Source organism: Parasteatoda tepidariorum, chromosome 4, assembly GCF_043381705.1.
Source record: "Parasteatoda tepidariorum isolate YZ-2023 chromosome 4, CAS_Ptep_4.0, whole genome shotgun sequence".
NCBI classification, from domain to species: domain Eukaryota; kingdom Metazoa; phylum Arthropoda; class Arachnida; order Araneae; family Theridiidae; genus Parasteatoda; species Parasteatoda tepidariorum.
In genome coordinates, this window is record NC_092207.1 from 75241076 (window position 1) to 75313164 (window position 72089).

At 29.2% G+C, this 72089-nt stretch overlaps 1 protein-coding gene across 2 annotated transcripts; it reads left to right on the forward strand.

Moving 5' to 3' along the window:
- The first annotated feature begins 15873 nt into the window (after positions 1–15873).
- On the forward strand, positions 15874–36355 carry LOC107438148 (carboxypeptidase B-like). 2 transcript variants are annotated; one of them, XM_021147266.3, is made up of 9 exons: positions 15874–16160; positions 20686–20770; positions 22341–22442; positions 22532–22636; positions 22741–22851; positions 25891–25990; positions 29708–29907; positions 32260–32344; positions 34444–36355. In XM_021147266.3, exons 1-9 carry the CDS (start codon positions 16060–16062, stop codon positions 34608–34610), a joined length of 1056 nt encoding a protein of 351 aa, XP_021002925.3. In that variant the 5' UTR covers positions 15874–16059; the 3' UTR covers positions 34611–36355. The 2 variants fall into 2 exon arrangements, with proteins under 2 accessions (XP_021002925.3, XP_071036159.1); XM_071180058.1 differs by having other exon boundaries at positions 32260–32328.
- The last annotated feature ends 35734 nt before the right edge of the window (positions 36356–72089 follow it).

Consider the following 72089-nt stretch of genomic DNA (forward strand, 5'->3'; position numbering starts at 1 on the left):
TCTACTTTTTTATAATTATAGCATTTCTCCAAATACTTTCTTTAAAAGATTTTAAAGGCACTTTCGCTATTTTTTTATTTACTTAGCAGATATTTCTTTCTTTTAACATTTTTAACTCTGCTTCTTTTTTTCAATCATAAAAAAAGTAAATAGACGAAGAAAAAAAATGTAAATGTCCTAGCAAAAATAATTAAACTGATTTTCTTGCAAATTTAATTTAAACCTTATTTACAAATATAATTCGACTAAATCCAAACAAAATTTTTTGCAACACAATCATAATTTTTTATTACCATGAAAATATCCTTTAGAATAAAATTATCGTATGATAATCTCAGAAATCAGCATTTATCCGAATTGAATTTCTAATGTAATTTACAAATATTTCAAAACATAATGAAATTTTTTTTAGAAAGAGCACTTCAACTAGTAACATTTTATCAGTCAACTATGTTAAATTAATTTATTACTTATAAATGCATTAAATATTTATCTGATTTTAACCTTTAAATCTCGCATTGCTATACTATTTTTAAATAGTGAAAGCTTCTCAAGTTTACACAGTTTTTCTTCATTTTTGCACTTTTCCTATCTCCGTTACCACGGTTACCGAAAATTTTGCTTTTTTCCTAACGTCAGTATATGCCTCCCTCAGGCTAAAACGCACTGATTTGGAGGAGAAAAAGCAAGACTTTCCGTAACCATGCTAACGTAGAGGGGGAAAGTAAAGAGAATAGGAATATCACGTAACCTTGAGACTTCTATTTACAATGAGTATAGAAATCCTCCCAACAAAACTAATAGCTCTCTTTGTTCACATATTTATTTTATAAACAACAGGCTTCTCCCCTTTTTCTAATCTCAAAACTTCATTGTTACTAACTCCTATTAACAAATGTTTTTGAGTTACAATTCCGCCGGCCAAAGAGTCCTCGTGTGTTAAATGATGAATGGTGCAAGTTAAATCTGTCGGGGTCACAAAGTCCTCCAAGATCCCTTACCAAATCAATACTACTAGGCGTACAAAATGTTAGATTGATTGTACCCTGGTTCAGGTCAAAATCACGATATTTGGATAAATGAATGGAGTATGAATGAGTCTTCCCAGTAAAAGGGGTTGCATCGTGTGTGTGGCTAAAGTTGTATTCTTGGCCATAGATGACCTCTCTGAAAAACATGAAACTCAGCCTATGCTTTAAAAACATTCTCTTGGATTCCCAAAGCAGGCCTGCTGATATTGGCAAGTGGCATTAGTAACAACAACGAAAGTTCTCTGACTTGCAGGAGAACTATAAATATTTACCGTACTTTTCGGTTTTGAAAAGAATTGAAAAGTCGCTAACAAATGTAGACCTCCACCAATCTTTTTATTATTTTTTTTCCTTTAAACACAAAAAAATTTTAAAAAAAATAACAGAAATTAAATTAATTAAAAAAAAGCAATAATTGAATTTTCTTAAGCCCGGCTGACCAAGAAGTGCAATGTTTACTTGTAGATGAAGCCCGAAATTTACGGAAAAGTTAACTTCCTCTTTTTAATTATCAATTAACCCCATGTATTTTAAAAAAACATATAAAAATGACAGAATTTCATATACTGAAAATGATATAATCCACTTCACCAGCCAAATTCTGTGCTTTAACAAAACTAACTTATTAGCTAATTACACATAACTCATGGCTCTACTAATATTGCTCAAATACCTCATTATTTATATCCATTTCTATGAACTACATCATAAAAGCTCGTATTCAAATTTCGAGTTCCATATTCACTCAATATGTATCTTTCCTTATTCACATATTGCATTATTCTCATCGATAAACAACTATCCCATTATCGAAACCCTATATTTTATTGATAAGTAGCATATTTATTAATTAGGAATCTTGCATTGTTCACATAACGCATGATTCAAATCAATTGCTAGGTATTCCACAATTAAAATCTTAGATTCAACTTATGATTAACTAACACATCACAAATTGAAATTTTTCATTGTTCACATATCTCGTTTGAGGGAATAAATTTGACATAGATCCACCTAGCACACGCGATACAGGTGCTCGTAAAATCTTCTGCTCGTTGTCCGATCATGTGACAGGTTGCATATCGTACCGCGGGTACAAGGATCTTGAAAAAAATTCCTTCACTTTCAGATCTGTGTTAAAATTACGGAAGTGGCATCACAAGTCGGCGCTGCCATCTATCCCCGAGTTTTTGAGCTTAGACGTACTTTCACCCTTGCGGTGCTCACTGACTAAACCAAAGCGCACCTTTCTTAATTCGCAACAGCCAATGACTATCGTGCTTGGTTTGTCATAAATAACAACAAACACATATCTCGTTATTATAATTGATTCTTATCAATTCTATCATAAAATTTTCATACCAGCTATATTGTCTCTATACGAACGAATTAACTTATTAAATATTTGTAATAATATCCTTCAATTCATTTCACCATCAAATCCTGTTCATTATCGCGTATATATCATGATAGNTATATATATATATATATGTTCACCCCTCTGTTCTTAAAAGCAAATTCTTAGTATTTTAACAAAACAAATAGCAACTAATTAAACCTCTCTCTTTATTTGACTTCGCTAAGCCAACCAAAAACATTTTGCTGACTCTTTTTAACAGTTTCCCAAATTGTAACTTAAGTAAATATTTTGATTTCGATTTAAACATTTTAGGTTTTAGTTTCGTATTTATTTTTGCAGCAGGCCGCATCAGAATCATTGAATTCAATCTTCTTTTTTTTTCATTTACTATTTTACGGAATACGTAATGTCATTTCCTAATTCTAAGAACCTCATTCAATCGTTTGGCTTATAATTGAGTTAGGTAGAACTTTAGTTTGTTCGGAAAGGTACATTGAGTTCCCTTCCTAGCAATTATGTGCCTTTAAGTACATTTTGTGAATTAGTAATGTTACCGACACAATGTTAATGATTTTCGAAAACACAAATTCTAGCTGTTCCAAGCACGTCAATATTTAGTTAAATACTAGATATACAATGAAAAACAATAATTATGTTAATGACGAGATATTTTCAAGGTTTCAATATAAATGTGTTTCATAACAAAGAATTTTTTTATTCAAAAATCTTCGACAACGACATGTTTTCTCTCATGTAATTTAAAAGCATTAAAAGCATTCAATTCAATTCTCAGTAAATTTAAAATTAGAGGCCGTTCCAATAGCAAATTATTTTAAAACATATCAAATTTTAAAAACAATTTTAAGTTAAAGTAATATCATTAAAATAATGTTATTAAAATAATTAAACAAATGTTTAAAAAAATTGTTAATTTAATTTTTATTTTTTTGGTTGTTTTACTAAGTAACTTATTTCTGAATGAAAACAATTTGAAGAATATATCCTTATAGGAGGCACTTTTTAAAATTACGATTAAATCATAATAATTGTTACGATGTTAACTATTTAATAGCTAATGTTAATAATTTTAATATCCTTTTAAGGAAATGTTTCAGTTATTAGAAATCGACAAAAAATATAAATTTTCAAAACTAAGTTTTCAAAATATTTAAAAGAAATAAAAATTTGCATAATGTGGGAAAGTACCCCGATTGTTCTAAGATTTTAGTGCTATCTTAGTATGTTAAGATGTAATATTTGTTTAAGATATTAATATTCTAAATAAAGTTCCACTTGTTACAATTTCAACCCTTTGCTTACGGTGTACTATGCTGTACCCATAAAATGCTGTTCTCATGTTATACCAGCAGTAAGCGAAAGGTTAAACAAAAATAGAAAACATTTGAGCCTATTTTGGACACGATTTACCGAAACGCTTTGGTAATGATTTTGGTAAAATTAACAAAGAAATATGCTTTTATAATGTGTGATAAAATTTGGAAAACGTGGGATAACTTAGTTTCTTTATCATGATACTTAAGGGCATAGAATAACAACGATTTATTCGGTTACATTTACTTTTCATTTTTGTTTTTCTTACTAAGAGCGTAGTAATAAGAACTATAATTTACAAAAAACCAGAATGTCTGATAAACCGTTACTATATTAACGGAAAAATTAGGAACTGAATTGTTTAAAAGCCGTATATTTTTCTTTTATATACAAAAATTATGTTTTTTTTTTACCTGAAATGTCTTTATCATACCGTATGTGGTAATTTTACCAGAATTTTTTCCCCGTGTATTAATTTATCTATGCTTCTATTTGATCTTACTGCAATTGCTATTTATTTTTCAGTACTTTTATTTGATTTCACTGCATCCATTATCTTTTTCACATCGCTTCTGTTTGATTTCACTGCATACGTCATAAATGTCACTTCATTTTTTGTTCATTTTATAAATGCCGGTTAATTTTTATGTACATTCATTTGAACTTAAAGCCAGATAATATTAAAAATATTTTTTCGTTGAATTAAATCTAATTAAAAATAAGCGTGATTCGAAAAATTGTTAAATTTTGGAGGATGTATATAAAATTAACAGAACTGAAATATCTATTTGACGTAATCTAAGCTTTCATGTTAAACACACTAAACTCTTATGTTACATTTTAATCGCTCAAAGTGCAATCTTCTCAGTACACTTATATTCTACGACAACTAAACATTGCAGTATACGTTTAATATATCATTTCTAACATTATTCTAGAATATAAAACAGTTAGTAAATCATGAGACCAAAACTGTAATAAAAGTAAAAGCCTAACATTAAGATAAACCATTTGAAATTTAGCTTCATTCTTCGTTTATTTTAGTATTTTAGAAGGAAGTAATAGTTTAATAGCTGAATGGTTTCGTTTGAATTTCAAAATATGATACAATTATGTTCAAAAACAATGTTTTGGAGCTTCAAGCAATAATTTAGATGAAATCATTTTTGTATGCTTAAATGCATTTCAATTTAGTAAATAGCATATATATATATATATATATATAAGACAGATATACACTAATTCTAAAAATAAAGTTAGTTAGCAAATCAAGCATACACGTAGCCTAGAGACATGAATTCGATTTACGTTAAATAGAACGAAAACTGATCCAAATTATTGATTGTAAAAACATTTAATACAGTTCTGAAAGTTTTAAATATTAAAATATTAAGCTATAACGCATTTTAAATTTCGCCAGTTCATACTAGATTGTAAACAATTTGCTGGAAATATTCCATTTGGAATTTTCTTACCTTTTTCATAATAAAAGCGCGCCAACATTGGCATTTTTGGAAGTGAAAATAATTTTCGTATGTAAAAGTGAGAATCTAAGCACATAAAATTATTCAATAAGTGTTTAGGTTTAAATTACACCCTTTAAACCGTATATGAACTATCGTACGTGGTGTTAACCTTGAATAAAGGGTTCTTTTTCATATTTTTTTGAGCTGCACAACATCATATTTGGAGAGATCTTACACGACAGTGCATAAAAACGAAAAATGTATTTTACTTATATTACCAGCAACGAATGAACTATTAATAACTTATTCTCTTTCAGTACTTTTGAATGAAATAAAGGATACTTTAATTTAATTCAAATACAGAATTCATCAAATGCTTTATTCCTTCAAAGATAACTAATTAAATATCTTAATCATGCAATCATTTATGTTAAGGAATCTCATTATAAAATTGGACAATTAGTTAAGTCAAACAATTCCTTTACACCGGAGAAGTTTGTAAATCAGTTTATATTTGAGAAATATTTCAAGAATTTAACAGTGGCTCAAAGCATAATGGAAAAGACGGGTGTTTTTACGAGTGATTTATTGCAAGAAACTTGAATATTTGTTCTAAATGACAAGCTTTAAATGACAGACAGGATTCCTTTGTTTTTTTTCGTTACCCCATTGATATTGAGTGAATATTACCCCATTAACATGCGTGAATATATGTTTGTAAAATAATCTTTCATAAACCATAAAAGTTTTCATAAATCAAACCGAATTCCAACATTAGGTGATGGTTCCAACAAGTCATTTCCACGATACTGTGACAGAAATTCTTGTAGGTCAAACTTGAACAAACCAGCAAAATAACTTTCTAAAGGGCCGGGATAGTCTGAATGGAAGAGCGTTGGGCCCGTGTTGGGCATCATGAGTTGGATCCCTGATGCCCTATGACTCTCCGTGTTCTAAATGGTAACTGGTGATCGATAAATCTATCGGATCACAAAGTCCTCCATGTTCCCATAGCAAATCTATAACTCTAGGGATACTGAATTGGAAACTGATCGTTCTCTGGTTCAAGTCCTATGATCTGCGGATGATTAAATGCATGTATGAATGAATCTGCCCTCTAAACCGAGCTGTGACATATGTGTGGCTGAAGTCGTGTTCCTGGCTATAGGTGGCTCACTGAAAAACAAAAAACCGTACCTTTGCTTTAAATTCCTTTGGTTCCACCAAGTATGCATGCTGTAAATTAGCATGTAGCATTAGAAACAGCAACAACACAACTTTTTATTCTCCTTTTGGGTAAACATTAAGTTGTCCGAATAATTAAGATTTCATTTTGCTTGGCGCAGCTATGAAACAAACTTTGTTACAAATGTAAAAGAACAAGCATCCCATAATCTGTTTTTCGTTTTCTGGAGATTTGCCAGCTGCTTCATAATGGGTAAATACCGCAGCATAATGCAGGAAAAATTTGTTCCACTGTTAAAAAGCCTCTTCAGTTTGAACAGTTTGGATTTTAGTTCACATTTAGATTTGTTATTTTTAGTGTTTTTCAATGTGTTTAGTGTTTGTGTTTGAATGTCATGTGACAGCTCTATACTTTTCGGAAAAGGCCGAAAATAAAGGATTCATTTAATTAGATTAGGGGAAAAGGCCGACCGGCCTGTGTAGGGGGCAGGGAACTGTCCTTGTATCAGAAAGGTTCTGGGTTCGAATCCCGGGCAAGGCATGGATGTTCTTTCCTTCTCTGTACTATCTGTACTCACTGTGGGAGCGTCGTTGGCCCACCTAATATGGTGCCCCTGAAAGAGAGGGAAACAAAATCTCCCTGTATGAGCCTGAATTGACGGATGTTAACGCAGGTGGGCATTAGGACGAAGAAAAAAAAAGATTAGGAGAAATTTTTAGAGCTTCTTTATATTTTTTTTTTCTAAAATGCAAATCAAAAACATCGATAGTTTTGAATAAGTCATGTAAATCTTCACATTTGTTTACTTTTGGATTTCTTTAAAATTTGTTTTTGTTTTTTTTTTTTCTAATTAGACTAAATAAAACCTGATTTGAATTGTACTAAAAAAAATTGTTGTTAACTGCTCAAAAATATAAATAAAAATTAGTTCATAAAAACTTTTAAAAAACGAAATGTATAATACTTAACAACCTTTAAAAAATGCCGATTGCAGAATTATATGGATATAAATTTATCAGAAAAAAATAAACTGAGAACAAGATTTTCTACACGCCTTATGTCGTAATTTGTGACTGAATGACAACCTTAAACTTTTCTTGTTTATTCTGTCGAATAAAGTAAACATCCACCATTAGTTTATTTGTAAAAATTAAATAAAAAGGATTAAAAGTATATTTCATATTTTTCAATTTTTATCTTAACCATTTCAATACTTGAGCTCGGTAGGAAAGGCAAAAGCCTTTTAAGTGGTTACTACTATCTGCCTAGCTAGAGAACTCTTCTCGTTAGTTGTCTGAAGAAGTAGTTGTCAGCATAGTTAACTATTTCAAGAACACGTTTTCAGCATAACAATAAGCAGACCCAAACGACAAGTTGGAAACAGCTCCATCGTTAGACAGATAATTGAAAATTAGCTCACAAAAAGTCATGAAAAATTGGCAGAAAGGAAATAGGACATACAATTTTATTTTGTTAGTTAATAAATTTTAATGTTTTTTTAAAAATGTGCAATTTTATAATGAACACTAATCACTGTTAGTTGATTAGTAGTTATTTTATGGGTCTATGCCGCAAAAAAAATTCAATTACTGTTCCGTATTGTATGTCATTTCTGGCAACAACAAAAAAACATAATTCGGGTAATGAAACCAAAATATGTGATATTTAAACCATTAATATGGTAAATTTTCAGTTTATATGGTATCATTTTACCGAAATTTCTGGTTTTCAAAATTGTAGTTCTTATTAACACACATTTACAAAGCTAAAAAGCAAACTTTTCAGAAAAAATGGATTGCTCTAAGGAATTATGATAAAATTACTAAACTTCACAGCATTTACAAAATTTTTAAGACCCATTGCAAAACCACATTTTATTGCCAATTTTACCAAAATCATTACCAAAGCGCTTCTGTTAAAATTACTGAGCTCTTTGGTAGAGCCAGAAACACTCTAAATCAGACCTTATTCTGGTAATTTTAACCCTATTTTTTTCCTCTGATTAACTCCTTCTGAATTACTAGCTCGATTTCTACCACAAAAGGAAAAGAAATCCTTCTTTGTTACAGATGGAAATTCGGTATTGCAATTGTTTCCTAGTTAGTAATTCTTAGGATTTTAAATTTTTCATCTACTTCTTCCTCTTCCATAAACCAATTAAAATTTGAAGTTCTAAACTATTACCGTAAAAAAAGGCTACAAATGAAAAAAAAAGGAAAAAAATACTTTTTTGAATTTCCCTAATTGCTTGCAAAATTTCCATATAACACTCTCATATTTTTTTTCTTTAAAGTTCCTTGTTTAAAAATTAATTCAAATTCTTTTATTTTACTGTTAAGTTACAATTTTTTATCAGTGTTTAATGATAAAAATCTATTATCATGTGATTATTATTTAATAATAAATAAGTTGTGAATTACTAATACTTTAATATTACATAATAACTATTTTTATATTCTATTAAAAAAATTCTGAATAACTTTTGAAAAAATTTTGGAAGTACCAAACTAAATTCTTAAAGCTTTAAATGCAACTTACAAAACTTATTCCTTGTTCTTAAATGTCATATTATTTAAAAAAAAATTTCTATAATACAGCAAACATTTTTTTTATATGTCTACGAATTTGAATACTTACTAAAAGTAAGTAAATTTATAAAATCACATTTTATTAAATTTCTGATACAGTGCAAGTTAAATTAAAGAAAAAATAAATAATTCCTTCAAGCAATTATAAGAGAAGTCGAAAGAACAAATACAGTGAGAAAAAAATTCTTTCATGTTTCCTACAAAAAATCATTCTTAATTTAATTAACATTGAAAAGAAATTTCATGAGATATTTCAACGACATACGACATTTCGTATTCTTAGAACAAATGCATTTGCTAATCAGATATTTTTGGAACATATTTACATTCTTAATTGTGTCTTCAAACAACAAAATACATGCAAATCAAAGAAAAATCGAATTGAAAAGTATTTTTTTTCAAACTATTTCAGTTTTAATGAATGGTATAAATGTATTTTGCAGCAAAGCAAAATAATTTAAATTGAAAATGTAAACATTTTATTGATTTAGAAAACTTTTGCAGAAGTTTAAGCACACAAGTGGGGGCGGGCTTCATCAATACTTTTTGCGATTTCAGTAAATTATTGAACTTCAAATGGGTTTAAAAATGCAAAAAAGTCATTATTTATTCCCTGCTAAACACAAACAAAAGTTGCTTCAAACTTATCCCCTAGTTCTTTTGAATATTAAGTAAATTAACCCTGTGACATTTAATGTGGAATGAGTGTCTATGCATTATTTTATAATGCACTGCTTCTACTTATACATTATTGTTTTTATTACTACGTATTTTGAATCTATATTAAATAACAAGCATTATTATATAAGACAATAAATGCTAATAGGTTCAGAAAAATTCAAATCAAAGATATATGATGTTGAGAATGACATTCACTCATATAATTACGCATATAAATATTTAATAACTCATCTGAACATATGAATTATAAAATAAAATTAAATAATTTTAGAAACCAGTGCAAGATATTGGTTACCTTCTCAAAAATTTAAATGACTTAAAAAAATTAAAAAAAGCATTATATGAATTTATGATTTAGATCAAGTACTTTATATTGCAACCGATATTCCATTATTTATTAAATACTTATTGAACCATCATTAATTCATAATGCTCAAGCACGAATGAATAATCTTCAATAATGAATGAATAATCTTCATATAAAAAATTGTAGTACAATATAATACATTTAATATAATGTGATTTGCCTATTAATTTAACTTTTAGAAACACGCTTTATTTTGACTTAGGAACAAAATACAGTGATGCCTACCAAGTAGATTTTCCTTATGAGTTGACCACCTGTCTAAAATGACCTCTTTTATCAGGAATTTATTTATTCTTCTTGATAAAATGGAACAAAACTTTTGCAATCAGAAATCATCTCAATCTTTTTTGTTGACCACTGGAATAATGGCTCAAATATTTTTAGGGGTGGTATTAAATGCTTTTAATAACTCTTAATAAGTCGACCAGGAAAAAACCCTGCCAGGAAATTTTCTATGTCACGCACTAAAAATTTACTGAATTGTGATGGTTCAAATTTCCATAACAGGGTTAAATTTACCATGTTTCCGGCTCTCACCAAAAATGGGAGAACCAAGCATCTCGGTAATTTTTACCGAAGTGCCTTGGCAGTGGTTTGAGTAAAAATAACACTAAAATATTGCTTTATAATGCTTAGTAAAATTTGGTATGTGTGGTAAGATTTGGTAATTTTATCATGCTTCCTTAGAGCGTGGCATAAAAATCATTAATTCGGTTTCAGTATTGAGTTTTTAACTAAATGTGTGGTAATACAAAGTATAATTTTGAGAACCAGAACTTTCGGCAAACCGTTACTACGTGAATGGAAATATTACCAAATAAATGGCTTAAATACCGTATATTTTGGCTTTTATTACAAGAATTCGGGTTGTTATAGCCTTTTCAGTTTTGTATTTGTTGCTAAATGTGGGGTAATAAGAACTATAACTTTGAAATCTAGAATTTCCGGTTAATTGTTATCGTATCAACGGGAAAATTATGAATTGAGTGGTTATGATTTTATTACCAGAATTATTTTTTTTTATCAGAAATGTCATTACAATGCAGTACGGGAATCTTAGGAGAATTATTTTCTCCGTGTATAAATAACATGAACAACCTGAATATATTTATATAAGAACATATAGAACACATATATATATACACGAATTACATGATAAAGGAAATGATTTAAAAACAATGCCTCACTCTTCCATCTATAATTTGACCACCTAAGTTGATCACAAAAGCAATGCATAGAAAGTAGTAAACTTAAGCTGGTTTCACTTTATGCATACGTTAATTCTATTATATTATATCAGACAAAACTATTTTAATTCCAAAAAGTAAATCTAATTGTAAAATATTTGAGTTACTAGATCTGAAAATAACCACTCGCCACGTGGTGAGTCAAAAAAATGGCGACTTAAACTTTGAATAAAATAAAAATAAAAAACACAGTCACTTTCTCCCATTGATATTTTTCTTATATTTTATTTTTAAACTATTTTATTGCGCATCAAATTTTCTTGCATTGCCACGTCAAATCGGTATGTTTAACTACATTATGTACCACATTTATATCACTTTAATTGTTGAATTAACTTTTAATAAAAGTAGATTATTTCTGATATGAATTTTTTTTAAAAAATGAATGTTATTTAATTGAAGTAAAGAAAAGCAAAAATTGCTTATTAAATGAATAGCAACACCAAAATTAAATGAATGACCATATTAAATGAATGACCAACACCAATAGGGCCTATTGGTGTTGGTCACCAACTCATAAGGTTTCAGAAAAACGTGGCAGCTAAGTCATTAGAGTAATTTTTTCTTCTTTTGTTAAAAATGAGCCAACCTTTTAAAATTAGGATCCAATGAGTTAAGATATATTTCACAATACTCAAATGTTTTCTTAGTTTTGTTTTACTTCTAAGGGGACGCTGAAGGACGTTCAGAATGAGAGAAATCTTTCTAATATTCATTATTCCGTTTTTAAGATATTAAAAAAATTCACAATTTAATAAGTAATGTGCAGCAAACCGTGTTAAAATCAGAGTTTTCCTTGCCGAGTTATGAGATTACGAATTTCGAAAGTCCATACATCAATGTGTAGTTCTCGTTGACAAAGTTGCTTTGATTCGTAATGGAATTTTTCAATGTTCTCACAAATTCAAAAGGTTCCTTGTGCTTCAATTCTTGTTTTATTGATATAAAAAATATCAGGTACTCTTCAAAGTGTCTTATTTAATTTGAAATGCATTTGATTAACTTAATACCATAGTTTAATCTTTCCATAATCAAACAAACATAATTAAAGCGTATTTACCGAAGAAATTTTTAGTGACAAAATAAAAATTTAATGCTTTGGTGCGTTATATTTTTATACGGTTAGCAAAACCATTACATAACCATACGGTTAGCAACTTTTATAAAAAATAAAATTCGTTCGCGAAGAACTTTTAAATTATCAATAATTAAAAAACCACTTTTTAAAAGCAATCATTCAAATCAATCAACTCTTGAAAAGTCAAGGAAAGTAAATTTTGCTACATTGTCAAAATTCAAATTTAGGCACATACATTTTCCTTTCAAAAATACTTTCTGTCCAAACCAGAAGATCGAAAATAAAATTCAGAAATGAAATTGGGAAAGATAAATCCAATCTTAGCTGAGCAAATGTGTCTTGCTATTTGCATACAGGAAACACCGTATTTTTATCCAAAGATTGAAAAATGGTGGCTATTTGAATAGAATAAGAAAAAAATATATTTGAAATGGAATAATATTTCGTTGTGCGAATTCGAAGAATAGAATAACTAAAATAACTTTTTTACTTTGTGTAAAGAATGTAGAATATTGGTATCTAATTTGAAAATAAAATAATAATAAAAATTTTGAACAAAATAACTACAGTAGGATAAGTAACTAAAAACTTTCTTTCAAAAAAATTTCTTTTGTTCATTTGATTTCGCTACTCACTTCATAGATTTCGAATTATGCTTTATTCTGTTTTTTCCTTACATTTTATTTTCTGTTTTTACGTGATATTTTTACTTTTTTACTTAATGTGTTCTATTTTATTTGTAGTAAAATTTTTGCAAATTTTTTTTGAGTGCTCCTTACACTATTGTATTGATATATTTTGCTTTGGCTATATTGGCACAATATTAGAAAGCACATTTTTTTGTGGATATAATCGTTCGAGCTGATGAAAAGATTACATCTTTTATCTTCCAGATTTTTATTAATTTTTTTCCTTTTTTCGGATTTTTATTATTATTGTAATAATTATTTTATTTTTTTCCTTTTTTCATAACTCAGTAATTTTTTCCATTTTTTTAATTTGTTCATTTTGTCAGTTTTGTTTATTTGATTTCACTACTCACTTCATAGATTTCGAATTATGCTTTATTCTGTTTATCCTTGCATTTTATTTTCTGTTTTTACGTGATATTTTTACTTAATGTGTTCTATTTTATTTGTTGTAAAATTTTTTGTAAATTTTTTTGAGTGCTCCTCACACTATTGTATTGATATATTTTGCTTTGGCTATATTGGCACAATATTAGAAAGCACTTTTTTGTGGATATAATCGTGCGAGCTGATGAAAAGATTATATCTTTTATCTTCCAGATTTTTATTAATTTTTTTTCCTTTTTTCGGATTTTTATTATTATTGTTATAATTATTTTATTTTTTCCTTTTTTTTCATTACTCTGTAATTTTTTTTCATGTTTTTTCTACGTTTTGAACTTATTTTATGAACTTATTTACTTGCAGCTTATGCGCAGTAAATAAAACTTATTGTTTTTCTTAATTTTTCTTCGTTGTTTTTCTTCTTTTTGTCCTGTTTGTATTTATTTATTATGCTATATATATGTATGCATATAGCACAATAAAGACAAAAAGAATAAAAAGAAAAAAAGAAGAAACGAAGAAAATTAAGAAAATTAATAAGTTCTATTTACTGCGCATAAGCTACATGTATATAGAACTCAGAAGATAAGTTAAAAATGTAGAGAAAGCATGGAAAATAATGGAAAATAATTTTATAATGGAAAATAATGAAGCATGGAAAATAATGGAAAATAATGGCATGGAAAATAATTTTATTTATTATATTAATTTTATAGTATCTTTTATAGTCAATATAGTATTAAACATGTCTGAAAAATTTTATTTATGTGATTTCTACTTAATCACATTTCAGTAGCAATCATTAAAAAATGGATGAATTATTTCATAGAAAACAGACTTACATAATTTTATACATGCCTGTATAAAAAGTACTATAGATTAATGATTATGGCCCCAAACCTCCCCTTTCTTTATTATCATGGTTACGACACGGTTACTTAAAGCAGTACAGTTAAATAAGAAAGTAGAATATAATTGAGTGTGGAACGAGCAAGATTAACCGGAACTATTATAACGAGAGGATAAATGTATGAAGGGTGGGGAAATCACGTGCTCCTATTCTATTAACCCTTAACGATCGGTTAATTTTCAAGAAAATGGTCATGAAAGTGCTTATTTTTTTGGCTTTTGTACTTGTATTACGTATTAGTGCTAACATCTAGTTTAAAATAAACTATCTACAATTACCTTAAAAATATCCTAGTGCTGCCATCTGGTGTGTAAAATGAGAAATAAAATGTTCTCCGGGCAAAAAAAATGAATTAGTTTTATTCTTATTGGCGCTCCAGCCCGTCAATATCACGGGAGCGAGAAGGAAGGGGTTAACAAAACAGTATAATATCAAGTAAATTACTTAACAGAGCTCATTTATACTCATTGTAAAAAGAACATGCGTCTTAAGGCTAAACAATTTTCCAACTCTTCGCACTTTTACAATACCCGTTACCACGGTATTAAATTGCTTTTTCCCACGGCAATAAGTTTCAGTAAAAAGTTGGAATATACTTGAGTTGAAAAAAAAAACAGGGTTTGTTGAAACCATGAAAACGGATAACGAAAAAGTGGGGAGAGTGGGAAAATCGTGTAACGTAGTGACACATATTCTTTTTACAGAGAATTTAAAAGAGAAAATGTTTTTACAAAAATTGGCATGAAAAATAATATGAGATTAAACTAGATCCATCTTACTTTTCTTTCCCTTTTCTTCTTTTTTATTGTTTGGACTTTTCTTATACATTATCTTTTAGGTTCAGAATGGGTTTTTTATAGCATTATCATCAATAGTTACAACGCTAGAACGAACTATATCTGTATTCAACTCCAGTATATTCTCCTAATCTTGCGCTATTACAAGAGCATATTTTTACATTTCAATGACTTTAGAAAGCAAAATATTTGACCATACACTTAAGAAATTATAACTTTCAATAGTGAAATAATAACGTATTTCAAGTAAAGCTTATGAATAAAATTTTGTGCTTGCCGTCATTCAAAATATTTTTTCCCTTTCTTTTTCAATATTTATTTATTTATTTCGTCGTTTTAAAATCATTCAATTTAAAACTTTAGATAAAAAGGCATTTTAAATAGTTTTTTTTAGAGTTTTAATAAAATAAAATCGATAAAAAATTATACAGAAATGTAATATTTTTTAGATAAACTCGTTCTTCTGCCTCATTATCAAATTAATATAGTGAGGAAAAATAAACATTCAAACTTAGATTGTTTAGCAATACAAAACAGAGAATTGCTCAATCGCTCATTCTTTGAAAATCCTTTTTTCAATAACCATGTTTACTAACTTTACCAAGAAAATCATGAAAATATTTTCCTTCCGTATTATTTATATTAAATGCGCGATACTTTATTAAAATCTAATACTAAATTTTGTTAGTTTAAATAATAAATAAGCCGAGAAGGATATTTGCACTTCATTTTTTCACCAATAATTATATGAGTTTCTTAATAATTGAATGTGAGTTAAAGGAACAATAATTTTAGAAGTTGAGTGACAACTAACTATTGAAATTGATGCTTCGGATATTTTTTCTGAATGAGATTATTATTGTTTTTAACACTGACAGCTCGACTTTAAACAAAAAATTTTTTTAACTGATTTAATTTTAATAATGGAAAACATCATCGCAAAATGAATTCCATACTGATAATCATCGTGTGTGGATTTTTAATTTTACTAATCGAAGTTAACGCAAATAATTTTTCAAACTCAAGTGATGACTTCAATATAGGGTAAGTACTAATTTTAATGCAGTAAAAATCCGTTACAACGATAATTCATAATAAGAAATGAAAACGTCGTTTTATTGAGCTTGTCGTTGTAAGTAAATATTCATATAATATTGAAATAACAATAAAAAGGCAAAATATTTTTTATATATTTACTTCTTTTTCTTATTTTATAGAACTATTTTGGAGTTCACTTTAAAAAAAGATTATTGTTACTACAGATTGTAGACAGAATTATGGAGCTATGTAAAGAAGAAATAAACAAAACTTTTTTTATAACTTTTGATCTGATGACCGGATATTTATGTACCAGAACTCAATCTAAATGGGTCGATGGGAGTTAAATCAAATATTTAAATCAGTTGGTGCTAACGATATTTTAAGTTACGAAATCAGACACAGAAACGTACTTTCTCTGAATAAACATATATTTTTTCGGTGGATTATAATTTCTGAGGCCCCAAAACATAGAGGGCTGTCATAATCTGGTAAATAGGTTCCCAATAGTTAGGTAAAGAAGGAGATCAAAAGTTTGGAGCCCATAATGTTGCTTTTATTTTTTGTATATTTTGCCATATCTACAGAACTATTTAAATGAATTTAAAAAAAATTTCCACGCAATTGTAAAATTCGTTTTTCCAAAAATAATTCCACGCCAAATATTCAATCATCATTTAATGATCAATCAATGATCATTTAATATTTTTTATTATTTTATGTAATAGTAGGTGAAAAGCATTTGAACTCTAAGGTATACAAATTTTAACACCGTTTTATATAATGCAAAATACAAAATTGTACAGCAAAATACAAAATTTGAAAGAAATCGTTCGAAAGGTTCTCAAGAAATTGAATTTTAAAAAAGTCAGATATTTAAAATTTGATTTCTCAAGAACGTTGGACCAATTTTCTTCAAATTTTGTATTTTGTCATAGAAAGTAGTATTATTTAAAATGTTGTAAAATTTTTTGCGTTATAATAAAAAAAAGTGATCATTAATAAGTAAAATAATTAAAAATAATTATTAAGAATAATTTTTGCATGGAATTATCGTAGGATAAATGAATTTTATAATTGAGTGCAAAAGTGCTTAAGTTTGTTTAAAATGTTTTCGAGCTATGACTAAGTACTCAAATAATAAAATTAACTTTAAGGGGTCCAAACTTTCGACCACTCTCCTGATTAACACCCATTCGAACAATATTTTCCACAATGCCTGCTTCCAATCCCTATGTTCTAGGAGTCTATCATAATCTGTTGGAAAAATTTATGTTTATACATAGAGAAAACAGTCCTCGGTCTGATTTCATTACTTAAAATATCATCTGTACACATGCTACTTCCTTAAAATTCGATTTCTCAGCAACTATTGAAACGATTTCGCTTAAAATTGATATATTGCCATGTAAAATAATACACTTTAAAATAAATCAAAAATTTGTGTTCATAAAAATTCATCATTTTTTTGCCATTATTAAAAATAGTAAAAAAATAATAATAAATATTTACTAATAGTTATTTTCTGCACGGAATTAATTACCTTTGGATAAGTGAATTTTATAATTGTGTGCAAAATTTTTAATTCGCTTAAAAAAAGTTTCCGAGATATGGCGAAATATGCAAAAAGTAAGATTACCAATGAAGAGTCAAAACTTTGAATTGCTTTCCTGAACAATCTATGGGGATCACATTTCCCAGATTGCGCCACCCCTATCCTTAGTGGTCAGAAATCCGATTCTGTTGAAACAAAGATATGTTTATTCAGAGAAAATACGTTTTTTGCCTGATAACTGAGCTACTTAATTAGCATATTTGAGGTCAACAAACTAAAATCATTGAATTAGTCCTAAAACGTGAAGATCCGATCATTACATCAAAGGTTATTCATGGTGATTCGTCTTTTATTTTGCGCAGTGTACAATGCAAATTTTGTATGTATGTTAATATTTGCAACAAGATGTTTACGTAAGCAAATAAAATATATGTCTGCACGCATAATACATTCCACGAACATAGAATGTATATGCAAATGCAGGTAAACGAAATATAAGTATGTACGTTCATTGTACAAACACATTTAGATACATTGTATTTATAATCAATGCATGTATGTGTACTTAAAATATACGCATGCACATACAATTTATTTATGTACTTATAAACAAGTTGCGTCAAAACTCTAATTAGTATTGGCATCAGGCCCAGATTTCTAGTTAAAATGTAAGCAAAGTAGCTAGTCAGAAAGTCGTCAAAATTTTGGTTACATAAATTATTCTTGTAGCAATTAGAAACAAATGTAATTTGTACGTCACTATGAACATAGCAGCAATTAAAAATTGGGCTCACTACTCAGGAAACTCTTGAAATGGTGATTGACAATAAATTCCATTTAGCTATAAATTCTTTTTAGTACGGAAACCATTGTAATTTTTATTGCCAACAGACGCAGAACTCGAGGTGAAATTTTATAATTTTGAATAGTCGAAAAATAGTCGAAATTTTTATGGATTTTAATTTCCTTTTGGCGATAATATGATGATAAATCAGGCTTGCTTATGTAAATAAATCGTTGAATCTCACATTTTCGTCGAGCAGAAAGGAGCACAGTTATAATTTTAATTCAGGCTGCAGTTATAATTTAAATAGTGAAATTAGGGGCAATTTCAACACGCGATAAATTTTAATTCGCAATAGTATGGCGATAAATTCTGTTTTTAGCAATAAGAAAAACAATTTAAATTTGTAGGATCATTCCAACACTGAGTTTCGACTAAAATTGTTGAGTTTTAGCTAATTTTAAAGTGGTCATAGTCTTAGTGAGACAATGTATTCCTATCGAAGAAAGTATTGTGATAAATTCTGTATATAATTCTCAAAAAATGAGAACTTGTATAGTCATCTAAAGCAAAGCTCTTGCATTTGTATTTTAAGTACTCTAGCTAGAATTAAATGTTCGGAATTTCGATTGACGATTAAATCAATATTTTCTTAAAATGACGATGAATTCTGTTTTTAACGATTAGAAAATTATTTAATCCTGTAATGTTATCCGATATAAAATTGAATTAAAATTTGTAGAGTTCTAGCTAATTTTAAAGAGGTCATAGATTTAAATGGTGATAAATTGCTTTTGACAATAATATCGCTATAAAATCTTTAAGGAACAGTCGTGAAACGATGTGAACTTGCATAGCCATCCATATCAGAGCTCTAGTTGGACTTAAAGTATTCTAGATACTCAATTATGCGATAAATTGGCAAAAATGCTGCTTGCATTCATCATGAAATGATTTAAGCTTGTATTGTCTTTCGGCATGGAGCATTTTAGCTAGTCGGAGAGGATTTAAAAATGTAATAGTAAGATTTCAATATTACAGACCCGTCATATTTCAAGAACGCTTTAAGCGAATCGAAAAAAATTTTCTACACTATTATAAAATTTGTTTATCCAAACATAATTCCATGAAAAAGTTAGCTTTTAATAAATACTCTTATATTTTCATTATTTTATTTAAAAGAGTAGTAAAAAAAAAGTTTTGATACAATTTTTTTCACCACTTTCAAGAATGTAAATTTGCATGACAAAATTGTCATGTAAGTTTGCATTCTTTAAAATGGTGTAAAAAAATTTATACCTGAAAGTTAAAACGTTTTAAAAATAAACAATTTCAAAATAAAATTATAAAAAATAATAAATATTTACTAAAAGTTGTATTTTGTTATGAATTATCTTTGAATGAAGGAATTTTGTGATTGTGTGCAAAAGTTTGGAAATTGGCGCAAAAAATTCACGAGATATTGCGAAATGCGCACAAAGTAAAATTACCATTAAAGGGTCCAAACTTTGGATCGCTCTCCAATCCAAATTATCGATAGGGGAGAGTGGGATCAATTGTAACAGGGTACGATTGTAACAGAGCAAAAATTTCGAGTGTCGGGTTCNAATGGTGTAAAAAAATTTATACCTGAAAGTTAAAACGTTTTAAAAATAAACAATTTTAAAATAAAATAATAAAAAATTATAAATATTTACTAAAAGTTGTATTTTGTTATGTATTATCTTTGGATGAAGTAATCTTGTAATTGTGTGCAAAATTTTTTAAATTGGCGTGAAAAATTCATAAGATATTGCGAAATGCGCACAAAGTAAAATTACCATTAAGGGGTCCAAACTATGGATCGCTCTCCAATCCAAATTATCGATACTATATTTCCCAGATTGCGACTACCCCCCTAAATTTTGGGGGTCAGAAATCCGAATCAATCGAACAAATATAATGTTTATTCAGAAGAAGAACGTTTTTGTGTCCATTTCGTAACTTAAAATAACTTCAGAATAAATTAATTAGCATATTTGAAGTCACCCTAATGAGCCATTAAAATTGAGTGCTGGAACGTAAAAATCTGATCATTAGATCAAAAGTTATTAAGGGTGATCAATTTTTTTTTATTTTGCGCACTGTATGTCTTTCAATCTTCAAGGGTTTATCTGCTAAAACTATTAACAATAAGTTTTGTCTAATTTCAGTCTCGTACGAGAAGAAAGGAAGAGCGAAGGAAGTGAATACGATGAATTTGGATACGACTTTCTAAAACACAACAGTTACTCTACGGTATTATTTGTTACAGGGTTTTTTATTAATTTCAAAAAATTACAAATTTCAAAAAATGGTCGACATGTTTCAGGGGCTCAAAAAATCGGTGCCTATTTTCAGGACTTGTCAGGCGAGATTGCGAAGAAACGAAAATGATTTGAAATAAAAACGTTAAGTTGCAAATGGAAAATACATAGATTAGAAAACAAAATTGGAAAAAAAACCGAAGCATCTAAGAGAGAGAAAAATAGAACTAGAAAAGCTACAATTGCTGGAATTGGCAAATCCGGGTAAAACGCATATCCATTCGCTATGGAGAGGTGGCGAGGAGCTACAGTCATTATCAAGGAAATCAGCATTTATATGAATAAAACAAGATTCCAAGGCATCAAGACGAACTGATGTGACTGGGAGGGGGAATAATTATGGCACTGTCGAAATTGAATTCATGCCCAAGATTCCAATAATGTGCCGCAGTTCATGATTTCCCACATTCTTGATAACGGACGTATCGTTTTCCGTAAGTCTACATTTAAAAATGCGTTCAGTGTGTCTGTTGTAGCAGAGATTGCACTGACGAAGAATGTAGTAAATTCCTCGGCGATTATCAAAACAATAGGATAGCTAAAAAACTTGAATTTAATTTTGTTAACAGGCCACTCCTCTGCGCCACTTTGATTTTTCTTGCTCTGTTTGCTTATCTTTGTTTCTTTTGCGGTTACTGTGATTTTTTTCTATTTAGGTTTTCTTTTACTTTTATTTTATTTTACGTTTTGATTTCAAATCACTTTTGTTTCCTCACATTCACGTCTGGCAAGTCACATTTATGCCTATTTTTTTTAACATTTGAAACATGTCAATTATTCTTTTCACTTTGTGATTTTTTCAAACGAATAAAGTTTTTAATCATATAATATCTTAGCACTTAAGTTTCAAGGAGTTATTTATTTAATTCCGTCAGTCATTTATTTATGAGTACTCTACAAACATTTCTCTATTGCATTTATCTTTTGTGTTTTTCTAACATTTTTACGAAATTACCTAAAACAAAAAAAGCTGAATTAAGTTAAGAAATAAAACCAGTATTTTCTCTACTCTTATTTTGCTTATTTGTGCGATTTTTTTTTCTTCGTTAAACTGTTTTACCTAAGATTGGGATCCATTTCCTCTGTAGAGGCTCAAAATTGTGATAATACGATTTCAGATCATCCTCAAGAATGTTTTCCAAACCGTAGCCCACTGAGCAGGTTTAATAGAACGTAAATGAAGTACTAATACTAGTACTTTGCTTGCGAGATTAAGGCGAAGCAATAGTTTTTTATCTCCGTGCCCCGTGGTTATTTTAACTATAAACTATAACTTTAACTTAAACGTATAATCCACTAGAGTCACTTATAATGTTATCAAGTATAATGGTAAAGAAGAAAAGTACAAAAAGAGTGAAAAATGAGACTTTTTCTCCAACTTTTCCAAATTAACATGAAGCAAAAGAGAAAAATAATGCATTACTGAAGTATATAAAATGGGGAATAGTGGAACAAAAATGCTCATAAAATGCCAATCAAATAATTATTTCATTATTTTCTAGATTGTGGAATATCTAAGAACAGTAACCGACAAATACAAATCATTGGCAAAAATGAATATCATTGGTAGAACTTATGAGGACAGAAAAATTATTGCTGTTCATGTAAGAGTTTAGTTTTTTTTAAAATTATTATTTTAACAAATTCTTATTTTAACAAATTCCAAGTTCCTTACTCTCACATATTTTTTTAGGTAACTAAAGAATCTGAATTGAAGAAAAAAGTGATTGTATTCGAATGCGGTGTACATGCTAGAGAATGGACGCCTATCGAGACATGCATATATGTAATGAAAATGGTATTGTTATTTATGCTAAATTTCTGAGTTTCTATCAAAAATCTTTTACGGTTATAATTTTGTATGAAGGAATTCTAATTTCTTTTTATTTCGTGCAATTTCAGATGATTTATGGAGGAAGTAATAGAACAATTCAAAGCCAGCTGCTAGAAAAATATCACTTGATTTTCTTGCCGGTTGTAAATCCAGATGGATACGTATATTCTTTCACTCATGTAAGTACTTCATGCTGGAAAAAGAAATATTAAAATTCCACAAACCACAACATTTTGTTATTTATTAGCTATACAACAAGTAAGATGAAAAAAATTTAGTTTTAGCATTTTTCGACCATGCATGAAGGAAAAATAAACTCTGCTAAAATTACCTTAGTGTATGCTAATGACATTTCTGATATAAAAAGCCATAATTATGATTAATAAAACTAAAATATAGGGTATTTAAAGCATTAATGTTGAAATATTTTCTTTCATATGGTAACGATTTACCAGAAATTCCTTGTTTCTAAAACTATAGTTCTTATTTCCAAGCATTCAGCTAAAAAAATCTCTGAAGTAAATTTAACTGAATAAATGATTTTTATACTATGCATTAAAGTATTATGATTAAATTTTCCAATAATTTACAACGTTTAGTAAATATTATCTCACAATATGAAAAAATATATTTTATTGTTTTTCTTGCCAAAGTACTTCGGTAAAAAATTACCGAGCTTTTTGGTGTTCCAAAAATACAGATTTACAAAAATACGGTAAATTGTAACATATTCTGGTATTTTCCACTATACTTCTTTTATCAGTGAGTAAATAAGAGCTTTAGAGTGAATATGTTTTGTATGCAATACAACCCATCGTGCTTTTTTTTCTGGTTAATATTTAGAATATTCCGAAACGAATATATGAATATATCATTTAAGTTATTACAATATTGATCATCTTTTTTTTATTTTCTTTATAAAAATAGGAACATTTAGTATAAATGCTAAAGTGTACTTTATTACATAGTTTTTTATTTATTTTTTTAGTGGAAGCAGAAAAGTGATATTAAAACATTTTGTTGTACAGAAAATATTCTGTAAATTTTTCTTGGGTGTCTTGAACGTTAATTTTGAAGCAAAACATTCAATAGAATTATTTTTTACTTATGTTATCGAAATAATCTTAAAAAACATTTGGTAGTCGGAAATAGCCCTTTAATACTTGACTACAAATGCCTATATGAAAAAAGTGGCTGCAAATATACATTGTGTTATCAAAATAATCAAAAAAACACATGTGATTGTAGAGCATAACCCATTAATACTCGACTACTAATGACTTTATGAAAAAAAGTGGCAGTAAATATATATACGCTCGATTTTGGTTCAAAATCAGAATAGAATTCTTAGTATAATTCCTACATTTCAGTAGGTGGAAATAACGAAAATAATTTGTGTCTTCAAAAAATAATTCTTAGTAATAAAACACTTGTGCTACGACTTTTTTCTTTTCTTCATTGTCATAATTTACATTCTGAAGTTACATCAAAACAACCAGCAGCAGTCTATCAATCAGGTTGACCATAAAGTTTATGATTGAAAACATTTATTTACCTTTACGGTTCTGAAACCGTTTACAACTGGTACAGCTTAAAACCCGTGAACAGAAAACTATACCGTATTGTAACCATTTACAACTAGCATAGTTTCTAAACCATGACAATAAAGCTTAGACTGCCATTAGAGCTCTTTTGGCGCTGCGCCATTTATGCGTGAACAATAGTCGTATTCTAATTGTCTAGGGTCGCCAATTGAAGAATTCAGGACCCTATAATCCCTTCTTGTATTGGAGGAACGTGAGAAAGAATGCTTTGTCAACGCTGGGATTCAAACCCCAGTTCAGCCGGTCATGAGATTGATCTGTTAGCTACAATCTGTAACCAAATGCACGGAACAAAATCGCTTCATAAGGTTGGCTTAGTTGAAGAGGACAGAATTCTGGTTTTCAAACCGAATTCAATAAAAACAATCCACAAATTTTTCTTCACCGATTTAATAGTTTGAATATCATCTTTTTATGGTTATTTGATTGTTTTGGTTAAATATGGCAAAATAGCGATTAAATAAATTTCCATTTAACCATTTTTACAGAGAAGTTTCTGACAGTGTTGGGGAAAAAAACGTCGCAAGAAAAGGACGCTCTTTTTAAATGAGTTTACTTTATGAAAGAGAAAAAAACGCGGTCAGTGAAATATTCTTGATAATAAAATATAATGTAACAAATTTTCGAATTTTTTCCATTAACGTTTGTTACAACTAAGGTCTATGGTGCATGGGGAGAAGGACAAAAAACTAAAACCTGAGAAAACAGCTCGTTGTGGAGTAAAGGATCATGGTGGCTAAGGCTTCAGAATTTCCTGACCAACGGTCATGATAATGGCAATATGGTAAATATTGCGCACCAACCTTTTTAATTTTCCAGACAAACTGGTACTCATCGATTTGAAGCTGGGTGGATTTTAAGCTGCCACTGGGGATCAAACCTCGGTACATTACACACTTATGTACACTGAAAAAAATATTACTGAAATTTTATGAAACATTCTTCGTTTTTGTTTTGACGAAACTATTTCCGCCCCGAGCGAATTTTTCGTCAAAGTGATGAAATAACTATTGTCACTTCTTCAAGAAAAAGAATTTTGTCAAAATTAAAGAATATTTCGTCATTCTATTTTGGTTTAAAAAAAACTGTTATTCATTAATGTTCTAATAATCACTTTATCATGGCCACCATGTAGCTGCATCAATATCGCCTTAACCACACAAGAGAGACAGAGCAAAGAGATAAATTGCACCCGTGCCCGAAGTGAGATTCACATCCGGGATCTTCCTGTACGAGACCACTTCCTTGACCGCCATACAGCCGGTTGGCTTCTTTCGTCACTTTATTTTCGATTGTCTAGCCTCCATCCTACTTCAGTAATTCTAGTTAACGATCTCCCAATTAGCACTACGATGAGGAAGGGGAATAACATTTTCATAATGTATTTGAGAGTTTGCGTTTCGTCACGTATCACGTGATTGTGTGAAGTAATGATTCTCAAAATTAACTCAATGATTGTTGAATCATCAATAGTGAGAGTTTATTATTGCAAGCGTACATGTCTCATTTCAAAATTCCTTCATGAGTTAATTTTCATATTTTAGTAAGTATATATAAGTTTAATTTTACTTTATTAGGGCAAATAAGTTTAATTCACATATGTCGTATTTTTAGGATAGAATGTGGAGGAAAAATCGACGACCAATGCAAGAATTTGAAGGAAAAATATGTGTAGGAGTAGATATCAATAGAAATTTTGATACAGATTTTTGTAGTATGTAACTCCTGTTTCTAAATTCTAATTATGATTATTATTATTAATTAATACTTGCTCCGTTTTATTTAGTTTCATATAATCACAAGGTGGGTCTTCTAACAGCTCATATTAACATTTTTGAATTAAAAAAAAGTAATATTTGTGATGGGGTGCTGCCTCAGGCACGTGGTGTATAGTGGGGCTAACCCAAGTTCACTAGTCAATCAAAATCAAAAGGATGACACTAATATCTTCAAGATCACTTGTCTTTTATTTCAAATCAACATCAAAAAATAAAAGGCACTATACCTCAGAAAATAAAAACACTGGAACTGATCCATAATTTTGTTTTATAGCCTTGAAGAGCACGTGTCTCCTTCTCTGCATGCTCAACTGTCAGTTTTTCGAAAAATCATTGTACAAAAATGTAAAACCTATTCGAATGACCGAATGCGCAATTTCAGTAAAACCAGAATAATAATAATATAGACATAGAGAATAAACTTATCTCTTGAGCATGCAGAGAAGGAAATCAAATCTTGAATGTTCTCGCCCACCTACTCAGAGCACCAACACAAATCGAATGATTGCGTCCATCCGATCAACCGGCTTAGCTAAGCTCACGGTCGCAGTTAAAACAAACTAGGCGCAAGGCACCGTTACAAAAGTAACATTATTTAGACGAAAGTTAAAATGTTAAAATTTGGGTGTATTGTGATAGTATCATCACAATATTGTTATATAAAGACTTTTAAATAGAAATCTGGTTGAAATGAGGGTAAGGTATATTTTGAGCGAAGCAGGACGTTTCGGTCCCACCGTATTCCACTTCATTCCTGTTAATATTCCTTCCCTTCCCATATCTGTTTTTCGCTTTTGGATTTCGAAATTAAAAAATAAATTACCAAATATGAATAACATTCCTTGTTATGATTCTTATTTCTGTTTCATTATTTTTTGGCTGCTAATATTAAGCTTCTTTTGAAGCATATCTTTTTTTTCGAAGTAGGAATTATTTGAAAGGAATTTCCATATTGCATGAAGTAGAAGTAGCTAACACAGCGATTATTTATTTGTTCACAGAACCTAACAATCATAATAAATTATTACATAATAATATAAATAATTGCGCAGTTAATTGGAATCCAATGTGAAGAAAGTCATAGTCATAATCACTGAGACTTAAAAAAGTTTTTCGAAAAAAAAGTTCATCTGAAAATTGTCAGCAATCCCTCATAAATATTCTTAATAATGTGGACGTTTAATTTCACAATTAATATTTTCAAATACTTAATAACCATTCAAGTTTATTGGTTTTCTGTCGCTGGAAATAATAAATAAATACTTTAATGAACTAGAAAACTCATATTTAGGGCCATTGAAATATAACAACTGTAACAAAAAAGTAAGAAATGGTTTGGCATGTTTATATCGAATTCGACGAATCGAACTAAATCGACGAAACGGGATTGATCGAGAAGAGACCTAAGCGGCAAAGGGACCAAAATATCATGGCCCTATTTGTGGTACGTTTGAATAAAGCAAAATAACGCAAATAAAGCACAAATAAAGATTCGGAAATGAACATACTGTAGTTTCGATTCTATAAACAACAACCTTCCTCAGTGTCTAAACTGGAAATGACAGTAGAAAAGTAACGAGACAAACGCATGCAAAATGGTTTAACCAGTAGAGAAGAGGAACACGCTTCAACATGATAATAAGAAAGAAAAAAAACAAATTAAACAGATTTCAGAGAGGAACAACCGGAACATCAGGGTGCAAGATGTAGAAATTAAATTAAAATAGATTTACAACCATTTGTACTAGAAAAATAATTATAAAAATTATTCGATTTTATATTTGAAGTATGGAATGATTTCCAAAAATCCATTATAGACTACCATATTTATACCACATTTACCACTTTTGTACCATATCTGTACCTCATTTGTATATTATATACCACATATTAAGAACTCTCCAAAGAGAACAGAAATGCCAGAATCAATAAAGTATTGAGAAATTATAACCCCTGCTTTAAGGTATCCGACTAGTTATGACAGCTTTTTTTTCAAATATTAACACATAATTTTCAAAACTAGTTTATTTCTTTATTATGTGCAAAAAAAATCATCTTTATTATTATTTTGCTTTTATATGGCCATTTTTAGGTATAAATAAGGCATTTTTTTGCATATACTCTAAACCAGAGATGGGCAAACTACGGCCCGGGGCTCTACTGTGGCCCGTCGGAAGGTTTTATCCGGCCCGCGGATATAATTTTAACTTGCCGATCCGTGGCGAATATAAACAAGATACATTATACATCCATTAATTTACCTACTTTGTTTAAAGCTATTCTTGTTCTTTCTTTTTTAACAAAGTACTGATGACGTTTTTACTTTCTCTATTGGTGGAATTGATGGGAATAGTTGTTGTTTCTAAACATGCCAAAGTTTGAGTTTTGCAAATCATTACCAAATGCTAGTTTCCACAATTTAATATCTCATGCCCAGAAAATCAGTGCTATATTTGCTTCATCTTACTTATGTGAACAAGTGTTTTCAGCAATGAACCTTAGAAAAAATCATTTCAGAAGTAGACTAATAGACAAGCATTTAGCCTTGTTCCTTAGAATAAGCACATCTCACTTCGAACCTCAGTCAAGATGAAGATTTAAAAAGGAAATTGCAATTTCATTCATCTCATTAAATATTTAAATTTAAACTTCTATATCGTTTTTTCATTTTAGAAGTTTTTACGCGGCCCACCAAACTTTTTTTTCTCGATGGTTTGCCCTCGACCAAAAAAGTTTGCTCATACCTGCTCTAAACATTGTAAAAAAAATTTCTATTGCCTAAAACAAATAAAACTTTTGAGGATTTAATTAAGAAGCCTATCAAATTATGTTCGGAACAATTATTTTAAAAGCAATTGTATATACTGCTGAGTTCAGGACTAATATAGGTAAATAAGAAAAGTTATAAAATTTTCCTCACTTTCTTTGCAAAAAAAAAAAAAAAAAAAAAAAAAAAAAAAAAAAAAAAAAAAAAAAAACATGCATAAAAAATGAAATTCTACTCTTTTCTCTTAGTCTGTAGTTCAAAACATGTGTGCTATACTCATAAACACTTATGAAACATTTTAGATATTTATTTGAAAAACAACATGGTATACCGTGCTTAACGTGGTGTAAAATGTGAAAAAAATATGTGATTTTGGGATAAAAACACATTTAAAGACATGAAATCACTTGTATATCCAGCTCGGACAAAAACTGCTGTAACTTTGTAAATAATTAGAGCAGGAAAAGTAAAGTATTTTTAAAAGTCTAAGAGTACATTGATAAAAAATCAATATATAAATATTTAAAAAAAATAAAAATTATAATAATCTTAACACTAAAATCATCTTGCAAAAACGATTTTAGTGTTTTTTTAAACGACAGAATTGATCATTCATGAATTGTCTTATCAATATTTAAAAAGTTTGTATCAATATATAAAAACATTCTTTTATCTATGAATTAATTAATTAGAAGAACAAATAAAAAATAATAATTTCAACACTAAATTCATTTTGAAGAAACGAATTTAGTGTCTTATTACTGACATTGACCAGTGAATTGATTTTTAGTAAAGATTTATGCTCAAATTTTTTAAAAGTAAAAAATTATAATCACCTGTTTCGTTTGAAATTTAAATGTTTCATAAAACTTGGAATTTATTTTAGAGTCTGGAAAAAGAAATCCATGTTCGTTAACTTATTGCGGACCAGAGCCTTTTTCTGAAAAGGAAAATCAAGCCATTAGAAGAGTCCTTCTCAAACATCATAAAAATCTTCTCGCTTACTTTAGCATTCATTCATTCGGTAATTTGTGGATGACACCGTTTTCATACAAAAAGGATTATCCAAAGGATTACAATGACCTTGTAGGTGATGTTATGCTCTTTGCAACATTTACACCCAGTTTTTGCTACAAATAATAAGTCTGAAATATTTTTAAATTTACAATGCATTTACTTTATCATCAAGTGTGGAACACTTGCCGCTTTTTATTTTTAATAAGATGTTGAATTTATTGCAATGTTTTAGACGTGTAACTTCGATCAATGGAGATATTACTTAACAATGACAAGATGACCATCTTCTCATGGCTAGATAATATAATATAATATAATATAATATAATATAATATAATATAATATAATATAATGTAATATCATTTTTTAAAGAATCCCAATATTTTTAATACAATAAAAAAACATGCGACTGCCGAATCTCGCCTTAAAGTACTCGCCTTTTGATGAATCCGATTCGTGATTCATGGTCGATCTAAAAAGTGTGCTTGCTTTTCCGAAAGTTACTACTACGGATTTCCATATAGTTTTTAAAATCCCAATATTTCTAATTTACGGCATAAGAGCATTTTTGTTTAACTCAATTTACGATAATTCCACTTTAAATTTTACTCCGCACGTGTCGAAAACTGTTTTGGGAATTATAATAATGGATTTCCGCATCTTCCGTAAAATGAATATCTGATTAGAAAATAATTCGACTCATATATACTTATCTCCCTGTGCCAGCATTAAATCAAAAATTTTGTTGAATGGTTAAATTGTAGCATCTCCTGTTTTTTCAAGAAAATTCAAAACTTTAAGAGTGAACGTGATTTTATTATGAGGTGATTGCTCCATTTACATTTCTTGAACTAACAGAGTATCCACTGTCCTAATGTTCACATTTATGTATTTTAATTTTTCTTTTCTGCTTCGACCCTCGTTGAGTTCAGAAATATTTTGCACTCCTTTCTTAGCGATCTACTTTTCGATTCCCTCAACGAGATAAATAAGGCACAAACTTCATCTGGAAAGTACATAGCTAAAGACTCTTCTCCTTCTTAAAGAAGCCTGACGTTTCCTTTTAAACTTTTTTGCCTTTGAGCCTCAAATTTACAGCCTTTTGAATACATGCATTAAAATTTTGTACCTACTTAGAACTGCTTATGTATATGTTTGCGCTAAAATGCAAAATCCGTTATTTCATAGAATAATTCGGTATTTCATGAAATAACTTATTATGGTACGGAACTTATTACTGTATTATTACGGTATGAAATAACTTATTATGGTATTTCATGAAATAACAAGTCAGTTATAGTATATAAAATTATTGATTTTTACGACTTAACTAGACATTGTGTAGAATAAGGATTACTCGATCTTTCAAGTATAAAATACTGCACTCGAAAGTTCTTTGAATCGGTTTTAGATGCTTTTATGCAGTTTTGAACCACTTATAGCTACTTTGCAGTCCCGTAGGTGTGTGTACGTTTCATTCCGTTGATTTTAGACGTATTTATTGATATGGTTAATAATAAATTGTATCAACTGCTTTTCCTTATTATTTATCAACTAATAATCCTCAAATGTATTTTTTCTAGAGACTTCAGTTATTTATGATTTAATTTATAAAATAACTTTGAAACTATCATTAGTTAGAAATAACTGAATTATACACTTTCCTTATGAATTCTGACTAAATTATACACTTTTTCACAAATACACACGTACGCGTGTGAAGATGTATACTCAAGCTACTTTTTTAACACGATGACACCTTCAATTTTTACAGTGCTTCAGCCTCATTGTTGTTGTGGGGGATAAGCAAGAAGAATAATAGAATTATATAAAAAAAGCTAATGAAATATGACGAATCGCCAAGGTGGGATTAAAGATATTTAAACTTGTTTAATTGCCAGACGACTCTTGAAAGTGCTGCTGATATTGACCTTTTAACTCCTTTCTACGTCCATGGACAATTTTAGCGCATTCAGTTCCATCATAGTTGGCAACTTTTCTTGCTTTAACACTAATCTGCAACTCTTAATGTACAAACTTTTTATTTTTTGGCAACGATTTCAAAAATATATGTTAAGGGAATTTATTACGGAACATCCTGTATCTTTAGTTCAAAAGCTTCAAGATATAATACTTTTAAATAAAAGCTAATGCCTTAAAGGTAAATTAGTTACCATTGCTTTACTCCTTTATGGGACGGGCCGACCATTTTAAGCAACAGTCTCTATTAAAAACTTACGTACGGTACTATGCACAGCCATTTCTTTGCAATGTAATTGTGATATCTAGTTCTTATTTTTCTCTAAATTTGTGAATGGAGTCTTTGGACTCCCCATATAAATACATTATCAGCATTTTTCTTAACTTTTAAATGTCATTAAACATAATCCGTAAAATGATTAAAGTGATATTTTTTTCCAGCTGCGAGTAGCACTTGCCGGAGTTGAGGGAGTAAAAAAATTAAGAAATACTTCAATGAAAATAGGACCTGTAAGTATTATACTGTGTAAGTAAAATACTTTGTAAGTAATTCATTGATTTTCTTAGCTTTATTTAGAATTAATTTTACCTCAACTTTAGCAGTTTCTTATTAATCACTTTCTTCTTTAAAATATGGTTTACTAAGCCATTAAGTCAAGGAAAACAAAAAAAAAGTGCAACAATTAGCCTCAACTCAAGATAAAGCTTTATTTTTGCGCTATACGCACTCTCTAACTGGAAATAATTATCCGGATATTAAAACAGACAAATACATAAAAACAATTATTTAAAGTTTTTTTTAAAAATCTGCATTTTGAGAAGATTATTCCATTTCGATGAAAACCGTTAAAATCAATGAATGTTTTTTTAATTTTTGAATAGTTTTATGAGCCCAAACAATTCAGGGTTAAAATAACTTTTCAAATAATAAAATTTAGGTCACAAACACCATTAAAAAATCGGTAGCCCTGATTCAACTAATCAATATTTTTTTCTTTTGCTACGCTAACTTAGAAACTTAAACATTCATAAAAATGTAAGAAAGAGTTCAAGAAGTAAGGTAGAATAAGAAAAATTTACTTTCGATAGTTAGTTTTCGAATTATTAACTGTAAAACTTGAGTTTAGAATAAAAACAGCTTATTGGTTGCACTGCAGATCACGAAAATGTAACTGCAGAGTTGAAATTTAATGTTCTTAAAATATTTATTTATGAACTCAACACAAATTTTTTTTCTGGAAATTGCAACTTTTTCCAGAGTTATTGCAATTTTAAGTGCTTTCTTCACACAATTTTTTTTCCACTTTTTTTCTTAGAATCTCATTTTGCTTTGCTGCTGAAAAATAATGATATTATACTCTTTAAAAGAAATAGTAAACTTAAGACAAGGACAGATTTAGAGAAATGTACAAGGAGAACCATGAAATAGAAAAAATCAACATCCTATAATTAATACGAAAATTATTTACTGGCTTATTTACTGGCAAACTTTCAGTAAAAGAATACGTTTTGAACACTCTGCAGTCCACAGAAATGCGTTCTTAGAGTTAAAATCTGGCGTGCTAAAAGGACCATTACCATTCACAAGCTTAACGCTTGCTTTTTTTTCTTATTAAAATTTTTTTGATAGTTATATAGTTTAAATTCTTCATCCGCGATTTTTCTTTCACTTTTTTTCTTTATTCTATCCATTGTTTTCCATTTCCATCCATTGTTTTAAAAAAATTATAGATAAAAATGATTGTAAAACAAAGCAAGAAAAATTAGATCTTGCCAGATATAAATCTTAATATTTATTTAGAAATTTGATAGTGGTGTTTGCTTGTGTCACGATTCAACGGCCAATCATGTTCAACACATAAGCGTGACTTCGCTTGTAGGTATCTAATTAAATCTGTTCCGAAAATTGATAATAAACCAAGCCTAATAGCTATAACGTTCACACGCCAAGCCCAACCAAGTGATTTATCGATTATCTTTCTATCGAGTTGTGCTCTTAATTCATGCCGCTCTCCTCACTTTCAATCCTTCAATTGCTTTCCTGTGGTCTGAAGAACGATAGACATGGTATTTTTTACTATAAATTTAGCAGTTTGAATTTATTCGATTCTCAAACTAATGATCGAATTCAAACTTTTTTCTACCCAAATTCGTAATTTTAAATCTCGAAATCTTACATTTTTTGTGCAACGAAACTAAATGTGATTTAAAGTTATGTAAAAAAGCAATAAAAAAAGTTAGAAAAAATTAGCGACGAAACGCATTTAAAACTACAGTATTTACGAACAGCTTGGGAGTTCCGAAAGTTCACAAATAAAAATAGCTCTTTTCGCAAGTTAGATTTCAACTCTATGGTTGTATTCCTGTAACCTCAAGTAGAGTAATCTGTATAATTACCCCAAGGTATTTTTGATACAATTTTACCAGTTACTAACCCTCGAAATAGTTACCGAATGTTGTTTATTTTCTTACTCCATTTTACTCAATTACACTTTTCTAGACTATTTTCATCTTATTTTTTCTTGCATATTGGAATTAAATTTATGACTGTCTTTGAATAAACTTGTAAATAAAAGTTAATTAATATTTTTTTTCGTATTTCTCTCTCATTTTTATCTCTTATAGATGGCTCTGATGGTACTTCTATTGATTATGCATATCTTAAAGGAAAAGCCAAATATTCATTTGCATTGGAACTTGGTAAAACTTTTTCCACTGATACAAGAAAAGAACTTGCCCTTCAACTTCGTGAATATTATGATGGCTTTATTGCAGCAATGATGGCTATGTAATAAACAGTATAATGATATAAACAAATATAATGAGGATATGATATAAGCACATGATGATATAAGTCTAGATGATTTAAGCAAAAGACTAATGACACGAACTCAAGTCCACCCATTAATTAGCGATTTCTAGAAGTGATACACTAGTTAGTGATTGGACAAAAATACAGCAGCATAATGGTTTATATTTTGATTTTATAGTGTATTCTGCCATGAGATTGAAAAAACAACCTAAGTGCTTTAAAAGCGACTTGACAGGCATTTTATTTTCCTTGTCAATACTATCAACGCTTTAAAATGGAATTACAGAAAACTGATTAAAAAATTTTATTTTTTAGAAAACATTGCAACATATCATACAAAAATGCCAAATATGTAAAAAAAAATTTCGTTAACTTTGATTTTTCGATTGCACCAAATATCCTACCTACCCTTATCCTGATACAATGCTGAGAATTTCCTTTCCTGCATTTAATCCTTCATTTTCTTCCATTTAAACGAGAACTTAAAGCAACATTAACGTAACTGTGTCCTTCTAACGTTGCAGGCCTGAAAAGAGACTTGTAAAATTTACACCATTCTTGATGTCAGGACAGCGATGACATGCAGGTGGGCACTTTGCGTTCATACATAATTTTCCTCAACGCGTCAGTCTTTTGTGGGTTTTTTTACATATTAAAATATTGAAGTTATATTTTTGGAAAGCAACCATATATACCAAGAAATATTTATAAAAAATTTCAAAGGAGAAATTTTGTCAAATTACACTGAGGAGATATAGGAATAACATAAGGGTATGATTTCCTTTGGATGTGTATGATTTGAAATGTTTATCTTTAACTTCGTGCTTTTCTTAATTCCTTGTATCATGCTCAATATTTATCTTTAATTTTGTATTATTTTTTATTTTTTGATATAACATGCAGTGTTAATCATAATTTGTATGTAATATGGTTGAAAAAATGCAAATGTTTCAAACCAGTTCATTTAACTATGCTACTTTTGCTTTTGAACCGCAATGGCTCTATGGTTAAGCCACCGAACACCCATACTTAGTGACTAGGTTTTGATCTTCAGTGGCGGCTTGATACCCACGCAACATCAGATGAATGGGTACCAGCAAATGCGAAGTAAGGGCAGCTCTAACCATATTTCCACAGTTCTGCCATTGGTCACGAAATTGTGGAGCCTGATCCAACATGACCCCTCCATACCCATAACGCGATACTGTTGCGTGGCTGCTTTAATTTATATTAATAAAAATAATAGGAAAAACAATGTTACTTTTATATTCCAAATCTTTCGATTATCTGAAATTTAATCATTCCCAATCATTTCGGATAATCGAAGTCCTACTAGAATTAATATTTAGCAACTGTTGTAATCATACTCGTAAAAAATAATTTAAATGTTTAAAAATTTATTACTAAGACTTAATTTATTTATTATTATCATCTTTTTAATTTAGCACTTAGAAAAAGCATTAGTAATTCAACTAAGCACAAAATGTTGGCATTTAAGTTTCAGGAATAAATATTAACATAAAAAAATTGAAACTACTTTATAACTTCTGATCATTTTTTCTCAATATTTCTCAAAAGTACTACAGCATTATCATAATATATTAAACATTTTTGGATTTTTTTATTTTTAGTGTTAAATGCTATATTTTTGAAACCTGCTACTACAAGACATAACATAATGATAAAGTTTAGTAATGTGTAATAAATGTTAAAATTTTCTTTGATCATGTGTCTTGATCTCTTGTGTATCATGTTATTATTATTATTTAGACCCTTCAAGCTCCCTAACCTTTTTATCACCGCGGACCGGTCAATGTTTGATAATTTTTCCGCAGCCGGCGGAAGTGTTTGGAGAGGGGGGAGGAGGACGTTGATTGTTTATGATCTGGACAGTTTTGATTTAATAATTTTATTTTAATTGTATTTAAACGTGCCTTTAAAACAAAATACAGGTGAAAGTTTAGGAGACGGATCTTTGTTTTAAGTTTATCTCAGATAAAATTTTATCTTAGCTCCCAGCTAATCTCTCGTCCATAGAAACTCCCACACGAACACCACAGTAAATAAAATGGAAATAATATCATGTTCCTAGGGTGACCTGGTATAATTAGATGCACGGACTGGTACCGATCCGCGGACTGATTGGGGACCACTGATTTAGAATACATGTCAAATAAGAGCGTGTTAGACAAAAAATCAATGGCAAATTTTTTTCGTATTTCCTGATTATTAAATTGCATTTTATACTGTCGTTAATGAATATTTTATTAAATACTTAAAACTCTTCACACAGTCTGTGTAACCAATGGAAGAAGTTAAAAAGTTTGATCAACTCTATCGTGATAGAACTGTTCTCTTTTAGTAAACAATTACCAACCGTATTCAGCAAAAGATATTTTTTTTCTTCAGTATACTTTCCCGAATGAAGGGCAGAAATAGTTAAAATAAATAATTTCATATTCCTTTTTATAAGCTTTATAACACAATAAAACTCTAGTTAAATATAAATTTTGTAGAAAAATGCTTTTAACATTTTTTTAGATATAATTTATAGCAGATGTGCTTGACGCAGCAGTTTATAAAACATAATAAAAGCTGGTCTTATACTGTGTTCTAAACGTTTTAAGTTTTGCTTCAGAGATTGTTACTTTATCAAAATTTCACCTCTTGTCAAAAATACTGGAATATATTTTATTCGTCTAAATCATTAATACAATTCAGCATATCAGAGTCAAAACTACACTAGGCTCTAAACGTTTTAAGTTCTGTTTCAGAAATTGTTACTTTATCAAAATTTCTTCTCCTGTCAAAAGTCTTGGTTTATTTAATATGTATTAATTGTTAGTACAATCCAATATAAGCGCTTAAAAAGTTATTTTTATTCATATAAAGTTTGCATTTATTAAATGGAAAAACTTATTTCATTTTTAAAGAAACTTAAATATTTAAGCTAGTTTTTTTTATGTTATTCTAAATACCAAAAAATATACCGTGCATAGTTTAACGAATGATCTTAATTTCTGATTTTAAAATTAAAATTAAAAATCAAATCAAAAAGTTATATGCATTGGAATAAAAAATGAATACTTAAACAAGGAAATGACTGTCAGAATCTTACTACTACTTTTTAGGCGAAAATGGTTTAATCTGAAACAGTTTGATTGCCGAAAAAGACAATAAGGTGTTCAAAAAGAGTTAATAAAAGAACCTGTAACTCTCATCAGGAACTCAAATCAGTTTTGTCGTCTTTCATACTACTTTCCTAACTAGAAATTTGGCAGGTGAATCTGGAATTTTTATTAACATTTTAAGAACAATTTCTCAATAATTTTTACCTTTCTATGATTAACAAGCTTGCAACCAATAACTTCCGATTTCGTTATCGCATACTGTTACAGATGTGTGTATTACGGTAAAATACATTTTTTTCTGTCTTCAATTCATTACAAATTAAAGCGAAGTCAACATTGCTTAGTTTATTCCAATGAATAACTGTGGTTTCAGAACGTGCAGAACTGAAATAGTTAAAGAATAGTATATATTTCTGAATCTATATAATTCGGAGAACAACAATAAAGAATCTTTCGAATAACTTGAAATAATATCATTCATGTTGATTATTAATAAATTTTTATCGTTTTCTTGTTAAGTATTTTTTTAATTTTGAATGATAAATTTCAACTCGAATTCAGCTATTCTGTTTTTAAGTTACATATTGAAATTCATATCGAGATCTTGCAATTTTAAAATTTTATTGTGTGGTATGTCATCTTAAAGTAATGAAGGGATAATCTATGTATATATTATTTGAAAATAAGGTTTTCAAATGAAGAACATATCATTTTGGAGTTCTCCAGATTTATAAATCAGGTAAGCTTCATGATTTTTATAATAAAAAATTTTGCTTGTGAATAATTTTTTTTCTTATTTGATGATAATTTTCTATAGAATTGTTTTCTACGTCTGATTATAAATAAAAATAGGCATGAATGTTTTTTATTTTAATTTAAAAATATTTTAGAATAATTTTTTTTTTCGTAAGCATTCTCTATTTTACGTTTCTTAGTTTCTAAATAATGATTTTTATTGAACATTAAAATTTTTTGATAAAAATTTTTATCAAAAAACTTTTTTGATAAAATTAAATTTTATTACATTATAAGCTTATGTATACTTTTTGCTTATTTTAATGTTTGAAGCAATATGATTCTTAAAATCTATGGAATGTAAAGTTTAAATAGGCCTTTTATGTTACATAATTAAATTTAGTAAAACGATTTCTCTGGTTTTAACTTTAATAAGAAGATACGTATTTTTCCCTGTTTATTTGCAAATATTTTTCGATGTGTTTTGGATGTTCCTTCTCAAAAGAAAAGAGATACCATTTTGTTTTCGCTTGCATTAGAAGGAATATCAAACATTTTTCTTCTTTAAGTTTAATAAGCCTGAATGACTGTTCATATGGAAATCGCAGGAACTCGCCTCACACAACAACGCCCCCTATACTTCGTTGCTATCGCGAATTGCGAACAGAAAAACGTACATTTGTTAAGATTTTTAGATATCAATTTTATTAATTCTTATTACTTGTTAATTGATTACTGTTGTTAATAACTGTTATTATTATTAATAAGAAAGCGAGTATAGTTACTGAAACCCAAGATTTGATTAAATAGAAATTTTTGCTGTTCAGATTAGTTTGATCTCTTTTTTATAATAGGAAACTGATATTTAAAGCAATTTTAACTCCAAAATTTGTCAACTTGTTTTTAGTTTTCTGCCAATTTGCTGCACGTTCTATATTAAAATTTTTACTGAATACATCCACTAAAGACAAAAAGGAAAAGTGCATTATTAAAAACTTAACTTTTAATAAAATCTAAATGAATTTATTCGTAGCATTAACATCGCACGAACATCAAGAGGACTATAAACAAATTGTGTTGTAATGTTAGCAAGAACAGTATGTTGCTGGAATAAATTTTCAAGTACTTGAATTCAGTTTCGATAATATTTCGGATTCATCACAGTGGATTACAGGTACGACTTTTCTCGACCTGACTTACAAAAAATTTCGACTTAGATCTATAATTTTCTGTAAGACCGGAGTTTTGAAGATCCATTCTTTTATTTATTAGGTCATCGACTGGTTATGAATCGTTTTAGTACTCGAATCAGGTTTTTCGATCCGTTCCACCATAAAGTTTTTGCTATTATCTGTATTGTGTGGGTTTGTTTAATTATTTTTCTTACAAATATCACTCATCATTTTTTAAAACCTTTTTTCCTTAAATAATTCATCATTTTCTCCAAATAAAAAATTCAGGAACTATTTTATTGTTTTTTTTAATAATTCTGATTGTTTTCTTTTCTGTAATTTTTTCTTCTTTTCTCTCCATTTATAATTTAGTCCCTAACAATAAACCGAAATTTTTAAATATTATTAAAATTAAAAATTCTTTAGTACACGAATCAGGATTTTTCGAATTGTACACCGTAAAGTTTCTGAAATTATCTGAGTTGTATAATTTTTTTAATACAAATATCACTCTACATTTTTTAAATCTTTTTTCTTTAAGTATTTAAATATCAATAATTCATATTTTTTCTAAATTAAAAACTACTGTTTTTTATATTTTTTTTCTAGCTGTAATTTTTTTTCTCTCCATGTACAATCTAGTCAACAACACAAAACCCTAATAATTTCAAAACAGTCCTAATGTTAAAAATTCTTTAATATGCAAATTAGAATTTTTCTATCCGTTTCACCGTAAAATTTCTACAATTATCTGGGTTGTGTGAATTTAGGTAATTTTTTTATTACAAATATCACTCCTCATATTTCAAAATCCTTTTCTTTAAATATTGCAATTTCAATAATTCATCAATTTTTAAAAAAAAGTTTTCTAGAACTGTTTTACTGTTTCTTTTTTAAATAATTCCGAATGTTTTATTTTCTTTTCATTTTTTGTTGCTTTTTTTAATTCGTAATCTTATCGACAACACTAAACCCTAATTTTAAAACATTATGAATAATAAAAAGTAATTAAAAGAAACCAAAATACATGTATAATATCTTTACAAACGACCTTTATAGAACTTTATCATTTTAAAGAAATGCTTTAAAAGTCTAGACAAAGTATAAAAAACAGCAGATTCATCAAGCAGAGAAATGTAAAGACCAGACAGAAAATTACGTCTAGCCAAAACTTTATTCTCATAAACTCAACTTCAAAAGATTACTGGATTTAATATTTCTATTCCAATGAATCATTTTTCAGCATAAAACCCACAGAAGTTTTTTTTTAATTTTATTTTATTAAAAAAAAACTAAGAAACGTTTTTCAACATGGAACGAACTACCGAATTTCTACCCATTGTGATTTATTTATTTTAGGATGAAACTCAATTTTGAATCATTTTTATCGACTTGTTTGAGAACTGTCAATCACATAAATATGTCTTTTTTTCATCATTTTTGGGAGTTTTAATCTTACACTCAAAGTAAAGTTTGAGTATCGGTGTAGACACAGCTGTTCAAATATACCTGTCAGATGTGAGTCTGAGATAATTTAAAAATAGAAATTACTAATTCGCATGTTAATAAAGCATTTATCAGAGATCAAAAACAATTTTTGAGAAAGGAATGTGTTTTTATAAGAATATTTTAAAAAAACTATTTAAATGCTCTATAAAAAAATTCCTGATCAAATTACAGTAAAAAGTACCGGCACTTTGAGTGCATTATCCTTAAGATCATTTTACAGTAAATTCATTTTTACGGTAAAATATTACATCGTAATTTTCACAGTAATATTAATTTAATTAGAGTAATTCAGTTGTTTCACGATAATTGTTACTGTAAAAACTATGTTGTATAAATATTTTGTTCCGTAACATGTTCCGTTAAAAACGGATTCTACAGTGTATATATTTTAAAGAACATTTAAATATTTACAGCAAACAATGATCATCTGACTAATGTAGTAACTTAAATAATATTCTATTTACAAAAATTATTATTAAATATAACTAATATTAGTTATAGAAATATTGAATAGAAAAAATTTCAAGTTGGGACAGCACCAAGCTGCTAATGTCACAACTGGAATAATAATTTAAAGAAAAATGCTTTAAGGATATATATTTCTATATGCATTTTATATACTTAATTTACATACCTAAATCAAGATTTGGAGGTTTAAATAAATTTTAGGTTTTCCCAAAATATGCTTAGAAAGACACAAAGAAATTAGCAAGCTACATTAAGCCGCTTAAAATATGCATAAAAAATGTTTTATTTTAAAAAGTACCTTCTAGAAAAATACTGAAACCTTAAGAACAGAATCATTAAAACAAATCATGCCTGAAAATGAATGAAAACAATCAAACTGAAAAATGATTCGAATTTAAATTATATGAGTTATTATAATTTATACAAGCGGCATTACTTAGGGGTCGCATTCATTTCAGCGACAATCACTTCATCGACAGTCCGTTTCATCGACAACACTTCATCGACAGACCATTTCATCGACTACGTCATTTGGTCGACCGGCCATTTCGTCGACAGGGTTATTTCATCGACAGGGTCATTTCGTCGACAGGGTCGCTTCATCCACAAGGTCATTTCATCGACGGGATCATTTCATCGACAGGGTCATTTCGTCGACAGGGTCATTTTATTGACTGGATCATTTCGTTGACAGGGGTATTTCGTCGTCAGGGTCGTTTCGCTGACAGGTTCTTTTATTTTCGTCGACAATTCGTAGAAAATGTTATTTCATAGGCAAAGTCATGCGTAATTTTGAAATCATTTTAATGCTTCTTTTTTTAAATTAGACGTTATGCCACTTGCACTGCTTTGCAATTTAATATATTTGTGTTGAACTTTTTTAAACCTAGCCTTGTGCAAAATCTTTGTAATATGTTGAAGTTGTCAGAAAGGAAGCATTTTATTTGAATATTGCCTACTCCTGTATTCGAAATCACGTTGCAAAAACGAAAACTTTTTTAACATTTGGTGTTCTAATTGTATTGTACGCATTTAAGTTGTATTTTACACAATTGTTTTTAGTCATATTTAAACATTTATGTCTAAGATTAATTTTTACTGTGCATTATTGTAGATTAGCATCGCAAAAACAATTGCAATAACTATTGTGAATGATTTTTGATGTAGAGAGTGAATGAAATGTGAAATTAGCAAGGGAAAAAAAGACATTATAGAATGAATCTGTGAGATAACAAAACCACTTCGTCGATAGGTCATTTCATTGACAAGATCTTTTCGTTAACAGGCCATTCCATCGGCAAAAATTCTCTGTCAAAGAAAATTATGCTTGTATAATGTTCCCCCACAATGAGTAATTACCGTTAATACAGTTTAAAATCTTGTTTTAAAAAAAAGGAAAAAAAAGGAACAAACTTTTACAATGATAACTATGGTGGTGATTACAAAGAATTTAGTCAGAAAAACACAAATCTTTTAGCTAGTTAGCTAGTAAAATTACTTCTTGTTTTATCAAAAATTACATATTTCCTATGTTTATATATTTATTTTTTCAAGGTAAGTTAATTTTTTTCCATATGCATCCCTCCTGAAATAGTGTCTAAATTTTCATTGTAATATATTTTTATTGCTTTTAATTCTTAGGATACCATATTTTATTAATTTGATTTGTTATTAAAAGTAATCCGATTGCTAACGTCGCACTATATCAACTGTTGACAACGGTCCGGACATCATGCTTGGTAATATTCTGAAGATAATCCGTACCTATCCTGTTTTGATTTATTTACAAGTGTCGATCTATTACAATTTAGATGTAGAAAAGTAAATTTTGATACCTCTACCGTTCTCGATTGAACGTTTCCTTACTACCTATTAATTTATTTAAAAAGTGAAATTGAAATATAATTTTCAGCTTCAAAATTACATCATTGTTCTCTAATTTGCTTTTTCTAATTTAGATTCATTAATTGTCTTGTTTTTACTTGTTTTTTCACAATCCATTCACTTACTACATCGCGAATCATCTTCAGTAGTTATGGAAAGTACCTTTGTGATGCTAATCTATGAAAATGCATGCGCTTATAAAATTAAGCAATTTATCTGCGAAATAAATACTTGAAAAATACAACTAGAACGCACAAAAGTTTCGTCTATTTAACTGAATGTACAACTAAAAGTAAGGCCGATATGAATTGTTTAAAAGAAAAAAAGCCTCCTTTATTGCAATTGGAACATTACATAGCAATAAAGAATTAACTTTAGTATAAAAGTAAAATTATAGTATTTTTCTAATTAATAATAAAAATATTTAGATTAAATCTCTAAAATAGTCTTAAAATTACGCATGACACTATCAACGAAATGTTCATATCGTCGAAATGACCCTTTCGTCGAAATGACCATGTCGACGAAGTAACCCTGTCGACGAAATGATCCTGTCCATGAAATGACCTTGTCGATGAAATGATTCTGTCGACGAAATGACCCTGTCGACGAAGGCCTGTCGATAAAGTGTCTGTAGATGAAATGAACCAGACCCTGGCTTAGTTGTTATATTTCATCTTATTGCACGGAGTAAAACATATCTGGTAAAATTGCCGTATTCTATAGGAGTGACAATTCTATTTAAGTAAAGACATTGGTCAAAAAAAATCAGAATTTGTTGCATTTAAGCAATAATTTTTTTCTTTTCATAATTTTCCCGTTCATATGGCAATGATTTACCGAAAAATCTAGTTTTTAAGATTGTAGTTTTTATTATCACTCCTTTAGTAAAAAATACAGAACAGAAAAGTAAATTTACCCGAATCAATGATTTTTATACTATCTATAAAGCAGTATGATAAAATAACTAAATTTTACCATAATTACCAATTTTAACACATATTAGGAAAAAAATAACATATTCATCACAGTATTCTCCAAAATCAGTATACACCATATAAATTATCGAACATTTGTGTCCCCATAGAGTCAGAAACGCAATAAATTTTAACTTATTCCGGTAGATTTGACCATAATTTTTCTCAGTCTGTTACTTTATATCAAAATTTTATTGAATGCTAGAAAGATGCAAATATTATAGAAAATAGTAGAGATAATTATTATTTTCGTTAAATATTGTGTTATTTCATTAAATATCTTATTTTTATATCGAATATTTTAATTAAAACTTAATTTTTTAATCTCATGATATATGCATTTAAAATTTTCAAACATACCGCATCCTACAGATAACGAATTTCAGTTATTTATTTCTTACTGTAATCAGTTTTCTGAAAAATGGGGACTATTATCTGGAACAAATGTATAGTTTCATTTATTTACAAATAGAATTCAATAACAACAATAATCTCATTTCAGAAATATACAAACGAATTTCAAATGTAAACACAGGTTTTTAGGCTCTCAAAATATATGAAGTGCAGTTTTCTAAAATTAAAACACATATCTAGTTTTTATAAAACACTTATAAGACGAATAGTTCTTATTATAACTTATGTAGTTTTTGGAAATAACCAATCATTAAATTTATTTTAAACTGGAAATCTAGATTTAAGTAAATTCAACTTTGAAAATTACAAATCTCTCTCCGATTGTAGATCTATTATTCAGTTTCAACTTTAAATTTAAAAATATTCACAGTAATAAAATTAATGATATAAAAAATTATTTTCAAAGTTAATTGGATAAAAGTTTTAAATAATTATTTTTTCTAAAATGTAATTTTTAAATTAATTTTGAAGTACAAAACAAAAGTTTTTGTTTATATTATTTTTAAATTCTTCTGTATTTTTGTTTCTTATTTTATGTTGCTAAATACCAAATTTCAAGCCAAGTTTTTAAAAGGAAAGTTTCGTAATGCATTCTTAAAATTTCACTGTTAATATACATTTCTAAATACTAACCTTCTAATATAAATCATTCATCAGTGATCACAAAGTAATATTTAAGCAAGTTAAACGCAGCAACGCTATTAAAATCTGTTGCATTACTAGTGAGGGAGGTGGGATGAAAAACATAAGGAAACGTGTTTGATTTCCTGATGTTTTGCCTTTTTCTACCTTATATATTAGTTTGTGACCCCAAATGTATCGTACTTTGACTTATGTTCGAAAAATATATGCAAAAGGTGGGCATTGCGGATCACCCTATTATTTTTTTTAATGTGGAGTATTTGCGACTAATTTTAAATTATTTCTGAAATATCATTTAATGTTATTTGTGTAAATGTTATAATTCTATAATCTTAAAAATATATTTCGGATCACTGTAGTGATAGAGGAAAAAGATATTGAAAACCTCTGATAAGACATCGTTAAGATCAGTAATAAATTATGTCTACTCAGAATATCTGCTTGGTTATTTTTTTATTTCTCATAGCTCTGACAAAATTAGATTCCTCTAGTAGTATATCAAATAGCCGATGTCAGGAAATTCTTGCGATAAGGTGTATATCAAAACGTTATTATGATATCCTGAAGCCATCATCTAACACAGAAAAAGTAAAGTTACTACAAGAAGTAAGATCTGAATATTCAGCAGAATAAAATCTTGGAAAATGGTTTTTAGACGTTCATTGCAAATGGGAAAATATAAGTAAAACTTGTCTACACAGGACATCTATATATTATAAATAAACGGTGTGTTTGCGAAAGAGCTAATTTTAAATAGTAGTTCGAATTCAAATATCAATTTTCCTTTTAATTAGAACATAAATAGATATTTCTGTACAAAATATAATAAATAATATAAATCTGAAGTGTTCATCGAAATAAAATAATTTATAAAAAATAAGAATAAAACAATTCAAATACAATGGAATTAAACATAGCAATACAATGGAATTAAACATTGTTAGTCCTAAACTCAGAACTGGGGTGTCTTTTCAACGTCGGTTATAAAATAAAGGAGATCAGTTCAATAATTTGTTACTCATCATACCTAAGAGCTGTATTTCATACATGATTATATTGTATTGTATTTCATGGCGTGGAGACATACAATACATTAAACATAATACTAAACAAGTAATATTAAGTTTTTTTTTAAAGAGAAATTTTTTATAATTGTTTCACGGAACAAAAATTGTAGTTTTTATAAATAGATCGTACGTAAGCAATTCTTTGAAAAATTTTAACTGGGTTTTTTTAAAAATAATTATCACCAAATAACTTTTTCAAAAGAATTAGTTTTCAGTAATCAATTAAGAAAATACAGGTTTATCGCCCTTACAAAAAAAGTCGTCACGTTCTCTATCCAATAATGTTTTATTCCTACAAACAATTTAATCATGGAACTTTCTTAACTAAAATGTTCGTATTATTATGCTAGCTGTATATACTTCCTTCAAAAAATAATTATCATCGACAACAACTTTTTAATCAGAATTATTTTTAAGAATAAAAAATTATTTATAATTTATCTCTGGATCGTTTCAATAAAAAAAAGCTTTGTCCGCAAAGATCCCTTGCCGTGGTAGCCCAGTGGTTAGAGAATAGGACTTCGATTGCATAAAAGTGATTCCATACAAGATAAGACTTTTGTCGAAAATTGCAATCGGCGTTGAAGAAGAGCGCCAAACAGCTGTGCGCTGGTATTTCTCTTTTGTTTTCGGTATAGCTACATTTACCGAGTTTAATAAGGATGCGACACTTTATAATTATAAAGAAACGGATCTTCCTAAGACTTTCGCGTATATCATTGCTAAAACTGATGTAAAAATAATGAAAATTCGCTCTTCAATTGATTCATACAATAATACAATTCAGATGCATAAATATCATTTCGAGTTTAAAACTAGTGTCATAAGTCGGAAAAATCTGTTCATTTATACGTTGTTGTTTTTTTGTAGATTAATTGCAAATATATTTGTTGCGAATATATTTATAGGATTGCTTTAAAATTTTAAAAATAGCAATTATTTTATGTTTGTAGGAAATTATTATTTTAAAAGGAGATAACATTTTTAAATTACCTATTGTTTTTGTAGTGTATTTGGTAACTTCTTAAAAAATTTCATGAAAGTTTACATTTTTTTAAACCAAGATTGATTTAATCGAGATGGTCTCCAAAATGAAACAGGTTATGTTTTACATTTTTCTTACAATGAAAGTAAAATAGAATTAAGTCTTCAAAATATTGTTCCAGTATAACAAGCCATTAAAATGATATATTATTTATTGTTCTTGTTTCATTAATAAAATAATTTTATTTCTTTGCAAGTATTTCCTGCATAATATTTTTAAAAAACATTCTCGTTTTACTTTTAAGAAATAATAATAGCTTGTTTACTTTAAAAGCATAGCGAAAGTATCTTTTCTCTTATTTTCATTTGATAATTTCAAGTTCCATATGCCATGTGCAAGTTACAAAGGATCAGTTGTTGGTTAGTTTGTTCGATTTCTAGTGCAACAGTGAAAAAGTACTTTATTGCCAAACACTTGCTTAAGGGTAGTATTTAGCAGAAGCGCGCTTCACACCTGGTAAAAATAATGGCAAAATGTAAAAATTGAATTAAATCTGTTCTGGTTTAACGTATCCAATTATTTATCTCCAGTGAATTAAATCTTTTATATATATATATTAAAAAAATCTATTAAAAATAGTCGTGCGTTTTACAAAGCATAAATACAGTGTATTTGTAAAGTGATCCTAACAATAAAGTGTTTTTTACTACTTACAAAACAATTTAATGAGTTTTTTTACAACAACTATTCATTGTATACTTGTAAATTTACGTTCACATATACAACGCGAGCTCACAGAAAAAAGGAAGTTACAAGAATAAAATTTTTCATGCATAGGTTACGAAAAAAAATTCTTGAAAAAACTGTAATTTGTTTTAATTTCTAACAGAAATAGAACTAATAACCTATTTATAATAATGTTCTCAATAATTCTGAAAAAAAACTAAATTTTAACGAAAAAGTATTTTTCAATTTATTTTCGTTATTTTATTTTATTTGTCAAGAGTAGCCGATGAAAAAAAAACGAATATCGAATTGTGGTTAAGTTTAATATAATTTTGTTCTCCCACATTTAAGCACTCCGGTCCGGAGAGATCGAAATTCGATCCTCGACTCTACTAAGACTCACCGAATACATGCAAAATACGTGCTCGTGAAATCTGTGGAATCAAAAGTTCCAAATTTAGATCTGAAGAAACTCTGTTTCCCCTTCAGATTATTATAGCAATTTCCGAAATAGTAGAGTATTTTCCGAATTATAATCATAATATTTCCGATTAATGAATATTATAGTATTTTCTGAAAGTAATTTTCACCATCAATAATTTTTTTTATTAAGAATTGTCTTTCAAAACTATTTTCAAGAAAAAAAGTATTTATAGTTTATCCCTTCATAGCCTTGATAAAAAACAATCAATGCAATCATTAAGAATGGTTTATCATCATTAAGAACCGTTTGTAAGACTGGATACAGTAAAATGATGCGCATAATGATAAACTATTCGCGCAACTTTTTTTTAACTGAAACTATCTGCATGATGATGCCTTCTCAATATATTTTCTTATAAAAAATTTTTCACCAACTTACAAAAAGAATTGTCCCATAAAAATTGATTTTAAGAAAAAGAATTACAGTTTGTATTTATATTGCCTCGATAAAAAGACATCATTAAAATCGTTATGAATCCTCCTTAAGAATAGTAATAGTTAAGTATGTTATCATCCTTAAGAATAGTTTATAAAAATGGACATAACAAAATAATGCCCATAATTTTAAACTCTTCATGCAACTTTTGAAACTGAAGTTATCACCGTTATTCTGGGTTAGATATATTTTCTTTAAAAATTAATTTTCAACAACAATAATTCTTTTAACCAAAATGCACTTCAAAAATTATTTTCAAGGAAAAAAATACTTAAAGTTTATCCTAATATCGCCACGATAAAAAGACATCATGAAGATAATTCTGAATGGTTTATCATCCTTAAGAATAGTTTATAAGACACCATAAAAGAAGACCTTAATGATAAACTCTTCGTGCAACTTTTTTAACTGAAACTATCTGAGTGATTATTCTAGCTCAACATATTTTCGTCAAAAATAATCTTCGAAGAATAATGCTTTTATTAAGAAAAATGTCATTAAAAATTATTTTAAGAAAAAAATTATTTAAAGTGTATTTATATATATCGCCTCGTTAAAAAGACGTCATTATAATCATTATGAATGGCTTATCATCATTAAGAATAATTGATAAAAAATGGACACAAGATGAGGACGATAATGATAAACACTTTGACCAAATTTTTTTACTAAAACTATCTGTGTGATTATGTTAGCTGGACATGTTTTCGTTCAAAAACTGTTTTCACAGAGAATAATTCTTTTTATAAGAATTGTCTATATAAAACAAGAAAAATATTTATTTTTTTCATATACATATGTTCCTCCGATAAAAAAGACATCATTAAGATCACCACAAAATGATTTCCTCTCCGATAAATTATTGGCAGAATATTTTTTTTTCTGTCTAGCGAACTGGCAAAATTGAATTCCTCTACTATATTCAATAGTATATATCAGGAAATTCTTGTGATAAGACGTAGCATAGTTCTTTCAATGTCCTAAACCATCCCATGTCCCCAGGGAATATAGGCTATAACATGAACAATATCTGCATATTCAAAAGAATAGCTTTTGCTTTCATGAAATCTGCGAAAATATTTTCTTTTCAGTGATTCATGAAAAAAAAAATGTTTTGTTGATACCTTGTATTCAATACACATTTATTATGGATTGTTGGAAGAATTTGCTTTTAAATATTTGAGAGATAAAATAAATATTAGCTTGTATATCAATAAATTGTTAAATGCACATATCGGGAGAGCGAAATGTATTTCAATTTTGCACTTCTCTTCAGGAATATTTTTATTAAAATTTGTTATGAATATTTGTTTCAATTGAAAAAAAATTTCTCGGAAAATTGTAAAACAATTGATACTTTTCATATCGGTGTTTGTTGAATAATATAATTCATTTGATAATGGAATAGATTTTAAGTTAAATTATTTAGCCTTCAAACTTAATAATATAATTCAGGAAATAAATTTAAATAAAACAACTGTCAGTTTACGACTGTCAGTAACTACCGCAGCCTTGCAATTGTGAGCCAGATCCAGGAGACAAGGGAACTCATGTATCAAGTATTGGGTGAAATTTAACTTATTTGAAAACATTTAGATAGAACTAACCCACATTTGCTTTACACGTAGAAGAAAGCAAATGTGGCCCATGATCCATCTACCACAGAGGATGTTTCACGTCAGCACAGTGGTCGATGTAAGCCGAGAGCAAAATTTTAACCACTGGGATTCGAACCTGATTCACCTCATTGGTAGGCGAACACTCTATTTCCTGAATTATAACTTAATTGCTTAGTATAAAAAATCACAGAGATAGACACACATAGTTCATAAGAACATCGTCCCTGCTTCGCAAGGTATTTTCTAAAGACCACCCGTAGTCTATATTTTTCGAATCCTTACAAAAATGAAGTCAAAACAGCATACACATACCTGAATTACTGTTTTAGCGAAGAAAAAAGAAAAATTGTATTGAAATCAGTCGAGTAGTGATGAGGTTGGGATAAAAAACATCAAATAGAGTTTGATTGCCTTTTGTAGCTTGAAGACGATTCAACAATTAACAGTTTCTTCGGGCATATTTTCTATTCCACGTTCGCCTATAATTTTTCGTTAAGACTGTTTTTCAAAGCTCGCAGTCAAGGAAAATAAATAAGCCATACTTTAAGTGCCTTATACTTGAAGCAATGCAATGATTTTAAACTGTATAGGTAATTTAACCGTAAAGAATAATCTAGGCTTTCGATCAGGCGACGAATAACTTAAATAAATTAAAAGTTATTAATCATTTTTAAAAATCGCCAGCTTGAAGACATATTTTCATCTAGATGAAAATTTTCAAAATCTCTGACGTATCCTCAGTTTTTGAAAATCTTTATAAGCGTTGAAGCAATGGAGAAAGTTTTTAAATAATAAATAATTATACCTTAACGCATTTTCACAAAACTGTGGCTTTTAAATAAGTGTAGACAGTGTAGCTTTAGATAGACTAAACTTGGCTCAACAATCATGAGTAATAATTGAAAACTCACTGCAGTTATAAAAATAGCATATTATTCGCAAAAAAGCATCATTTCATATTACAGCGGACCATTCGAAAAGCAGCCTTAAAGTTTGGTAGGGGCTTTTGTTTTTTTCCCTTGCTTAAATATTAATTTGCCGCTCCAAATATCGATACTTTTGGACTTCTTCTTTTACAATGCGTCTAAAAATATATATGTAGACGGTGATCAGTATGGAACTCCAAGTGTACGCCTTGAATTTTTTGAAATAAAAAAAGGGGTATTACATGAAGGCTTTGCTTGACATTAGTCAAAAAGGCCTTAAAATCTAACGAACGCATTGTTTTTCTAATCGTGTCTAATTTGTGGTGTCCTCCATTCGGCAGCAGATAAAAGCTCGAAATTTAAGAGCTTTAAAAATAAGATGGCAATGACTTGTAAAATGTATCTATGGCTAGCTTTATTTGTTGTTGTTGTGTTTTCTTAATGACACTTGAATAAGCCAACCTCGCCAGCCATTGGCCTTGCGAATTAAGTGAGGAATGTGATTTCGTTTGACAAAGAGCACCACAAGGGTGAAAGTATGTCTTGGCTCAGATCTCCACGGATAGATGGTAGCACCACTACTGCGATAATTAGAGGAGCTGACCCAGTGTTCAAATAAGGCTATCATGAAAGGAGTCTATTAAATCTTCAAATGTTAAGTTAATGACATATTTAGCCAATAAAAAAAACGAACTATAATGAATAATTTCGTGTAACACTAAATGAAACATTCTAAACAAAATCTAAAAAAATTAAGAATAACTAAATTAACTTGATTTTTCGAAGAAACCTAGATTTTTCAAATAATTCTAAACAAAATCGGATATTTCCGCGAATAACTAATCAAAACAAATTAAAAGAGGTAGTATGAAAAAATCTAATGAATTAGATTCCATTGTAAGGTAACGTATTTCCAAACCTTTGAACTCAAAACATAAAAAAGTATTGATTTCTGACGCAGCGTTTTTAATAACAGCTTTGATAAAACTTCGATGTCACGCAAAGGCTTTGAAGCATAAAATCGATCAGATATTCAAAGCAATGCATTCTTTAAATGGCGTAAGCAAATCTTTTTTTAAAGGTATCGAACTTAAGAAAAAAAATGAAAACTGCGCTTATAAAAAGTGTATAGAAAATCCCAATCTCCCTGAACAAACGTGACATTCTATTTGCATACCGGCACCATCATATTTTGGTTAGAAGACTGAAGCAAGGTCGATAAGATTAAGAACGTGAAACTTTTTCAACGGCGTACAGAAGAAATGGTGTTAGTTTAGATCCCGTATTTTGTTATTCAAATATTCAAATGCCAAAGAGTCCCCGGCATCATTAAACATTTTGTTTGTGCTGATTTTTAAGATTTTTTTAAGCGCTGCTTTTAATGGCTTATCCTTTTAATGGGGAAAAAGAGAAAAGAGAAGAAGAAAAAATTATATCCCGAAAGTTTGATTGTGTAAATCGATTTAAAAAAGTTTATCGATAAATCGATTTTTTTTTAAAGTTTGCTTACGATGTTTTTAATTTAGTTATAAATACAGTTTCTAAATTTCTATAAATTATAATGCGATTTCTAAACTATAAGATACTAATACCGTCTAGTTTCTTATTATAAGATACTAGTACATACTTTATAATAAATACAGAGCACAATTAGTAATACTCATATCCTCTAAAATGTTTTTTTTAAAAAATGCATATAATACAGAAACAATCAAAAAAAAAATTTTTAGTCTAATGATTTGATTTTTAGATACTAAAATTTCTCTCTTTCGATGTCAAAAAGTCATCATTGAAAATACTAATTAATTAGATCTAATAATTGAACTACTATATTTCATTTTATAACCTTCGTTGAACTGTCTAATCAATTCAGAGTTTACGCCTACCAATGTTCAACTCTGTAAACTTATTATTTTAAACCGAATCCAGAAGACAAGGGAACTCCTGGATCAGGTATTGGAAGTGGAATAGAAATTTGCTTTCATCACCATGGACAACTATATGCGGTAAGAATGGCGACTAATAAAATTCATAATTATATTAACAGAGATCAAAATTAACAACTTTTACTAGCATACTCGTTTCAATTTACTCTTAAAATTGAATGCAAAGAATTTTTTTTTCTTTAATTATGAATAATTTGAAATGTAAGTTCCAGCGATACTTACGATTGAATAATTAAAAAAATAATAATTAAACAAAATGAATTGAGTACATTTTTGTTTATTTATTATCTCCTTAATTATTCAAAAAGTCTTCAATTATTAATTATTCACCACTTTAACAATTATAGTCGTCAGTGGCATCCCTGCTTCATAGAGGACTTTTTTATGGAACTAACCCGTATTTGTCTTACATGGAAAGGAATACAGTGAACCCCTCCCCCCACAGTTAGCCTCAAGGCAAGGGGAGTCTAACCCATGATTTGACTACCACTGAGGATATTTTACGTCAGCACTGTGGTCGGTGCGAACCGGGTGCGGATTTCTTATCGATCATCCATCGCTTGTATTCGACCATCCATCCAGGTGCGACGTATGTTGTGATAGAAGTCGAATTTTCGGCCATAGATGGCACCACTGGAAAACAAGAACAATCGCACCCCCTCGGCCTAAACAAGCATACGTCAACAACAACATCGCTGGTATTCAAACCCGGGTTATCTCATTGATTGGCAAGTGCTCTATCCCCTGAGCCACCATGCTCTAATTGAACTATTTTATTTTATATTCTATAACCATCGTTGCACAGCCGACCCACTTTTTGCGATACCAGGACTCTAATTGAACTATTTGAGAATTCTGACAACAACAACAAAAAAATATCATTCAGTGAATAAAATTAACTCTTATTTCGCAAAATGAAATTTGCAGCCCTCGAAAAAAGCCATTGTGTTTTGACACTTAATGTATTTTTGTACAATGTATTTTAAAGAAAACAAATGTGTAAGGAGGATATGTTTTCGTTGGTTCATAACGGATTAGTGTGAGGAAAAAACTAATGTTGGTCTCATTATAAACGAAAATGTCCGTTAATAATGAGAAATTGAAAGAAAATAACACAATAATAAAACTCCTAATTAAATGAAATAGGATCAGACCCGGAGGATTTTGATACAGTTAAACCGATAAAGAGAAAAGAAGATACTTCTTTTCCTAGTTTTCACTTGAGAAATATAATTCTTACTACCACTGAAGAAAAACAGTCCATTCAGTCATGCTGAACTTCTGCATTTGCCTTCTGAAGACGTTGAGCCCCACTCCTTAAGTCCACTTCCAGTCGTTGAGTCCACTTCAGAAGGAATCCCCCGAGTCCATTTCCACTTCGGCTTTTCTAATCCGGTCACAAAGAAAGTTCATATTCCAGCTGAACTTAGGCAGCTAGCTTTGGAAATTTTAGGCGAGATTCCCAGTGACGCCGTAAATATTTACACAGACGGTAGTGGACTCGGAAACCTAGCTGGTAGCGACGTCTTCATTGAAAAATCTGGGCAATATTACTCCATCTGTCTCCGTAATCCTGATTTCACTTCAGTCTTTCGAAGTGAATTAATCGCAATTGAACAGGGAATCGATGCTATAATCAACGAGAGTGACTTTGGAGATGTTTGGATCCTGTCGGACAGTCGCAGCTCCTTCAACACCTACACAGCTGGACTAAAGTTGGAGACAAAACAAGCATCTCCATCCTTCTTAAACTTCAACTTATTTCAAAGCACCACGACGTTTATCTTCAGTGGATACCATCCCACGTTGACATCTTTGGAAATGATCAAGCGGATCGCTTGGCCAAGGAGGGCTGTAGTCATTTAACATCTTCGTCCTCAGCCCTTACCTTTTCAGAGTATCAGTACAAAATCAAAAGCCATCTATCAAAAAAGTGGAGGATCCCCCCCCCTCTCCTCATTGGTATGCAGCCAAGGAACCGGGCTCTTCACTTGTTCATATAGGTGATAGAGCATCTCAAACAGCTATTTCCAGACTGACAAGTGGACACACGAACAGTCTCTCGTACTTTAAAGGAAGAAAGACTTATGCAGTCTGCTCTAAATGTGAAGCCCAGCAGGCCTCAGCTGAACATATCCTCGACTGCTTGGGCCCTTCCAAGGAGGACCTACATGCTTCTCCACTTCTTGTAATCGACTTTTTGAAGGTCAACAACCTACTGGATCTCGTCTGACTTCGTCAGACAATTAGAGGATAAGAAACAACTACAACTTTTTATATATTTTATTAATTTTGGGTGAGATTTACATCACCACGCCAATTGATCCATTTACGCAATATACCCATTAACGTCATTAACTTTAAAAAAATCTTGCTACAAATTTTTACTTATTTTTTTAAAAAAATTATGGGATATTTTTACTTTACTTTGCAAAATAGTAAGTTTAACGCAATGAAAAATATAAGACAACGCAATTCCCAAGTAATGCTTTAAGTAAATCTCTACTAAAGCCGAGAATTGGAGATATTCCATTTTAAAGCCTTTGTTTTTGTAGACTCTTCTAAGAATTTTATGAAATTCAGTTTCATGGATTAATTTTACAAGCTGTACCGAATGCAATAAAAAATATAATACAGGGGTTGGGCAAAGTGATGGAAACACTTTTACACTAATTAAAGTTTCAATACTTCTCAAGAAATGCTTAGAGAATTGTTAGAAGATTTTGGAAATATTTAGCTCATACAATTTCTCACATATATAAATAAAGTTTAAAGTTTTTAAAGGCTTGAGGGATCGGCAATAAATTACGAACTAAAAAGAATGATATATCAAACAATATAGTGAAAAAATTGTTACTTATATCAATTAAATTGATCATATACATGCAATAACTGCACGAAATTTCGTGAACCTAGCTTAAATATTCATGAAGATATGGACATTTTTATCAAAAAAAAAAGAAAAAAAATGAAAATTGATTGACGTTTTTTTTCTTTCTAAAACTGCTGAAATATTCAATATGATTAAACAAAATTTTTAGAGTAATTTTTAATTAATAACAAAAATATCTTTTTGAAAAATTAACTGCGCTAGAATAATTCTTTCCTACCGCGAAAGGGCCGAAAACATTTTAAGTGTTTTTCGAAATTTTTTATAGAATCGTGTTTGATAACTTATGAAAAAGTCTGATTAAAACATCTTGAAAATCTTAAGAGTTTCTTGTGATTCTAAGAAATTTTAGTTAAGTTAGTTCATTTAAACACTTCTAAAATGTTTTCTGGAGAAATGTGAACAAAAAATAAGTTAGTATAGAAGTCTTTCCATTATTTTGTCCACAAACCCTGTATGTTTCTTGCAAAAAAAATGTATGTATGTTTATATGTATGCTTCTTTAAACGCTTTTGATCTAAATTAAGAAAAATCCGTCGAGCTAACTGATAATATAATTTATATACTTACACTTGACAATATGAAAAACCGACCAACCATTCAAGAGTTATAAAAAATAATCCATTTCCATAAATGGTGACTGTGTATTAGTGCAATGTGTATCAGTAGGTGATTGAGTCAGGACAAGAAAATGTCATGACCTCATGAATTCATTACTGCAGTTGATAAAATTATAAGAGGAAAACGTAGCTGATTCATCACGATACATCAAAGTAACACTTAGTTTATAATAGGTAAAAACTATTTCAGTCACCTTTTTGCCACAGGAACTCGCATTGATTCACATTCTGTTCGGATCGTCTCATCCGTCTTGGATTCTCTTTGCATTCACTTTCAATGCTCTTATGTGAACAGATTATTTCGCTATACACAGTCTGTCTGCACTCAGGATAAGATTCATTTTTCAATTGCTGAACCTTTGCGGATGTAATATTTCTTTCTTTTCCATACCTGAATTGATTGTTTCTAACAGCTTTATTTTTTCAGAAAATCCCCAACGATATCAAAATATTTTTACCGAAATAATTTAATGAAATTCATTTCAAACTTCTGTATCACGTGATTTTGCATGCATCTTTCAATAATTTTTATTACACAAAAGAAAGTTTTTACAAAAGTTTGCTATATACGTAACTAATAATATAAACGGAAATTGCGATTACATATATCTATCTATCTATCTATCTATCTATCTATCTATATATATATATATATATATGTGTGTGTGTGTGTGTGTGTGTGTGTGTGTGTGTGTGTGTGTGTGTGTGTGTGTGTGTGTGTGTGTGTGTGTGTCCCGCAGTGGAGTGATCGTTAAGACATGGTTCCCAGCAGATCACTGAAGTCAAGCATCACTACCTGCGATCAGCGTGCGGGTGGGTGACCACTTGGATCAGTCTGCATAGGGACCGAGGGTGTGAGGTATTGGTCCTCGTTAAGCTGTTCTACCGTAAAGTGCTCGACTTCACGGGGACGTCGTCGGACTAACAAAGCGAGGGTGCCATCCCCTCTGCAGAGGATCAAAATTGTGATGGCATCTTCGGATTATCCTCAGGGGGGTTTCCCAGACTGTCGTCCATAGCCCATCGCGCAGCTCTAGTACGACGTAAATTTTACTACAACGATATTTACTACAACAACAATATATATATATATATGTTCATATTCAAACGTAAATTCAAATTCTTACGTGANAAGCTTTATGCCTCCAAAACAAATTTTAAAACATTTATTTTACGCATATTTCAGTAGTTTTTATTAATTAAGTACTTTTTTCTTTTATAGGAACATACTTTAAATTAAACAAAAAAAATGCACACAAAGGTGAGATTAACTTTATGCAACATAATTAAGCAAAAACCCATTTCATTTGCATAAGCGCTTTCGTAGTTATTTTAAAGTGGAACAATGTACATTTTAAAAAGCAGCACGTATTATTAAATTTACGTTTACCAAGTAAATCATGCAGTCTCTTAAAAATTTGCTTTTTTCCCGCTTCTAACAGTTCTTAAGCATTTTTAAAGTGTCTTTCTTTCAAGTGATTGCTTAAAGAAAACTTTAACATTCTTTTAATTACTTTCAGTGCTTTCATACTTTAACTTATTGTAAATTTTATTACTTAAAAACAAAAACAAAAATTTCGCTTTTCCAAACGTTTTACACAATTATGATGACATAAAAAAGTTTTATAATAACAGTAGCGAAAGAATCATTTTTATTAAAAAATATAACAGAGAACTTACTTAACATGAAAAATTATGCAGGTTCTTGCAATACATTTTTAATTTCTTAAACTATTTTAAAACATGCAGTTTTTTTTTAACATCAATTAGAGTTCGTTGTAAAAGGAAAAAAATTTATTCCTTTTAAGGACAATTGCCATAATTAAAGCTACTAGATATTTCTGAATTTATTTTATTTCTAATAAGTTTTTGCACGAAAATATTTTCTTAAAAAAATTAATTTGATTGAAACAAATAATAATACCAATGACTATAATAATGAATATTAATACTTAGTTATAATTTTACGGTTAATTGTAAAATATAGATACTCAAAATTCTTTTCTTCCTTTTGTCGAAACATTTTTCAGTGAATTGTTCCGAGCAAACACTTTGTCGAATTAAAAAAATTGCTATCTTCAATAGTTTGAGAATACGAATTCCTTCAAAGTAATGTGTAATGCTATTTAACGTAACTTAATATGAAATGCTGTATGAATTAAAATAATATTAGTGAATAAGTATTCAGACTTGTCCAGGAATCAAACCCGAAACTCTTGCTTATTAAGTGAGTGCACCAATCCCTAAACCATCTTGTCGAGCAGTTTTAAAAATCGGAAAAAAAATGTTGAAGAACTCCCAGAGGGGTATGCCATATAAGCGACGAAACAAATTCGTTAAATACTTGAAAATTCCACGTTTCGTCAAAAATCACATAATTTTATGACTGAATGGTTGTCAAAATTAACAAATTTCAAAAATGAAATTTCTAAGTCAGGAAAAATGATAGTTTTTATTTCGTAGATTGTTTAACCAACTAATCTGTTGTTGTTTCTGTTGTCTTCGACCATTAAGTCAGAGGGGGTGTGATTGTTTTTGTTTTCTAGTGGTGCCATTTATGGCCAAGAATTTGATTTCTGTGACACCCATACATCACACCCGTTTTTAGGGAGGACACATTCATACATCCATTCATTCGACCACAGATTGTAATTTTGCCCTGAACCTTTGAACTATTAATGTCTCATTTAGTACTCCCAGAGGTATTGATTTTGTATGGGAAAATGGGGGACTTTGTGACCCGGCTGATCTAACATGCACCAGTCACCATTTACTACATAGTGAGTCTTCAGCCAGCTTTATTTGAACTCCCGTTCTCGCAAACGTGAGTCCAGCGCCCTGCCAACTAGACTATCTCAGACAATCAACTAATCTATCTTAGCTTAATGATTTTATTGCTTTTTTTAATACAGGAATTAATTGATTCGTAAATTAGTTTTGTGACAATGGCTCTGGTTTCTCCTGTGGTTCTGATGAATCCATAAAGGTTCTTTAAAGAAGAAAAAATTGTAAGCTTATATTAATATTAAATATATCTTACGCTATAAAAAGTTCCGGATCAAATTACGCATAAAAGTACCGGCACTCACAGTGCCAGTACTTTTTACCGTAAAATCCATTTTCACAGGAACATGTTACGGAAAAAATCTGACAGTTTATGCTGTAATTTGATCCGGAATTGTTTTATAGTGTACTTCTACAGAAAGTTTCCTTTCCTCGAAGAATTTTTTAAGCAAGAATAAGTACTTGAAAAAGTAACAATAAAAACACACGCTTAAAACACGCTACAAAATACACTATAGTTATGAATAAAGTAGGCAAATTTATTTAGGACTGGTTGCATTTTGAAAAAAAAAATCCTTAGAAAACTCGATTTCACATAGTAATACGAAAGTTTATGACTTATATACAGGCCAAAATATATATATATTATAGGAAATCATGAATATATATTTTTTAATATGTATATTTTAGAATACAGTAAAATTCTCCATGTTTCTGGCTTTAGGGGAACAGCAGAAAGCTCGGTATTTTTAACCGAAGTGGAGTTTTAATGATTCTGTTAAAATTAACAATAAAATACGGTTTTATAATATGATATAAAATGTAGTAAATGTGGTAAAATTTGGTAATTTTACCATGATACCTCAGAGCACAAAATATAAACCATTTATTCGGCAAAATTTATTTTTCAGTATTGTATTTTGGTGGTTTCAGTATTTTTTAATAAGAATTATAATTTTGAAAACAAGAATGCCCAGTAAAATGTTATCATATGCACGGAAAAATTACTAAGTGATTGGAGTAAATACCATACATTTTGGTTTTATAAACATTGCATGTTGTTGTTTTTTTAATCAGAAATATCACTACCATACAAATACAACAATTTTACATAAATTTGTTTCTCTGTGCAGTTAAATCAAACAAAACAAATAGATTCCTGTAAAAATACTCTCTCTCGAATGATCGAAAACATAATTCAAAAACATTTTAACTACCTGCAAAAATTTTGAAATTAAAAAAAGGCGGTTACTTAGTAGCCAACCTAGTACGATTTTTGAAAAACTATATAAATATTTATTAGAATTCGTAGAAATGTGCTTTTGCATAAATATTCGATATTTTCACTTCTCTATTTCAACTTTGAATAAAAATAAAAATCGATAGTTCTCAATGAAAACATGTGCACCCTTTTTTCCTTCAAAATACTATACATTCCTTTTTCATATTTATGTATCTACATATAGAAAAAATACAGAAAAAGTAATGAATGATGGAGCTATTTATAAACTTTAGAATATCTCTTTTAAAATATTCAGTTTCTGTTGGACTCTCGAAAAGATTTATTTCTATAACATGTGATTTCAAATACATTAATCTGGTTAGAGAAACTTGCAAATATCATTGTTTAAACTGGATTAGAACTAAACATAGAATTTCTCTTAAAATGACCTATTAATTCTCAAATAGTAATTTTTCAACTTCATTTTGAATAATAATAATAATAATAAAAGACTAGTCCTTTTATGTGAATGTAAGTTGCATTTTGAATTCTTACTTGCTATCATTTTATGTTTATACTGATTGTTCCAGCTATTTAATTACATAGCATTGATTAACTTCATTAACTTGTAAAAAAGTGTAACCATTTATTAAAGTTGGTGTTTCATCAAAATTGGTGTATCGCCTAATTACTCATTGTATTGCTCGCAAAAATTTAGAGGCACCTCCCAGAATAACTTTTGATCTAATGATCAGATCTTCACGTTCTAGAAAGTAAGTTATTAAATTGGGCACAAAAGCACTTACTTTTTCTGAATAAACATACCTTTTTTTGGTCGGATACAGATTTCTGACCCCCCAAATATATAGGAGGTAATTGCAGGTTCCAAACTAGGTCTCAATAATTTGGTCAGCAGAGCGGTCCTTAATTTTAAGTCCCTAAATTTGGTCCCTAATTTTGGACCCGTTAATGTTAATTTTACTTTATTTTCGCCATATCTTCAAAACTTTTTAAGCGAATTTTAAGATTTTTGCACATAATTGCAAAAATTGCTTATCTACAGATAATTCCATGCAAAAAAAAAAATTAGTAATTATTTATTATTTTATTTATTAATAGTCGAAACAATCTTGAATCGTAAAGTGCAAAATTTTTGCATCATCCTAAGATTTTTAAAACATGTTATTTTACATGGTAAAATGCAAAATTTAAGCGTAATAAGTCGAATAGTTCCTGAAAACTCGAATTTTAAAAACATGATTTTTTATAACATAATATTCTGTCTGTGCTGTAACAAGTTTGATTAACAAACTAATTTTATTTTAAGACATATTGTATAAATGCATCCTAAATTTATGACTCTTACTTTAGATACCGTAAAAGTAACTTTCTTGTGTGTATCATATTTTACTCTAATTGTAAATTCTAGTGCTACTGAGTAACAAACATAAGGACAGCTACTTTGCACCAAGTAGTGTAAAAGAACATTCTAGGTGTTCCAAAACCCCAGGAACTATCATGGAACCATCACTTTGGCGTTAAGTAGTTGCTACTATTTTTGGTTTTCAGATTCTCGAGAGAAAACACTATCAGAAAATGCAAATTGATACGCTGTCTTTAGCTAGAATAATCGAACCCCAGTCGAAGACTAAGTCCACCACACCGCATGGTAGCTCCATACCTATGAAATAAATAACTATACGTTGTAATGCATGAAAAAAATTTCCTTTCTCTTTTAAATGCACACAGTGAAACACATAAGTAGTTTCCACCGTTTTTGATGGTCAGTTACACGGAATATTTTTTACAGTATACTTTTAAATCCGATCATTAAAGCTCTTCAGTATGTATTTTATTTTTATTTTGAGATTTGTAGCTTAAATGATTGAACAATTATTACATTTATTAAACTTCAATAGTTATTTATTATCTAAGTATTTGCTATTTTTCCAGCTTATATTTAGAATTAAAATTATTATATTTTAATGTCTTAATTCTATTATGTTAATAAATTGTTATTAAAAAAAATTAAATGATCTTATGACGAACAAAAAATTTAATTACTTTTAGTACTAACAAATATTTAAGTACCCTTAGGGTTTCTTTAAAAACCAATTAAATAATTCGCATGAAAAAAAATTGTTAAATAATTATACTTAACAATTTGTTCAAAAACGAGTAGTAAGTTGTCGCGTATTGTATTTACTATTTATATCACTTGTGTTTTTTATTTAAATCTATCAGATTCAACTTTAACGAAATATTCAAAAACACGAAATAAATCTTTGTTCAAATATTTACCATTTTTGCAGCGTATGTTTTGAGTTGAAATCATTCTATTTTAATAAATAAGGATCTAATTTTTTAATAAATAAGAATCACTAAAAAATTTGAGTACTCTAAAATATTTTAAAACTTAAAGCATTAATAAAAAAAATACTAGTTGAATAATTACTTACTTTTAACAAATTGTTCAGGAAGAAAAGAAAAGCTAATTAAAAAAAACATCACATAAAACAGTTAAATATTACCATAAACATAAACGAAAAAAATTCTGTAAAAAATACAAAAATGTAGAAATACTTTAAACTTGAAGTAATAAAAAGGTTGGAATTGTTTTTGTTCGGAATATAATTTCGCTTCATTTGCTAATTTGAATCATTTAAATTAGAATTGTAATTAAAATATTGAACATTAGTTCAGCATTAAGCATATAACTGTCAGAAAAAACAATTTCTGACATTTATATTAATTCTTTTGGTGTAAGCAGGTGTTTTTAACCGTACTTTAAAAAGATTTTAATTATCTTTCGTACATTTATGCTAAAACCATTGTAATAAGATTTTAATCATTGTTGCATTTTTAGATTTACTCCCCAAATAAGTAGTTAAGAATTCCTGGGCTTATTTTTTATTACAAACAAACAAAGAAGAAGAATTTATATAAGCTTTTAGAAATCTTATCTTAAAATAGCTCATTAGAAAAGAAAGAAAATGAACAAAAAATTTCTAAAGCATGCAATTGTAGAAGAAATGGTTCTGTTAATGTTTCCCGTTATGAAGAAATGAAGAAATCTTTATTTGTTTAATGATACGAGCATTATTAGCAGAGAAAGAGTTTGATTGTAAGTATTCTTTGTTTTTCACTAAATTCTTCAAAACACAAATATGAAAAAGTAAATTATACTTTCAAATATTAATTTTTTTTTCTTAACCGCAATGGCGTAAAAATATTTCTTTTACTGTTCAGAAAATCATATGGTATGATCCATTTTTCTCTCATAAAGTTTTCTCACATTTCTTTGATGGGTATCAGAATAAAAGTAATAAAAATTACAAAAGTGCTGATTACATGCAATATTTCTTTATCTCTAATGAAAAGGCATTATCATCCTTTTTTAGTGTTCTTTGCTATCATTACGTTTCTGATTTTCCTGGCCTTAAGACTAAAGAGGTGTTTCTTTAATATGAATTAATTCAATGTCGACTTATTGCTCAACATTTTTAAATTGATATCAAAATTTATTAATTGCAATAAATGAGCCGCGATTGTTCAGTGGTTAAGGCACTAAACTGTAGTTGTGAAAAAACTGGTGGTCGAACCCGTCCTCCTGCTTCAGACCAACGGATACCACCTTGTCTGGGAAGCAAAGGTATCCTGTGCGCAGTGTCCATCACGTTGCAAAAATCATGCCGTTGGTGTCGAAATTGTCGACCCTTAACTGGCTGTTGTGGGAATGCTTTACTTTACTTTTATATTATAAATAATTTATATTTAGTAATTTTATTATCAGCTTTAAATTAACCTTTCAACGTGTGTGATTAAAATTATGATTACGAAATTAAAAAACATTATGAGGAATTAATTTTTCACTCTATTACAAATAATATTTTCAGAGAGAAAAATTTGAAAAGTGTTTAAAAGAATAAAATAGAAAAAAATTTATAGATGAAATTACATAGTTAGCGTACAAAATAATTAGATTCAAATTACATCTTAATAGAATCGGGATCTAATTATTGAAAACAAGTCTGCGTTATGAACAATTTCGAAACTCTCCATAGAAACTATTTTTAATTTAAATGAAATTATCTTTTTAAGGTAAAAAAAAGCGATGGACGCAATTTAACTTCGGTATAGCTTCACTGAGTAAAAATAAGTTTTATTTCCATCGAAATATGCAGTGTTTCTTTGCTAATACTAAAATAGTTCGTAACAGGGAACAAAAAAAAAAGAATACCGTAATTGACATCTTCAGTGTCAGTATGTCTGATAAATAGTTCTATCTTGGGCAACTTAATGATAAATAATCATTTTCATTTCAAATATTACATTTACACAAGTAACAAAACCAAAGTGTTCTTTTTGCCCCAATCCTAAGTCCTTAATTAGTTTCAAACAATTATATTAGCCAAATTTTTCCCCATGTAATTGTTGCCTCCAGCTTTGCCCGTTCGGAAGTGCTTTGATTTCAATAACTATATACAAGAGATGTCCGTGGGTCGGGATGGGTAGGGATCCATGTACAACAGGTCGTGAGAATGATCCCTGCCGATCGAAAGCAAAATGGTGATAGGTGCGCGCTAAATCTATCGGGGTCGCAAAGTCATCCGAGTACCCATTAACAAGTCTAAGATGGGGTAATATTAGGGAACTGTAAAACGGGCTTGACCGTATGTAAGTGTCAGAAGTAAAATTCTTAGCCACAGATGGCTCCACTGAAAAACTAGTAGAAGCGCACCCCTCTGCCTTAAAAATAGACTTGTTAATATTGACAAATGGCGTAAGACAAAAACAACAATAAAGATGTCCAAGGCCGGGATAGTCTGGTAGGTAGGGCACTGGGCCAATGTCAAAGATGTCGTGGATTCGATTCCCGCTGGCCGAAGAATCCCCCCCCCCCCGTGTTGTAAATAGCGACTGATGCAAGTTAAGTCTGTCGAGTCACAAAATCCTCCATGTTCCCATAACAAATCATACCTCTGGGGGCACTGATGCAGGAGTTTCCTTGTCTTCTGGAGGCTACGGAAGGCTTCTACAAGGATACTACAAGGATACTTCTACAAGGCTACGGAGTTGATCATTAGTAGTCGTAAATCCAAATTTGGGTGAGCTGTTCAACTACAGTTATTAAACAAAGATGTCCTTGAAGTAGTCTACATTTTTGTGTGTTGATTTTTAGTAATAATTTAAAATCTTTCTGGCAGTCATCAAATTACACAAAACCCCGTTAGAATCAGTTCGAGACATCAGAAGAAATATTAAAATTATTTTCATCTCTACCATGAGAAAAGATCTCATCCTAATACAAACAGAATACAGAATACAAACAGAATACTAATAGAAGTACAGCATTGCCATTGCCTGCTGTACTTCTTCCTCGCGCACTTCTCGATCCGTAACTTGAGCATCTTTTGAAATTGGAAGGCATGCTCCGTCACCAATAAATACGGCATCATAGCATTGGTTATATTTAAAATTTTAGCAGTCATTTTAAAAAAGATCAAAAATAAGTATAAATAATTACTTCTTAACTAAGTTTTTAATTCCATTAAAATGCAAAATTATTCTAAATAAATAACGTATAACTTAACTATTCAACACTACTTAAATTATTACTTAAAGCAACCGAACAAAATGATTCTGAATAAATACGGTACTTACGTTCTATCGCAACGCTATTGGCGACGTAACATAACAGCCACATCAACAAAAAAAAAATGCCATCGGAGTTATCCCGGCTAGCTAACTCTAGTAAATAATATTACAACTGTATATAATAATAACAATAATAATAAGTTAATGAATTAAAAAATCTAAGGAAAATAATTCTAAGAAAAAATTAAAAATTAAGAAACATAATAAATTAAGGAAAGTAATAAAACGATTGTTAACTGAATAAATGTTACGTTTATTTGACATAATTTCAGTTACGCTTTGGCGGAAAATGTAGTATATCAGTAGTATATAAATGTAGTATATAATATAGATAGTGAAGTAAAAAAATTAAAGTTGTGATCACCTTAATACGATCACTAGTTACCCATTGGTTACCCTCTCTGGATTGACTCCGTTAAACGCCACAACATTTCGAATCATAGGTTGCAAAAACTATCTCAATTGAAGTTTGTCTTCGGATCCTTCTGTACGTGTTTTAAGACGTCCCAAAATACTTTCCCTTCTTCAGCATTCATATTTATATTGAAATCACCGTCAAGTCAGTAATTATACGTTAATAATAAAAGAATATGAAAATACTTTAAATTTTTATTATGTAAACACATTAAAAATGCCTGCTAGTGAAAAGAAAAAGAAAAACAGCAGCAGTCGCCATAGCAACGGATGCAGTGACGACGCATGCGCACTGTTTTCTGTTACTCTTGAACAAAATTGAAAAGTGTGGACGCCATCAAACTCAAACCAAGACCCATTTCGACAACTCATCTTTTTCTTGAGTTGTATTTTTGTAGAAAGGCCACAGCATCTTTTTCACTAGTCTGTAAATTCCATATTCAGAATCCCATACTTACACCTGCACTAACATTTTCTCAAAAAATTAGTGATTTATTCGGCATATAATAGCATAAATATCTTGATAAAAGTGTCAAGTAGAGCTATCATAATTTTTTAAATCTAATTATTTCGCAAAATAAATGATTTTTCAACAATGAAGACAGTTTAGAATAATTCGAAAAACAAAGAGAAAGAATCTGTGCCGAAAATTATTGAATTCGATAAAAATGACTCCATGTTAAATATACGAGAAAAAGTTTCTTTCCGTAAATTTAGGTTCTCGGCCAATCAAAGAATGTCACACATATGTCGTCCCTCTCTAACGAAGTTAATTGGAAGTAACTCTAGCCCTATCACTATGTGTCTACACTAGCTCCACGAAAACTTGTGTTTTTTAATATCCAATACTGATTAAAAGAAACAATACAGAGAAAAAGTTAATATTGATATAGGGGAAAAACAGTATCATTTACAGCATATATGATACTGTTTTGGTACATTCACTGAAAATAAAATGTGCTCATAAAAGTGTGAAAAGAAAATTTATAAGTTACTTTTGTACCTTAAAAATTTTCTTTGGCAAATTTCTACAAGAGTATTCACAAAGTACTTATGCACATTAGATTTTCCGCATTAGATTTTCATTCGTAATCTAATGATTTGGCGACTAATTTGACAAGCTAGCTACATCATTAAATTACTATTTCTACATCGATTTTAAAGAAATTTCGAAAATAATTATAAGAAAATATAAAATTAAGAAGAAGTTCATATAATTTAGATAAAAGTATCTTTGCAAAGACACTAGTAGAAACAGTTCTCAAGTGGTGAAGCAGCCCTAGCGGCATACGATGACATTCCTGCCATGGGTTCTTATGCAATTCTTAATCCTTGTGATGTCCCTAACTCACCTCAAAATTTGTTCCGTAGTTTCAGAATCACCCTGCATATTAAAATAGATAATGAATATGTTATAAAATATAGGACATAATATCATAATATAAAAAAATGAATTACTAGAAATAATTTTTTTTCATTTTATTCATAAGACAGCAAAACCTTTTTAAACAAAAGGAAATCATTTGGACTATCTATTTTAAGTATTTCAAAAAAATGAAAACTTTAAAAACTGTTACGGTTTTATATTGTACCGAGCACAGGGGTTCGCTTCGATTAGAGATCAATAAAAAAGTCTTTAAGATTAAAAATACGTTATCGTAAATTTTCAAGGCTAACTTTGCTTCAGAATAAATTTTTTGAAAGTTTTTTTTTGTTGCAAGATATTTCGCATAAGAACGTGAACCCCCGATAAGCTGTTCCCACACTTTGGGAAACGCTGTTCTAGACGATTCTCGCTTGACTCCATAAATAATGCTCCTTTCGCTTAAAAATTCGAAATATACAGAACTATCATTTGGTCGTCATGTATCGCCAAGTCATCAAGATTATCGCTAAGTCGGCAAAAAAATCGCCAAACCGAATCTTCCATAAGAAATACATTAGACAGTATTTTTTTCTCCAAATTACTATAGAAATTCGCTACTTTTTTGTATTTTTTCGAATTAAACTGCTCATTTAAGGTCCGTCTGATATATTTAGCCCCATAACCAAAGAATATTTTCAAAATTATACACACATCTTCAAATCTTTCTCTGGTACTATACGGCCACACCGTACAAGTTTGTTTCCTCACAGAAACATAAAAAGTAACATATTACATGCTTATTACACTCAATGACATTATGCAGTAGAATAATTTATGATCACTTATTATTCTGATGACTGGAAGCAGCAAATAAGGAAATAATTTCGTTTCATGTCCCTATAATGATTTGCTTGACTTACATTAAACATACACCGTACTTGTCTTATCATTATTATTACTATTTTGTTTCACTCATTTTTTCAAATTAGCATTCTTTATAGCGTTCATATTCTTTGATTAAAAAAATAATGAAAATGCATCCTCTTTCATTTCGCATATGATAAAAGAAAAGAAAAATATTCCTTGACTTTCACTTCCATCAATTCTGTCACGGTGTCTTTATTCATTATGGCTGGAAGAATGTTGCTAAAATTAACTCCTCTTTTCATTTAAGTTTTTTAATTATTATAAAAGTTCCAAAGCTGCTTTAATGATATATAACAAGCGTACCATTCTTTTAATGAGTTTCTGAAGAAGATAATAATGCCTCAACTTTTCTAACGCATAACATGTTAATTTATATGTTTATTACTCCAATTTCGTTAATGTAATGAGAAACAAAAGATGTCTTCATAAAAAAATGAAATTTTTTTTCAGAATACTAGTATGTTTCACCCCCCTCCCCGTTCGTTGAGGCTCCCCAACCCCCGAGATTGCTATACAATCTTTTATGCTTTGCTCTAAACCCATTTAAAATGTGTTCCAGATTAAAATCTTAAGAATTTAAAACAATTATTAAGACATTTAAAACTATTTCTTCTTCAAATAATTAAAAAAAAAAATTTCAGCCCTAAGTTATTTAACCCTAAGTTATTTAACCAGCCCTAAGTTATTTAACTAGCCCTAAGTTAAGTTATAAATGGCACGAAATAGAAAAACTTGCAGAAAAACATTAATTATGTTTTCGTCAATAATTATATGCCGCGTCAATTTCAAAGGCTGCGTGAAACGTGATTTTCAGTGGTGATAGAGGTGTTGCGAAGTCGAACATACTATCGCGATCACCTCCTGGGTTCAATCTATTAAAGTGGTCCCTCCTTAAAGATGCGGCTCCGTTAAAAGGTCTTAGGTTAAAAGGTGTTTCAGAAGAATTTTAGAGCATATGTAATTCAGCATAGGTTTAATATAGTATAGTTTCAGAAATATTGAATTGCAGTTTATTTCATCAATACCATTGTGAATAAAATATTCGCATCTTACTCTATATAATGAATCATGCTGAATACGATAAAACACATCACTATTTAAATAATTGTAGAGAACAACTTCTCCGTTTAGTACATTTATGATGTTAGGTTTAACAGCTTAGGAACCCTCTCTATAAATGTTTAAATCTGAAAGATTTGGTGGGGGTTAAAACTGAGCTTCAATGGACGAAATGGGACTTGAACTTGTTATTTAGGAGATATAGAACAAACTTCACTATCGTTTCCTGTTTCGTATTTCGTAGGTAAAGCTGTTATAAACTAAGCAAAAGTTCTATCAAATGTAACAAAAATTCTTTTTCTAAAATTATTAAGTCAATTAAAATGGATATTATGAGTTATGATAATGATATGAAAAATGAAACATGAAATATTTATTTTGCTAAAAAGGGTTAAAACTTCTAAAAAAATCTTGTAAATTAATGTACTGAATAACAAAATTAGTAAAAGTTTTTTTTAAGCAAACTTTCTATTAAATCGAATATAGCTCAATTTTTAAGAGCCTTTTACATAAGGCCTTTACTCCCGTTTCGACCCTTAAGATCTATTAAGAAGTTAACATTTTAGGTGAAACGAAAATATAATTATTTTCTCATCTTAAATCCATTTGAAAAACGTAGCTTTCATAATTTTTATTCCATTTTTTTATTTTAGTTTTGTATATAATTATTTTTTTTTAAGAAAAAGGCCACTCATTAGCTTGATTTATGGTAAAGCAAATTATGCTTTCAGCAATTAGAAAGTATTAACTTATGTTGTTAAATAGGCTAGAAGCTGAATGTGATCTTGAGCACTCAGAAGAAGCTATATTTGCCAAAGAGTGTTTGAAATTCAGTTTGACTTCTATGTGTCATTTAAATCGCAATAAAATTTGCTTGTAACTGTGGTTGTTACAGGTTCATCATGAGATACAGTTCAGATTTGAGTAATTTAGTCAGAGATTAGTCACATGTTTAATTTTCGAACTTTAATTTCGATTTACCTCAGTTGATTAAATAGCAATAAGTTCTACTTTTCGTGGTCAATAAAACAATTCCAACTTTTTAGGAAGATGATCAGAAAAATTGCTTTTTGCTATATATTTTTTTGCTTTAGATTTTGATTGGATCGGCCAAAAAAGAATTTTTTCTCAAACGATCAAAAGCTATATTCAATTAGGAATTCCCTTTGGTGATTAAATAGTAAATAATCCCACTTTTCGTGATCAATAAACCATTTCCAACTTTTTTAGGAAGGATATCGGTAACTTCTTTTTTGCTAAATATCATGACAAGCTTTACTTGGATCTGTCAACAAAAAAAAATTCAAACATTCGAAAACTTAATTCAATTTTGATTTACCGTTGGTGATGAAATAAGTTTCACTGTTCGTGATCAATAAGACATTTTCTATTTTTTTAG

What these genes read in the sequence shown, in the direction of transcription:
- LOC107438148 (XM_021147266.3), top strand. Translation starts at nt 16,060, where the DNA reads ATGAATTCCATACTGATAATCATCGTGTGTGGATTTTTAATTTTACTA. An exon ending in CAAAGGATTACAATGACCTT is followed by an intron (nt 29,908 to 32,259) that starts GTAGGTGATGTT and finishes ATTTTTTTCCAG; the next exon opens with CTGCGAGTAGCACTTGCCGG. An exon ending in ACCTGTAAGTATTATACTGT is followed by an intron (nt 32,345 to 34,443) that starts GTAAGTAAAATA and finishes TATCTCTTATAG; the next exon opens with ATGGCTCTGATGGTACTTCT.